This window comes from Haliotis rufescens, unplaced genomic scaffold (genome assembly GCF_023055435.1).
Source record: "Haliotis rufescens isolate VD_foot unplaced genomic scaffold, xgHalRufe1.0.p SCAF_14, whole genome shotgun sequence".
In the NCBI taxonomy this organism is placed as follows: Eukaryota; Metazoa; Mollusca; class Gastropoda; order Lepetellida; family Haliotidae; genus Haliotis; species Haliotis rufescens.
This window is the reverse complement of record NW_025963824.1, coordinates 8,606,919-8,665,145: the sequence shown is the minus strand read 5'-3', so window position 1 is coordinate 8,665,145 and position 58,227 is coordinate 8,606,919. Positions and strand designations below refer to the sequence as shown.

Below are 58,227 nucleotides of genomic sequence, written 5' to 3'. Positions count from 1 at the left end.
GCCCCACACTGATTGGTTGATTGGTTGGTTGTTTTACCCATGCTTGCCGTAAAAAGCAACTATGCTTGTCGTAAGAGGCGACTAACGGGATCGGGTGGTCAGGTACGCTGACTTGATTGATGTTTTGTTGGTTGGTTGGTTTGTTGATTAACGCCGCACTCCAATATTCCAGCTTTATGATGGCGGTCTGGAAATAATCGAGTCTGGACCAGACAATTCAGTGATTAATATCATGATCCCTTTAGTCGCCTTTTACGACAAGCATAGTCGCCTTTTACGTCAAGCATGGGTTGCTGAAGAGCTGAAGCACATGCACCACATGTAGTGTCTTGTGGGCAAGCGACTTTGTTCGAAATGTGCCGCTGCTCAAATCAGTCTCGCTGACTTGGTTGATGCATGTCATCATATCCCAATTGCGTAGATAGATGCTCATGATGTCACTCAGTGGACTGTCTGGTCCAGACTCGATTATTTTACAGACCGCTGTCACGTGGCTTGGATATTGCTGAATGCGGCGTCAAACAACAAACAAACTAACAAACGAATCTATACCGAGAGCAGCAAAAGCTTATTAGTTTCACATAACAGCTTATCCCACGTAGCTGGAATATGTCGGAGTGTTGCGTTAAACACCGAAAGGACCAGGTGTGTGTCGTGTAATCTCTGGCGGGATCGAGGGTAGGGTAGTTCTGTCCAGTCACGGAGCATAGTTCCTGTGTTCAGTGATGCACCAGATGCTGATGTAGAGCGGGGAACACATGGAGCTAGTCATCCATGTGGAGAGTGATGGTGCCAGCTGATTGTCTCACACACCATCCAGAGTGACACCAGTTTATAGGTTAGAACAGTAGTTCATCCATATCACAGCGTTTGATCATACTGTGGAAGCGTAGTTTGTAGATTTTACTGTTGGTTAGTTTTGTTGTTGGACGCCGCTCTCAGCAATATTCCAGCTATATGACGGCGGTCTGTAAATAATCGAGTCTTGACAAGACAATCCAGTGATTGATATCATGACCATCGATCTACGCAATTGGGATCGATGACATGCAAAAACAGAGTCAGCGAGCCCGAGCCCGTTAGTCGCCTCTTACGACAAGCATAGTCGCCATTCACGGCAAGCATAGGTCAGTGAAGACCTATTCTACCCTAGGTCTTCACGGGTGTCACAGCGTTTGAACATAATATGGAAGCATAGATTATTGTGAAACCCTGGTACACGTATGCAAAGCGTATGAAGGCATGACATTGCTGTGTGAAACAATTATGGGTTCATCCTCCTTTATGCAGGGTATGTCCATCAATACTGCATGATGAATGTCCTGGGTCTGGTAGAGTCGAGTAGGGTCTTGAGCCTAAACTAGCCCACCTTTTCTCAACCCTACCTTATCCAAGTGAAAGATTTATAAAAGAACTCGAAACACTCTGTTTTCGTTTCCTATGGGAAAATAAATCAGACAAAATCAGTAGAAATATTATTATGTAACCTTATGAACAGGGAGGTTTAAGAGTGCCTGATATTGAAAATACAATCATCAGCAATGTTATGTACAGCTATGGTCTTTGCTGACACGCTGTGGGTACATGTGACATATTATACAGCTATTTTTTGTAATGACACACTGTGTGTTTATGTAACGCTGTACACATCTGTCTTCTGTACTGACACCCTGTGTGTTTATGTAACGCTAGAAGACGGTAAAACTGGGATGAAACCCACAAGCACGTTTATCTTACGTTGTCCAAACAGTAGACATTTACACTGGGATGAGTGAGTGAGTATGGTTTTACGCCGCTTTGAGCAATATTCCAGCAATATCACGGCGGGGGACACCAGAAATGGGCTTCACACATTGTACCCATGTCGGGAATCGAACCCGGGTCTTCGGCGTGACGAGCCAACGCTTTAACCACTAGGCTACCCGACCACCCCTACACTGGGATGAAACCCGCAAGCACGTATATCTTACGTCGTCCAAACAGCAAGACGGTTACACTAGGATGAAACCCACAAGCATCTACATGTATATCTTACGTCGTCCAAACAATAAGACGGTAACACTGGGATGAAACCCACAAGCACGGGTATCTTACGTTGCCCAGGCAGTAGACGGTTACACTGGGATGAAACCCACAAGCAGGTATATCTTACGTCGTCGAGACAATAAGACGGTTACACTAGGATGAAACCCACAAGCACGTATATCTTACGTCGTCCAAACAATAGACATTTACACTGGGATGGAACCCACAAGCAGGTATATCTTACGTCGTCCAAACAGTAGACATTTACACTGGGATGGAACCCACAAGCACGTATATCTTACGTCGTCCAAACAGTTGACATTTACACTGGGATGAAACCCACAAGCACGTATATCTTACGTCGTCCAAACAGTAGACGTTTACACTGGGATGAAACCTACAAGCACATATATCTTACGTCGTCCAAACAACAAGACGGTTACACTAGGATGAAACCCACAAGCATGTACATGTATATCTTACATCGTCCAAACAACAAGACGGTTACACTAGGATGAAACCCACAAGCATCTACATGTATATCTTACGTCGTCCAAACAATAAGACGGTAACACTGGGATGAAACCCACAAGCACGGGTATCTTACGTTGCCCAGGCAGTAGACGGTTACACTGGGATGAAACCCACAAGCAGGTATATCTTACGTCGTCGAGACAATAAGACGGTTACACTAGGATGAAACCCACAAGCACGTATATCTTACGTCGTCCAAACAATAAGATGGTTACACTGGGATGAAACCCACAAGCACAGGTATCTTACGTTGCCCAGGCAGTAGAGGGTTACACTGGGTTGAAACCCACGAGCACTGATAACTTACGTGGTCCAAACAATAAGACTGTTACACTGGGATGAAACCCACAAGCATGTATATCTTAAGTCACACAGAAGTAGACGGTTACACTGGGATGAAACCAACAAGCACAGGTATTTTATGTCACCCAGATAGTAGACGTTTACACTGGGATGAAACCCACAAGCAAAGGTATCTTACGTCGCTGAGATAGTAGACTGTTACACCGGGATGAAACCCATGAGCACGGATATCTCACATCGCCCAAATAGTAGACGCTTACACTGGGATGAAACCCACAAGCACGGGTATCTTACATCGACCAGATAGTAGACGGTTACACTGAGATAAAACCCACAAGCACAGGTATGTTATGTTGGCCAAATAGTAGACGGTTCCTGGGATGAAACCAATGAGCACGGTTATCTTATGTAGACCAGATAGTAGACGGTTACACTGGGATGAAACCCACAAACAAGGGTATCTTATGTCGACCAGATAGTAGACAGTTACACTGGGATGAAACCCACAAACAAGGGTATCTTACGTCGACCAGATAGTAGACGGTTCCTGGGATGAAACCCACAAGCACAGTTATCTTACGTCGACCACATAGTAGACGGTTCCTGGGATGAAACCAATGAGCACGGTTATCTTATGTAAGCCAGATAGTAGACGGTTACACTGGGATGAAACCCACAAGCACGGTTATCTTACGTCGACCAGATAGTAGACGGTTCCTGGGATGAAACCAATGAGCACAGTTATCTTATGTAGACCAGATAGTAGACGGTTACACTGGGATGAAACCCACAAACAAGGGTATCTTACGTCGACCAGACAGTAGACAGTTACACTGGGTGAAACCCACAAACAAGGGTATCTTACATCGACCAGATAGTAGACGGTTCCTGGGATGAAACCAATGAGCACGGTTATCTTATGTAGACCAGATAGTAGACGGTTACACTGGCATGAAACCCACAAACAAGGGTATCTTACGTCGACCAGATAGTAGACGGTTACACTGGGATGAAACCCACAAACAAGGGTATCTTACGTCGACCAGACAGTAGACAGTTACACTGGGTGAAACCCACAAACAAGGGTATCTTACGTCGACCAGATAGTAGACGGTTCCTGGGATGAAACCAATGAGCACGGTTATCTTATGTAGACCAGATAGTAGACGGTTACACTGGGATGAAACCAACAAGCAAGGGTATCTTACGTCGACCAGATAGTAGACAGTTACACTGGGATGAAACCCACAAACAAGGGTATCTTACGTCGACCAGATAGTAGACGGTTCCTGGGATGAAACCCACAAGCACAGTTATCTTACGTCAACCAGATAGTAGACAGTTTCAGTGGGATGAAACCCACAAGCACGGTTATCTTACTTCGACCAGATAGTAGACGGTTACAGTGGGATGAAACCCACAAGCACAGGTATCTTACGTCGACCAGATAGAAGACGGTTACACTGGGATGAAACCCACAAGCACAGTTATCTTACGTCAACCAGATAGTAGAGGGTTACACTGGGATGAAACCCACAAGCACGGTTATCTTACTTCGACCAGATAGTAGACGGTTACAGTGGGATGAAACCCACAAGCACAGGTATCTTACGTCGACCAGATAGTAGACGGTTACACTGGGATGAAACCCGCAAGCACAGATATCTTACGTCGACCAGATAGTAGACGGTTACACTTGGATGAAACCCACAAGCACGGTTATCTTACTTCGACCAGATAGTAGACGGTTACACTGGGATGAAACCCACAAGCACGGTTATCTTACTTCGACCAGATAGTAGACGGTTACACAGAGATGAAACCCACAAGCACGGTTGTCTTACGTCAACCAGATAGTAGATGGTTACACTGAGATGAAACCCACATGCACGGTTATCTTACGTCGACCAGATGGTAGACGGTTCCTGGGATGAAACCAACAAGCACAGTTGTCTTACATCGACCAGATAGTAGACGGTTACACTGGGATGAAACCCACAAGCACAGGTATCTTACATCGACCAGATAGTAGACAGTTACACTGGGATGAAACCAACAAGCACAGGTATCTTACGTCGCTGAGATAGTAGACGGTTACACTGGGATGAAACCCACAAGCACGGTTATCTTACTTAGACCGGATAGTAGACGGTTACACTGGGATGAAATCCAAAAGCATGGTTATCTTACGTTGACCAGATAGTAGACGGTTACACTGGGATGAGACCCACAAGCACAGTTATCTTACGTCGACCAGATAGTAGACGGTTACACTGGGATGAGACCCACAAGCACGGTTTTCTTATGTCAACCAGATAGTAGACGGTTACAGTGGGATGAAACCCACAAGCACAGGTATCTTACGTCGACCACATAGTAGGCGGTTACACTGGGATGAAACCCACAAGCACGGTTATCTTACTTCGACCAGATAGTACACGGTTACACTGGGATGAAACCCACAAGCACGGTTATCTTACTTCGACCAGATAGTAGACGGTTACACTGGGATGAAACCCACAAGCACAGGTATCTTACGTCGACCAGATAGTAGACGGTTACACTAGGATGAAACCCACAAGCACGGTTATCTTACTTCAACCAGATAGTAGACAGTTACACAGAGATGAAACCCACAAGCACGGTTGTCTTACGTCAACCAGATAGTAGATGGTTACACTGAGATGAAACCCACATGCACGGTTATCTTACGTCGACCAGATGGTAGACGGTTCCTGGGATGAAACCCACAAGCACAGTTATCTTACGTTGACCAGATAGTAGACGGTTACACTGAGATAAAACCCACAAGCACAGGTATCTTATGTTGGCCAAATAGTAGACGGTTCCTGGGATAAAACCCATGAGCACAGGTATCTTATGTAGACCAGATAGTAGACGGTTACACTGGCATGAAACCCACAAGCACGGTTATCTTACTTCAACCAGATAGTAGACGGTTACACAGAGATGAAACCCACAAGCACGGTTGTCTTACGTCAACCAGATAGTAGAGGGTTACACTGAGATGAAACCCACATGCACGGTTATCTTACGTCGACTAGATGGTAGACGGTTCCTGGGATGAAACCCACAAGCACAGTTATCTTACATCGACCAGATAGTAGACGGTTACACTGGGATGAAACCCACAAGCACAGGTATCTTACATCGACCAGATAGTAGACAGTTACACTGGGATGAAACCAACAAGCACAGGTATCTTACGTCGACCAGATAGTAGACGGTTACACTGGGATGAAACCCACAAGCACGGTTATCTTACTTCAACCAGATAGTAGACGGTTACACAGAGATGAAACCCACAAGCACGGTTGTCTTACGTCAACCAGATAGTAGAGGGTTACACTGAGATGAAACCCACATGCACGGTTATCTTACGTCGACCAGATGGTAGACGGTTCCTGGGATGAAACCAACAAGCACAGTTATCTTACATCGACCAGATAGTAGACGGTTACACTGGGATGAAACCCACAAGCACAGGTATCTTACATCGACCAGATAGTAGACAGTTACACTGGGATGAAACCAACAAGCACAGGTATCTTACGTCGCTGAGATAGTAGACGGTTACACTGGGATGAAACCCAGAAGCACGGTTATCTTACTTAGACCGGATAGTAGACGGTTACACTGGGATGAAATCCAAAAGCATGGTTATCTTACGTCGACCAGATAGTAGACGGTTACACTGGGATGAAATCCACAAGCACGGTTATCTTATGTAGACCAGATAGTAGACGGTTACACTGGCATGAAACCCACGAGCACAGTTATCTTACGTTGACCAGATAGTAGACGGTTACACTGGGATGAAACCCACAAGCACAGGTATCTTACGTTGACCAGATAGTAGACGGTTACACTGGGATGAAACCCCCAAGCAAGGTTATCTTACGTCGACCAGATAGTAGACGGTGACACTGGGATGAAACCCACAAACAAGGGTATCTTACGTCGACCAGATAGTAGACGGTTACACTGGGATGAAACCCACAAACAAGGGTATCTTACGTCGACCAGACAGTAGACAGTTACACTGGGTGAAACCCACAAACAAGGGTATCTTACGTCGACCAGATAGTAGACGGTTCCTGGGATGAAACCAATGAGCACGGTTATCTTATGTAGACCAGATAGTAGACGGTTACACTGGGATGAAACCCACAAACAAGGGTATCTTATGTCGACCAGATAGTAGACAGTTACACTGGGATGAAACCCACAAACAAGGGTATCTTACGTCGACCAGATAGTAGACGGTTCCTGGGATGAAACCCACAAGCACAGTTATCTTACGTCGACCACATAGTAGACGGTTCCTGGGATGAAACCAATGAGCACGGTTATCTTATGTAAGCCAGATAGTAGACGGTTACACTGGGATGAAACCCACAAGCACGGTTATCTTACGTCGACCAGATAGTAGACGGTTCCTGGGATGAAACCAATGAGCACAGTTATCTTATGTAGACCAGATAGTAGACGGTTACACTGGGATGAAACCCACAAACAAGGGTATCTTACGTCGACCAGACAGTAGACAGTTACACTGGGTGAAACCCACAAACAAGGGTATCTTACATCGACCAGATAGTAGACGGTTCCTGGGATGAAACCAATGAGCACGGTTATCTTATGTAGACCAGATAGTAGACGGTTACACTGGCATGAAACCCACAAACAAGGGTATCTTACGTCGACCAGATAGTAGACGGTTACACTGGGATGAAACCCACAAACAAGGGTATCTTACGTCGACCAGACAGTAGACAGTTACACTGGGTGAAACCCACAAACAAGGGTATCTTACGTCGACCAGATAGTAGACGGTTCCTGGGATGAAACCAATGAGCACGGTTATCTTATGTAGACCAGATAGTAGACGGTTACACTGGGATGAAACCAACAAGCAAGGGTATCTTACGTCGACCAGATAGTAGACAGTTACACTGGGATGAAACCCACAAACAAGGGTATCTTACGTCGACCAGATAGTAGACGGTTCCTGGGATGAAACCCACAAGCACAGTTATCTTACGTCGACCACATAGTAGACGGTTCCTGGGATGAAACCAATGAGCACGGTTATCTTATGTAAGCCAGATAGTAGACGGTTACATTGGGATGAAACCCACAAACAAGGGTATCTTACCTCGACCAGATAGTAGACGGTTCCTGGGATGAAACCCACAAGCACAGTTATCTTACGTCGACCACATAGTAGACGGTTCCTGGGATGAAACCAATGAGCACGGTTATCTTATGTAAGCCAGATGGTAGACAGTTACACTGGGATGAAACCCACAAGCACGGTTATCTTACTTCGACCAGATAGTAGACGATTACACAGAGATGAAACCCACAAGCACGGTTATCTTACTTCGACCAGATAGTAGACGGTTACACTGGGATGAAACCCGCAAGCACAGGTATCTTACGTCGACCAGATAGTAGACGGTTACACTGGGATGAAACCCACAAACAAGGGTATCTTACGTCGACCAGATAGCAGACGGTTACACTGGGATGAAACCCACAAACAAGGGTATCTTACGTCGACCAGACAGTAGACGATTACACTGGGTGAAACCCACAAACAAGGGTATCTTACGTCGACCAGATAGTAGACGGTTCCTGGGATGAAACCAATGAGCACGGTTATCTTATGTAGACCAGATAGTAGACGGTTACACTGGGATGAAACCCACAAACAAGGGTATCTTACGTCGACCAGATAGTAGACAGTTACACTGGGATGAAACCCACAAACAAGGGTATCTTACGTCGACCAGATAGTAGACGGTTCCTGGGATGAAACCCACAAGCACAGTTATCTTACGTCGACCACATAGTAGACGGTTCCTGGGATGAAACCAATGAGCACGGTTATCTTATGTAAGCTAGATGGTAGACGGTTACACTGGGATGAAACCCACGGTGAAAGGACGGTTATATTACGTCACCATGTCATCGACCCAAATTGGGTTGATCGATGTTCATGATATCAATCACTGGATTGTCTGGTTCAGAGACTCGATCATTTACAGGCCGCCGTCATAAAGCTTGACTATCGCTGAATGCGGCGTCAAAAAACAAACCAACAAACCAACAAACCAACCAACCCAGACAGTAGACGGTTACACTGGGATGAAACCCACGATCACGGGTATCTTACGGCAACGAAACAGAAGGCGAGATCATCATCCATCATGAACCGTTGCGTTAGTTACGGTAAGTATAGTCGCCTATTACGGCAAGCATGGGTTGCTGAAGACCTATTCTACCCCGGATCTTCAAGGGTCCAGTCATCTTAATGTTCGATTTGGATCGGTAGGTGATACAAATACATATCAGCAGCGTTTCATTGTTAGTTTGTTACATTCGGTGGTACAAAAAGAACTTTTGGGATTTCAATATTTTCTGAATTTTCGATTTTTAGGGTCTGTGGTTCCGCAAAACTAAAATATACAGTGTAAGGCCTTATGAATTGTTGTCAGAATTGGTTCAATACACGTTTGTGATTTTCATAGGTAACATGTTTGACACATAGTCGTGATTGTGGCATCGACCAGGAAGTGCTGTATCTATGCTTCACTTCACGCACCGTGTGAACTGCGGTACACAACGCTGTCGCCCGGAACTCATCACACCCTTCTCAACCAATGACTTTTTTTTCACACTGTGCCATGATTGTAGAGTGGATAGTCAGTTACAGATAAACATTGTACTCACACCATCAGACAGTCCCGCTCAGAAGCAAATATCAAGGTAAGTTTGTAGCGTCCTTTTATTGTTTAACAGTACACAATATTCCAGCAAGCGCCGATACAACCTTTCGGGAAGAAGTGGGCTATACTTTACTTATTTTTCAATTACTCAATAAATCGGGGGAAATTGAGTTTTTAATCAAATATTGGTTTATTTATTTTTACGTCACCAAATGATTTTGTTCTGGGTTTTTTTTTAATTAAATAATGTTTCAAAATGGCGTCTGGTTGCTCACCCCTGCATCCACAATTCCATTCGTGAAGATCCGGGTTAGAATAGGCCTTCTACAACCCATGCTTGCCGTAAAAGGCGACTAACGGGATCGGGAGGTCAGGCTTGCTGGAATATTGACGTGACTAAAGAAACAAACAATATTACTGACAACCCAACCCGTTTAGTCGCTTCTGAAGACAGCACAGGTTGGATGGGGACCTTAGGGTAAGAGCCGGAGTATGATTTGGTTGTTGGTTTGTTGTTTAACGCCGCACTCAGCAATATTCCAGCTATATGACCGCGGTCTGTAAATAATCGAGTCTGAACCAGACAGTCCAGTGATTGATATCATGAGCATCAATCCACGCGATTGGGATCGATGACATGCATCAACCAAGTCAGCGAGCCTGACCACCCGATCCCGTTGGTCGCCTTTTACGACAAGCATAGTCACCTTTTACGGCAAGTATGGATTGCTGAAGACCTATTCTACCCCGGCGTCTTCACGGGCCTGCCGGAGTATGAGGATCGGGTGGTTAAGTTTTGTTTGTTTATTTGTTTGTCTTACGACGCACTCCAGCTATATGACAGCGGTCTGTAAATAATCGAGTCTGGACCAGACAATCCAGTGATTGACATCATGAGCGTCGATCCACGCAATTGGGATCGATGACATGCATCAACCAGGTCATCGAGCCTGACCACCCGATCCTGTTGGTCGCCTTTTACGACAAGCATAGTCACCTTTTACGGCAAGCATGGGTTGCTGAAGACCTATTCTACCCCGGATCTTCACGGGTCCGATTATTTAGCATCCGCCGTCACATAGCTTGAATATTGCGCAGTGCGACGTTAAACAACAAACAAACACACGTATTTTTGTTTTTAAAGGATGACGTTACGTCTGAGACACGCGCTGGTCCTGCTGCTGCTGTTGCTGTTTCTGGAGGGTGGTGAGGGATGGTGGAACAGAAGCCGTCTGAGGCTGGTGAGACAACGTCCCAGCCCCACCAACACCAACAAATGCCAAGTGTTAAGAGACTTACTGAAGAAGACACGTTTGTCCCAACGGGATATTTCCATGATACTGAACGTTGATGAAGACCCTATCATGACAAAATACAAGCAGAACTCAGTGGATCAACGTAAGCATTCGTAGTTCAGCGGGGAGTAAAAACTTGATCACGTCGGGATTCCGGGTTAGAATTTGTTTGTCGTTAATATCCATGCTATATGGCGGCAGTGTGTAAGTTTTGTGTTTGTTGTTTAACGCCGCACTCAGCAATATTCCAGCTATATGACGGGGGTCTGTAACTAATCTAGTCTAGGACCCGTAAAGATCCGGGGTAGAATAGGTCTTCAGCAACCCACGCTTGCCGTAAAAGCCGACTATGCTTGTCGTAAGAGGCGATAAATGGGATCGGGTGGTCAGGCTCGCTGACTTGGTTGATGCATGTCATCGATCCCATATTGTGTGGATCGATGCTCATGATGTCATCACTCACTGGATTGTCTGGTCAAGCGTCGATTATTTACAGACCGTGTTCATATAGCTGGACTATTGCTGAGTGCGACGTTAAACTACAAACAAATAATCGAGGCTGGACCACGCAATCCAGTGTTTGACATCAAGAGCATCGATCTAGGTATTTGGGATACGATGACATGCATCAAAGTCACCTCTTACCTCTAAGCACAGTCGCCTTTTACGTCCGGAATTGGTTGCTGAAGACCTATTCTACCCCGGATCTTCACGGGTCCGTCGTCGCCTCTTACGACAGGCATTGGTTACTGAAGACCAATTCTAACCTGGATCTTCCAGGGCTTGAGGGATCGAGTGGTCAGGCGCGGCGACATGTTTTCTTACTGAATGTCATCTTATGCGGACGGCGGGGTCGTTTCAAAGTTTATCGGAATATAAACGCAAATATAATTGCTTGGTTAGCCAATCAAACGCCATTGAATCAATTGGAATGTTAACTTCATAAATATTCAATGGAACATCAGTCCTGATTAGATTTGGCGAGGAATGGCACCGTCTGGATTAACGAGGTTTTGCTGTATTGTATATTTTCAGGTGACAGTATGGCTGCAAGCGAAACCTTGCATGGAACAGTCAAACGATGAGGTATGTCATACGTCGAAAATGGGGATTGTTCGGTTTGAAGAAGTGGAGAATTTAATAAGGCCCGTAATGTTTGTAAACTAATAGTTCAGCATTCTCGTTTGTTAAAGAGGTTGTAAAACTCTCTCTTCTCTCTGGGAATGTGGTGTACAGTAGATCTCATGCTTGTCTTCTCGTGGGAATGTGGTGTACAGTAGATGTCATGCTTGTCTTCTCGTGGGAATGTGGTGTACAGTAGATGTCATGCTTGTCTTCTCGTGGGGATCTGGTGTACAGTAGATGTCATGCTTGTCTTCTCGTGGGAATGTGGTGTACAGTAGATGTCATGCTTGTCTTCTCGTGGGGATGTGGTGTACAGTAGATGTCATGCTTGTCTTCTCGTGGGAATGTGGTGTACAGTAGATGTCATGCTTGTCTTCTCGTGGGAATGTGGTGTACAGTAGATGTCATGCTTGTCTTCTCGTGGGAATGTGATGTACAGTAGATCTCATGCCTGTCTTCTCGTGGGAATGTGGTGTACAGTAGATCTCATGCTTGTCTTCTCGTGGGAATGTGGTGTACAGTAGATGTCATGCTTGTCTTCTCGTGGGATTGTGGTGTACAGTAGATGTCATGCCTGTGTTCTCGTGGGAATGTGGTGTACAGTAGATCTCATGCTTGTCTCTTCGTGGGAATGTGGTGTACAGTAGATCTCATGCTTGTCTTCTCGTGGGAATGTGGTGTACAGTAGATGTCATGCTTGTCTTCTCGTGGGAATGTGATGTACAGTAGATGTCATGCTTGTCTTCTCGTGGGAATGTGGTGTACAGTAGAAGTCGTGCTTGTCTTCTCGTGGGAATGTGGTGTACAGTAGATGTCATTGTTGTTTCCTCGTGGGAATGTGGAGTACAGTAGACCTCATGCTTGTCTCCTCGTGGGAATGTGGTGTACAGTAGATGTCATGCTTGTCTCCTTGTGGGAATGTGGAGTACAGTAGATCTCATGCTTGTCTTCTCTTGGGGATGTGGTGTACAGTGGATGTCGTTCTTGTTTTCTCGTTGGAATCTGGTGTACAGTAGATCTCATGCTTGTCTTCTCGTGGGAATGTGGTGTACAGTACATGTCATGCTTGTTTTCTCGTTGGAATGTGATGTACAGTAGATGTCATGCTTGTCTTCTCGTGGGAATGTGATGTACAGTAGATCTCATGCTTGTCTTCTCGTGGGAATGTGGTGTACAGTAGATGTCATGCTTGTCTTCTCGTGGGATTCTGGTGTACAGTAGATGTCATGCCTGTCTTCTCGTGGGAATGTGGTGTACAGTAGATCTCATGCTTATCTCTTCGAGGGAATGTGGTGTACAGTAGATCTCATGCTTGTCTTCTCGTGGGAATGTGGTGTACAGTAGATCTCATGCTTGTCTTCTCGTGGGAATGTGGTGTACAGTAGATGTCATGCTTGTCTTCTCGTGGGAATGTGGTGTACAGTAGATGTCGTGCTTGTCTACTCGTGGGAATGTGGAGTACAGTAGATCTCATGCTTGTCTTCTCGTGGGAATGTGGTGTACAGTAGATATCGTGCTTGTCTACTCGTGGAAATGTGGTGTACAGTAGATGTCATGCTTGTCATCTCGTGGGATTGTGGTGTACAGTAGATGTCATGCTTGTCTTATCGTGGGGATGTGGAATACAGTAGATGTCCTGCTTGTCTTCTCGTGGGAATGTGGTGTACAATAGATGTCGTGCTTGTCTACTCGTTGGAATGTTGTGTACAGTAGATGTCATGCTTGTCTTCTCGTGGGAATGTGGTGTACAGTAGATGTCATGCTTGTCTTCTCGTGGGGATGTGGTGTATAGTAGATGTCATGCTTGTCTTCTTGTGGGAATGTGGTGTACAGTAGATCTCATGCTTGTCTTCTCGTGGCAATGTGGTACACAGTAGATGTCATGCTTCTCTTCTCATGGGAATGTGGTGTACAGTAGATGTCATGCTTGTTTTCTCGTGGGAATGTGGTGTACAGTAGATGTCATGCTTGTCTTCTCGTGGGAATGTGATGTACAGTAGATGTCATGCTTGTCTTCTCGTGGGATTGTGGTGTACAGTAGATGTCATGCCTGTCTTCTCGTGGGAATGTGGTGTACAGTAGATCTCATGCTTGTCTTCTCATGGGAATGTGGTGTACAGTAGATGTCATGCTTGTCTTCTCGTGGGAATGTGGTGTACAGTAGATGTCATGCCTGTCTTCTCGTGGGAATGTGGTGTACAGTAGATCTCATGCTTGTCTCTTCGTGGGAATGTGGTGTACAGTAGATCTCATGCTTGTCTTCTCGTGGGAATGTGGTGTACAGTTGATGTCATGCTTGTCTTCTCGTGGGAATGTGATGTACAGTAGATCTCATGCTTGTCTTCTCGTGGGAATGTGGTGTACAGTAGATGTTATGGTTGTTTCCTCTCGGGAATGTGGAGTACAGTAAATCTCATGCTTGTCTTCTCGTGGGAATGTGGTGTACAGTAGATGTCATGCTTGTCTCCTCGTGGGAATGTGGAGTACAGTAGATCTCATGCTTGTCTTCTCTTGGGGATGTGGTGTACAGTGGAAGTCGTGCTTGTCTTCTCGTGAGAATGTGGTGTACAGTAGATGTCATGCCTGTCTTCTCGTGGGAATGTGGTGTACAGTAGATCTCATGCTTGTCTCTTCGTGGGAATGTGGTGTACAGTAGATGTCATGCTTGTCTTCTCGTGGGAATGTGGTGTACAGTAGATGTCATGCTTGTCTTCTCGTGGGAATGTGATGTACAGTATATGTCATGCTTGTCTTCTCGTGGGAATGTGGTGTACAGTAGATGTCATTGTTGTTTCCTCGTGGGAATGTGGAGTACAGTAGATGTCATGCTTGTCTCCTCGTGGGAATGTGGTGTACAGTAGATGTCATGCTTGTCTCCTTGTGGGAATGTGAAGTACAGTAGATCTCATGCTTGTCTTCTCTTGGGGATGTGGTGTACAGTGGATGTCGTGCTTGTCTTCTCGTGGGAATGTGGTGTACAGTAGATCTCATGCTTGTCTTCTCGTGGGAATGTGGTGTACAGTAGATCTCATGCTTGTTTTCTCGTTGGAATGTGGAATACAGTAGATGTCATGCTTGTCTTCTCGTGGGAATGTGATGTACAGTAGATCTCATGCTTGTCTTCTCATGGGAATGTGGTGTACAGTAGATGTCATGCTTGTCTTCTCGTGGGATTGTGGTGTACAGTAGATGTCATCCTTGTCATCTCGTGGGAACGTGGTGTACAGTAGATGTCATGCTTGTCTTCTCGTGGGAATGTGGTGTACAGTAGATGTCATGCTTGTCTTCTCGTGGAAATGTGGTGTACAGTAGATGTCATGCTTGTCTCCTCGTGGGAATGTGGAGTACAGTAGATCTCATGCTTGTCTTCTCTTGGGGATGTGGTGTACAGTGGAAGTCGTGCTTGTCTTCTCGTGAGAATGTGGTGTACAGTAGATGTCATGCCTGTCTTCTCGTGGGAATGTGGTGTACAGTAGATCTCATGCTTGTCTCTTCGTGGGAATGTGGTGTACAGTAGATGTCATGCTTGTCTTCTCGTGGGAATGTGGTGTACAGTAGATGTCGTGCTTGTCTTCTCGTGGGAATGTGGTGTACAGTAGATCTCATGCTTGTCTTCTCGTGGGAATGTGGTGTACAGTAGATCTCATGCTTCTCTTCTCGTGGGAATGTGGAGTACAGTAGATCTCATGCTTGTCTTCTCGTGGGAACGTGGTGTACAGTAGATGTCGTGCTTGTCTTCTCGTGGGAATGTGGTGTACAGCAGATGTCATGCTTGTCTTCTAGTGGAAATGTGGTGTACAGTAGATGTCATGCTTGTTTTCTCGTGGGAATGTGGTGTACAGTAGATGTCATGCTTGTCTGCTCGTGGGAATGTGATGTACAGTAGATCTCATGCTTGTCTTCTCGTTGGAATGTGGTATACAGTAGATCTCATGCTTGTCTTCTCTTGGGGGTGTGGTGTACAGTGGATGTCGTGCTTGTCTTCTCGTGGGAATGTGGTGTACAGCAGATGCCATGCTTGTCTTCTAGTGGTAATGTGGTGTACAGTAGATGTCATGCTTGTTTTCTCGTGGGAATGTGGTGTACAGTAGATGTCATGCTTGTCTGCTCGTGGGAATGTGGTATACAGTAGATCGCATGCTTGTCTTCTCTTGGGGGTGTGGCTTACAGTGGATGTCGTGCTTGTCTTCTCGTGGGAATGTGGAGTACAGTAGATGTCATGCTTGTCTTCTCGTTGGAATGTCGTGTACAGTAGATGTCATGCTTGTTTTCTCGTGGGAATGTGGTGTACAGTAGATGTCGTGCTTGTCTTCTCGTGGGGATGTGGTGTACAGTAGATGTCATGCTTGTCTTCTCGTTGGAATGTGGTGTACAGTAGATGTCGTGCTTGTCTTCTCGTGGGAATGTGGTGTACAGTAGATGTCATGCTTGTCTTTTCGTGGGAATGTGGTGTACAGTAGATGTCATGCTTGTCTACTCGTGGAAATGTGGAGTACAGTAGATGTCATGCTTGTCTTCTCGTGGGAATGTGGTGTACAGTAGATCTCTCATGCTTGTCTTCTCGTGGGGATATGGTGTACAGCAGATGTCATGCTTGTTTTCTCGTTGGAATGTGGTGTACAGTAGATGTCATGCTTGTCTTCTCGTGGGAATGTGATGTACAGTAGATGTCATGCTTGTCTTCTCGTGGGAATGTGGTGTACAGTAGATGTCATGCTTATCTCTTCGAGGGAATGTGGTGTACAGTAGATCTCATGCTTGTCTTCTCGTGGGAATGTGGTGTACAGTAGATGTCATGCTTGTCTTCTCGTGGGAATGTGGTGTACAGTAGATGTCATGCTTGTCTTCTCGTGGGAATGTGGTGTACAGTAGATGTCGTGCTTGTCTACTCGTGGGAATGTGGAGTACAGTAGATCTCATGCTTGTCTTCTCGTGGGAATGTGGTGTACAGTAGATATCGTGCTTGTCTACTCGTGGAAATGTGGTGTACAGTAGATGTCATGCTTGTCATCTCGTGGGATTGTGGTGTACAGTAGATGTCATGCTTGTCTTATCGTGGGGATGTGGAATACAGTAGATGTCCTGCTTGTCTTCTCGTGGGAATGTGGTGTACAATAGATGTCGTGCTTGTCTACTCGTTGGAATGTTGTGTACAGTAGATGTCATGCTTGTCTTCTCGTGGGAATGTGGTGTACAGTAGATGTCATGCTTGTCTTCTCGTGGGGATGTGGTGTATAGTAGATGTCATGCTTGTCTTCTTGTGGGAATGTGGTGTACAGTAGATCTCATGCTTGTCTTCTCGTGGCAATGTGGTACACAGTAGATGTCATGCTTCTCTTCTCATGGGAATGTGGTGTACAGTAGATGTCATGCTTGTTTTCTCGTGGGAATGTGGTGTACAGTAGATGTCATGCTTGTCTTCTCGTGGGAATGTGATGTACAGTAGATGTCATGCTTGTCTTCTCGTGGGATTGTGGTGTACAGTAGATGTCATGCCTGTCTTCTCGTGGGAATGTGGTGTACAGTAGATCTCATGCTTGTCTTCTCATGGGAATGTGGTGTACAGTAGATGTCATGCTTGTCTTCTCGTGGGAATGTGGTGTACAGTAGATGTCATGCCTGTCTTCTCGTGGGAATGTGGTGTACAGTAGATCTCATGCTTGTCTCTTCGTGGGAATGTGGTGTACAGTAGATCTCATGCTTGTCTTCTCGTGGGAATGTGGTGTACAGTTGATGTCATGCTTGTCTTCTCGTGGGAATGTGATGTACAGTAGATCTCATGCTTGTCTTCTCGTGGGAATGTGGTGTACAGTAGATGTTATGGTTGTTTCCTCTCGGGAATGTGGAGTACAGTAAATCTCATGCTTGTCTTCTCGTGGGAATGTGGTGTACAGTAGATGTCATGCTTGTCTCCTCGTGGGAATGTGGAGTACAGTAGATCTCATGCTTGTCTTCTCTTGGGGATGTGGTGTACAGTGGAAGTCGTGCTTGTCTTCTCGTGAGAATGTGGTGTACAGTAGATGTCATGCCTGTCTTCTCGTGGGAATGTGGTGTACAGTAGATCTCATGCTTGTCTCTTCGTGGGAATGTGGTGTACAGTAGATGTCATGCTTGTCTTCTCGTGGGAATGTGGTGTACAGTAGATGTCATGCTTGTCTTCTCGTGGGATTGTGATGTACAGTATATGTCATGCTTGTCTTCTCGTGGGAATGTGGTGTACAGTAGATGTCGTGCTTGTCTTCTCGTGGGAATGTGGTGTACAGTAGATGTCATTGTTGTTTCCTCGTGGGAATGTGGAGTACAGTAGATGTCATGCTTGTCTCCTCGTGGGAATGTGGTGTACAGTAGATGTCATGCTTGTCTCCTTGTGGGAATGTGGAGTACAGTAGATCTCATGCTTGTCTTCTCTTGGGGATGTGGTGTACAGTGGATGTCGTGCTTGTCTTCTCGTGGGAATGTGGTGTACAGTAGATCTCATGCTTGTCTTCTCGTGGGAATGTGGTGTACAGTAGATCTCATGCTTGTTTTCTCGTTGGAATGTGGAATACAGTAGATGTCATGCTTGTCTTCTCGTGGGAATGTGATGTACAGTAGATCTCATGCTTGTCTTCTCATGGGAATGTGGTGTACAGTAGATGTCATGCTTGTCTTCTCGTGGGATTGTGGTGTACAGTAGATGTCATCCTTGTCATCTCGTGGGAACGTGGTGTACAGTAGATGTCATGCTTGTCTTCTCGTGGGAATGTGGTGTACAGTAGATGTCATGCTTGTCTTCTCGTGGAAATGTGGTGTACAGTAGATGTCATGCTTGTCTCCTCGTGGGAATGTGGAGTACAGTAGATCTCATGCTTGTCTTCTCTTGGGGATGTGGTGTACAGTGGAAGTCGTGCTTGTCTTCTCGTGAGAATGTGGTGTACAGTAGATGTCATGCCTGTCTTCTCGTGGGAATGTGGTGTACAGTAGATCTCATGCTTGTCTCTTCGTGGGAATGTGGTGTACAGTAGATGTCCTGCTTGTCTTCTCGTGGGAATGTGGTGTACAGTAGATGTCATTGTTGTTTCCTCGTGGGAATGTGGAGTACAGTAGATCTCATGCTTGTCTCCTCGTGGGAATGTGGTGTACAGTAGATGTCATGCTTGTCTCCTTGTGGGAATGTGGAGTACAGTAGATCTCATGCTTGTCTTCTCTTGGGGATGTGGTGTACAGTGGATGTCGTGCTTGTCTTCTCGTGGGAATGTGGTGTACAGTAGATCTCATGCTTGTCTTCTCGTGGGAATGTGGTGTACAGTAGATCTCATGCTTGTTTTCTCGTTGGAATGTGGTGTACAGTAGATGTCCTGCTTGTCTTCTCGTGGGAATGTGATGTACAGTAGATCTCATGCTTGTCTTCTCATGGGAATGTGGTGTACAGTAGATGTCATGCTTGTCTTCTCTTGGGGATTGTGGTGTACAGTAGATGTCATCCTTGTCATCTCGTGGGAACGTGGTGTACAGTAGATGTCATGCTTGTCTTCTCGTGGGAATGTGGTGTACAGTAGATGTCATGCTTGTCTTCTCGTGGAAATGTGGTGTACAGTAGATGTCATGCTTCTCTTCTCGTGGGAATGTGGAGTACAGTAGATCTCATGCTTGTCTTCTCGTGGGAACGTGGTGTACAGTAGATGTCGTGCTTGTCTTCTCGTGGGAATGTGGTGTACAGCAGATGTCATGCTTGTCTTCTAGTGGAAATGTGGTGTACAGTAGATGTCATGCTTGTTTTCTCGTGGGAATGTGGTGTACAGTAGATGTCATGCTTGTCTGCTCGTGGGAATGTGATGTACAGTAGATCTCATGCTTGTCTTCTCGTTGGAATGTGGTATACAGTAGATCTCATGCTTGTCTTCTCTTGGGGGTGTGGTGTACAGTGGATGTCGTGCTTGTCTTCTCGTGGGAATGTGGTGTACAGCAGATGCCATGCTTGTCTTCTAGTGGTAATGTGGTGTACAGTAGATGTCATGCTTGTTTTCTCGTGGGAATGTGGTGTACAGTAGATGTCATGCTTGTCTGCTCGTGGGAATGTGGTATACAGTAGATCTCATGCTTGTCTTCTCTTGGGGGTGTGGCTTACAGTGGATGTCGTGCTTGTCTTCTCGTGGGAATGTGGAGTACAGTAGATGTCATGCTTGTCTTCTCGTTGGAATGTCGTGTACAGTAGATGTCATGCTTGTTTTCTCGTGGGAATGTGGTGTACAGTAGATGTCGTGCTTGTCTTCTCGTGGGGATGTGGTGTACAGTAGATGTCATGCTTGTCTTCTCGTTGGAATGTGGTGTACAGTAGATGTCGTGCTTGTCTTCTCGTGGGAATGTGGTGTACAGTAGATGTCATGCTTGTCTTTTCGTGGGAATGTGGTGTACAGTAGATGTCATGCTTGTCTACTCGTGGAAATGTGGAGTACAGTAGATGTCATGCTTGTCTTCTCGTGGGAATGTGGTGTACAGTAGATCTCTCATGCTTGTCTTCTCGTGGGAATGTGGTGTACAGCAGATGTCATGCTTGTCTTCTCGTGGGAATGTGATGTACAGTAGATGTCCTGCTTGTCTTCTCGTGGGAATGTGGTGTACAGTAGATCTCATGCTTGTCTTCTCGTGGGATTGTGGTGTACAGTAGATGTCATGCCTGTCTTCTCGTGGGAATGTGGTGTACAGTAGATCTCATGCTTGTCTTCTCTTGGGAATGTGGTGTACAGTAGATGTCATGCTTGTCTTCTCGTGGGAATGTGGTGTACAGTAGATGTCATGCCTGTCTTCTCGTGGGAATGTGGTGTACAGTAGATCTCATGCTTGTCTCTTCGTGGGAATGTGGTGTACAGTAGATCTCATGATTGTCTTCTCGTGGGAATGTGGTGTACAGTTGATGTCATGCTTGTCTTCTCGTGGGAATGTGATGTACAGTAGATGTCATGCTTGTCTTCTCGTGGGAATGTGGTGTACAGTAGATGTTATGGTTGTTTCCTCTCGGGATTGTGGAGTACAGTAAATCTCATGCTTGTCTTCTCGTGGGAATGTGGTGTACGGTAGATGTCATGCTTGTCTCCTCGTGGGAATGTGGAGTACAGTAGATCTCATGCTTGTCTTCTCTTGGGGATGTGGTGTACAGTGGAAGTCGTGCTTGTCTTCTCGTGAGAATGTGGTGTACAGTAGATGTCATGCCTGTCTTCTCGTGGGAATGTGGTGTACAGTAGATCTCATGCTTGTCTCTTCGTGGGAATGTGGTGTACAGTAGATGTCATGCTTGTCTTCTCGTGGGAATGTGGTGTACAGTAGATGTCATGCTTGTCTTCTCGTGGGAATGTGATGTACAGTATATGTCATGCTTGTCTTCTCGTGGGAATGTGGTGTACAGTAGATGTCGTGCTTGTCTTCTCGTGGGAATGTGGTGTACAGTAGATGTCATTGTTGTTTCCTCGTGGGAATGTGGAGTACAGTAGATCTCATGCTTGTCTTCTCTTGGGGATGTGGTGTACAGTGGATGTCGTGCTTGTCTTCTCGTGGGAATGTGGTGTACAGTAGATCTCATGCTTGTCTTCTCGTGGGAATGTGGTGTACAGTAGATCTCATGCTTGTTTTCTCGTTGGAATGTGGAATACAGTAGATGTCATGCTTGTCTTCTCGTGGGAATGTGATGTACAGTAGATCTCATGCTTGTCTTCTCATGGGAATGTGGTGTACAGTAGATGTCATGCTTGTCTTCTCGTGGGATTGTGGTGTACAGTAGATGTCATCCTTGTCATCTCGTGGGAACGTGGTGTACAGTAGATGTCATGCTTGTCTTCTCGTGGGAATGTGGTGTACAGTAGATGTCATGCTTGTCTTCTCGTGGAAATGTGGTGTACAGTAGATGTCATGCTTCTCTTCTCGTGGGAATGTGGAGTACAGTAGATCTCATGCTTGTCTTCTCGTGGGAACGTGGTGTACAGTAGATGTCGTGCTTGTCTTCTCGTGGGAATGTGGTGTACAGCAGATGTCATGCTTGTCTTCTAGTGGAAATGTGGTGTACAGTAGATGTCATGCTTGTTTTCTCGTGGGAATGTGGTGTACAGTAGATCGCATGCTTGTCTGCTCGTGGGAATGTGATGTACAGTAGATCTCATGCTTGTCTTCTCGTTGGAATGTGGTATACAGTAGATCTCATGCTTGTCTTCTCTTGGGGGTGTGGTGTACAATGGATGTCGTGCTTGTCTTCTCGTGGGAATGTGGTGTACAGCAGATGCCATGCTTGTCTTCTAGTGGTAATGTGGTGTACAGTAGATGTCATGCTTGTTTTCTCGTGGGAATGTGGTGTACAGTAGATGTCATGCTTGTCTGCTCGTGGGAATGTGGTATACAGTAGATCTCATGCTTGTCTTCTCGTGGGAATGTGGTGTACAGTGGATGTCGTGCTTGTCTTCTCGTGGGAATGTGGAGTACAGTAGATGTCATGCTTGTTTTCTCGTGGGAATGTGGTGTACAGTAGATGTCGTGCTTGTCTTCTCGTGGGGATGTGGAGTACAGTAGATGTCATGCTTGTCTTCTCGTTGGAATGTGGTGTACAGTAGATGTCGTGCTTGTCTTCTCGTGGGAATGTGGTGTACAGTAGATGTCAGGCTTGTCTTTTCGTGGGAATGTGGTGTACAGTAGATGTCATGCTTGTCTACTCGTGGAAATGTGGAGTACAGTAGATGTCATGCTTGTCTTCTCGTGGGAATGTGGTGAACAGTAGATCTATCATGCTTGTCTCCTCGTGGGAATGTGGTGTACAGCAGATGTCATGCTTGTTTTCTCGTTGGAATGTTGTGTACAGTAGATGTCATGCTTGTCTTCTCGTGGGAATGTGATGTACAGTAGATGTCATGCTTGTCTTCTCGTGGGAATGTGGTGTACAGTAGATGTCATGCTTGTCTTCTCGTGGGATTGTGGTGTACAGTAGATGTCATCCCTGTCTTCTCGCGGGAATGTGGTGTACAGTAGATCTCATGCTTGTCTTCTCGTGGGAATGTGGTGTACAGTAGATGTCATGCTTGTCTTCTCGTGGGATTGTGGTGTACAGTAGATGTCATGCCTGTCTTCTCGTGGGAATGTGGTGTACAGTAGATCTCATGCTTGTCTCTTCGTGGGAATGTGGTGTACAGTAGATCTCATGCTTGTCTTCTCGTGGGAATGTGGTGTACAGTTGATGTCATGCTTGTCTTCTCGTGGGAATGTGATGTACAGTAGATGTCATGCTTGTCTTCTCGTGGGAATGTGGTGTACAGTAGATGTTATGGTTGTTTCCTCTCGGGAATGTGGAGTACAGTAAATCTCATGCTTGCCTTCTCATGGGAATGTGGTGTACAGTAGATGTCATGCTTGTCTCCTTGTGGGAATGTGGAGTACAGTAGATCTCATGCTTGTCTTCTCTTGGGGATGTGGTGTACAGTGGAAGTCGTGCTTGTCTTCTCGTGGGAATGTGGTGTACAGTAGATCTCATGCTTGTCTTCTCGTGGGATTGTGTTGCACAGTAGATGTCATGCTTGTCTCTTCGTGGGAATGTGGTGTACAGTAGATCTCATGCTTGTCTTCTCGTGGGAATGTGGTGTACAGTAGATCTCATGCTTGTCTTCTCGTGGGAATGTGGTGTACAGTAGATCTCATGCTTGTCTCCTCGTGGGAATGTGGTGTACAGTAGATCTCATGCTTGTCTTCTCTTGGGGATGTGGTGTACAGTGGATCTCATGCTTGTCTTCTCTTGGGGATGTGGTGTACAGTGGATGTCGTGCTTGTCTTCTCGTGGGAATGTGGTGTACAGTAGATCTCATGCTTGTCTTCTCTTGGGGATGTGGTGTACAGTGGATGTCGTGCTTGTCTTCTCGTGGGAATGTGGTGTACAGTAGATCTCATGCTTGTCTTCTCGTGGGATTGTGGTGTACAGTAGATGTCATGCTTGTTTCTTCGTGGGGATGTGGTGTACAGAAGATCTCATGCTTGTCTCTTCGTGGGAATGTGGTGTACAGTAGATGTCATGGTTGTTTCCTCGTGGGAATGTGGAGTACAGTAGATCTCATGCTTGTCTCCTCGTGGGAATGTGGTGTACAGTAGATCTCATGCTTGTCTTCTCTTGGGGATGTGGTGTACAGTGGATGTCGTGCTTGTCTTTTCGTGGGAATGTGGTGTACAGTAGATCTCATGCCTGTCTTCTCGTGGGATTGTGGTGTACAGTAGATCGCATGCTTGTCTTCTCGTGGGAATTCAGCGAACAGTAGATGTCATGCTTGTCTTCTCGTGGGAATGTGGTGTACAGTAGATGTCATGCTTGTCTCCTCGTGGGAATGTGGAGTACAGTAGATCTCATGCTTGTCTTCTCTTGGGGATGTGGTGTACAGTGGAAGTCGTGCTTGTCTTCTCGTGAGAATGTGGTGTACAGTAGATGTCATGCCTGTCTTCTCGTGGGAATGTGGTGTACAGTAGATCTCATGCTTGTCTCTTCGTGGGAATGTGGTGTACAGTAGATGTCATGCTTGTCTTCTCGTGGGAATGTGGTGTACAGTAGATGTCATGCTTGTCTTCTCGTGGGAATGTGATGTACAGTATATGTCATGCTTGTCTTCTCGTGGGAATGTGGTGTACAGTAGATGTCGTGCTTGTCTTCTCGTGGGAATGTGGTGTACAGTAGATGTCATTGTTGTTTCCTCGTGGGAATGTGGAGTACAGTAGATGTCATGCTTGTCTCCTCGTGGGAATGTGGTGTACAGTAGATGTCATGCTTGTCTCCTTGTGGGAATGTGGAGTACAGTAGATCTCATGCTTGTCTTCTCTTGGGGATGTGGTGTACAGTGGATGTCGTGCTTGTCTTCTCGTGGGAATGTGGTGTACAGTAGATCTCATGCTTGTCTTCTCGTGGGAATGTGGTGTACAGTAGATCTCATGCTTGTTTTCTCGTTGGAATGTGGAATACAGTAGATGTCATGCTTGTCTTCTCGTGGGAATGTGATGTACAGTAGATCTCATGCTTGTCTTCTCATGGGAATGTGGTGTACAGTAGATGTCATGCTTGTCTTCTCGTGGGATTGTGGTGTACAGTAGATGTCATCCTTGTCATCTCGTGGGAACGTGGTGTACAGTAGATGTCATGCTTGTCTTCTCGTGGGAATGTGGTGTACAGTAGATGTCATGCTTGTCTTCTCGTGGAAATGTGGTGTACAGTAGATGTCATGCTTGTCTCCTCGTGGGAATGTGGAGTACAGCAGATCTCATGCTTGTCTTCTCTTGGGGATGTGGTGTACAGTGGAAGTCGTGCTTGTCTTCTCGTGAGAATGTGGTGTACAGTAGATGTCATGCCTGTCTTCTCGTGGGAATGTGGTGTACAGTAGATCTCATGCTTGTCTCTTCGTGGGAATGTGGTGTACAGTAGATGTCATGCTTGTCTTCTCGTGGGAATGTGGTGTACAGTAGATGTCATTGTTGTTTCCTCGTGGGAATGTGGAGTACAGTAGATCTCATGCTTGTCTCCTCGTGGGAATGTGGTGTACAGTAGATGTCATGCTTGTCTCCTTGTGGGAATGTGGAGTACAGTAGATCTCATGCTTGTCTTCTCTTGGGGATGTGGTGTACAGTGGATGTCGTGCTTGTCTTCTCGTGGGAATGTGGTGTACAGTAGATCTCATGCTTGTCTTCTCGTGGGAATGTGGTGTACAGTAGATCTCATGCTTGTTTTCTCGTTGGAATGTGGTGTACAGTAGATGTCATGCTTGTCTTCTCGTGGGAATGTGATGTACAGTAGATCTCATGCTTGTCTTCTCATGGGAATGTGGTGTACAGTAGATGTCATGCTTGTCTTCTCGTGGGATTGTGGTGTACAGTAGATGTCATCCTTGTCATCTCGTGGGAACGTGGTGTACAGTAGATGTCATGCTTGTCTTCTCGTGGGAATGTGGTGTACAGTAGATGTCATGCTTGTCTTCTCGTGGAAATGTGGTGTACAGTAGATGTCATGCTTCTCTTCTCGTGGGAATGTGGAGTACAGTAGATCTCATGCTTGTCTTCTCGTGGGAACGTGGTGTACAGTAGATGTCGTGCTTGTCTTCTCGTGGGAATGTGGTGTACAGCAGATGTCATGCTTGTCTTCTCGTGGAAATGTGGTGTACAGTAGATGTCATGCTTGTTTTCTCGTGGGAATGTGGTGTACAGTAGATGTCATGCTTGTCTGCTCGTGGGAATGTGATGTACAGTAGATCTCATGCTTGTCTTCTCGTTGGAATGTGGTATACAGTAGATCTCATGCTTGTCTTCTCTTGGGGGTGTGGTGTACAGTGGATGTCGTGCTTGTCTTCTCGTGGGAATGTGGTGTACAGCAGATGCCATGCTTGTCTTCTAGTGGTAATGTGGTGTACAGTAGATGTCATGCTTGTTTTCTCGTGGGAATGTGGTGTACAGTAGATGTCATGCTTGTCTGCTCGTGGGAATGTGGTATACAGTAGATCTCATGCTTGTCTTCTCTTGGGGGTGTGGCTTACAGTGGATGTCGTGCTTGTCTTCTCGTGGGAATGTGGAGTACAGTAGATGTCATGCTTGTCTTCTCGTTGGAATGTCGTGTACAGTAGATGTCATGCTTGTTTTCTCGTGGGAATGTGGTGTACAGTAGATGTCGTGCTTGTCTTCTCGTGGGGATGTGGTGTACAGTAGATGTCATGCTTGTCTTCTCGTTGGAATGTGGTGTACAGTAGATGTCGTGCTTGTCTTCTCGTGGGAATGTGGTGTACAGTAGATGTCATGCTTGTCTTTTCGTGGGAATGTGGTGTACAGTAGATGTCATGCTTGTCTACTCGTGGAAATGTGGAATACAGTAGATGTCATGCTTGTCTTCTCGTGGGAATGTGGTGTACAGTAGATCTCTCATGCTTGTCTTCTCGTGGGAATGTGGTGTACAGCAGATGTCATGCTTGTTTTCTCGTTGGAATGTGGTGTACAGTAGATGTCATGCTTGTCTTCTCGTGGGAATGTGGTGTACAGTAGATGTCATGCTTGTCTTCTCGTGGGAATGTGGTGTACAGTAGATGTCATGCTTGTCTTCTCGTGGGATTGTGGTGTACAGTAGATGTCATGCCTGTCTTCTCGTGGGAATGTGGTGTACAGTAGATCTCATGCTTGTCTTCTCTTGGGAATGTGGTGTACAGTAGATGTCATGCTTGTCTTCTCGTGGGAATGTGGTGTACAGTAGATGTCATGCCTGTCTTCTCGTGGGAATGTGGTGTACAGTAGATCTCATGCTTGTCTCGTCGTGGGAATGTGGTGTACAGTAGATCTCATGCTTGTCTTCTCGTGGGAATGTGGTGTACAGTTGATGTCATGCTTGTCTTCTCGTGGGAATGTGATGTACAGTAGATGTCATGCTTGTCTTCTCGTGGGAATGTGGTGTACAGTAGATGTTATGGTTGTTTCCTCTCGGGATTGTGGAGTACAGTAAATCTCATGCTTGTCTTCTCGTGGGAATGTGGTGTACGGTAGATGTCATGCTTGTCTCCTCGTGGGAATGTGGAGTACAGTAGATCTCATGCTTGTCTTCTCTTGGGGATGTGGTGTACAGTGGAAGTCGTGCTTGTCTTCTCGTGAGAATGTGGTGTACAGTAGATGTCATGCCTGTCTTCTCGTGGGAATGTGGTGTACAGTACATCTCATGCTTGTCTCTTCGTGGGAATGTGGTGTACAGTAGATGTCATGCTTGTCTTCTCGCGGGAATGTGGTGTACAGTAGATGTCATGCTTGTCTTCTCGTGGGAATGTGATGTACAGTATATGTCATGCTTGTCTTCTCGTGGGAATGTGGTGTACAGTAGATGTCGTGCTTGTCTTCTCGTGGGAATGTGGTGTACAGTAGATGTCATTGTTGTTTCCTCGTGGGAATGTGGAGTACAGTAGATCTCATGCTTGTCTTCTCTTGGGGATGTGGTGTACAGTGGATGTCGTGCTTGTCTTCTCGTGGGAATGTGGTGTACAGTAGATCTCATGCTTGTCTTCTCGTGGGAATGTGGTGTACAGTAGATCTCATGCTTGTTTTCTCGTTGGAATGTGGAATACAGTAGATGTCATGCTTGTCTTCTCGTGGGAATGTGATGTACAGTAGATCTCATGCTTGTCTTCTCATGGGAATGTGGTGTACAGTAGATGTCATGCTTGTCTTCTCGTGGGAATGTGATGTACAGTATATGTCATGCTTGTCTTCTCGTGGGAATGTGGTGTACAGTAGATGTCGTGCTTGTCTTCTCGTGGGAATGTGGTGTACAGTAGATGTCATTGTTGTTTCCTCGTGGGAATGTGGAGTACAGTAGATCTCATGCTTGTCTTCTCTTGGGGATGTGGTGTACAGTGGATGTCGTGCTTGTCTTCTCGTGGGAATGTGGTGTACAGTAGATCTCATGCTTGTCTTCTCGTGGGAATGTGGTGTACAGTAGATCTCATGCTTGTTTTCTCGTTGGAATGTGGAATACAGTAGATGTCATGCTTGTCTTCTCGTGGGAATGTGATGTACAGTAGATCTCATGCTTGTCTTCTCATGGGAATGTGGTGTACAGTAGATGTCATGCTTGTCTTCTCGTGGGATTGTGGTGTACAGTAGATGTCATCCTTGTCATCTCGTGGGAACGTGGTGTACAGTAGATGTCATGCTTGTCTTCTCGTGGGAATGTGGTGTACAGTAGATGTCATGCTTGTCTTCTCGTGGAAATGTGGTGTACAGTAGATGTCATGCTTCTCTTCTCGTGGGAATGTGGAGTACAGTAGATCTCATGCTTGTCTTCTCGTGGGAACGTGGTGTACAGTAGATGTCGTGCTTGTCTTCTCGTGGGAATGTGGTGTACAGCAGATGTCATGCTTGTCTTCTCGTGGAAATGTGGTGTACAGTAGATGTCATGCTTGTTTTCTCGTGGGAATGTGGTGTACAGTAGATGTCATGCTTGTCTGCTCGTGGGAATGTGATGTACAGTAGATCTCATGCTTGTCTTCTCGTTGGAATGTGGTATACAGTAGATCTCATGCTTGTCTTCTCTTGGGGGTGTGGTGTACAGTGGATGTCGTGCTTGTCTTCTCGTGGGAATGTGGTGTACAGCAGATGCCATGCTTGTCTTCTAGTGGTAATGTGGTGTACAGTAGATGTCATGCTTGTTTTCTCGTGGGAATGTGGTGTACAGTAGATGTCATGCTTGTCTGCTCGTGGGAATGTGGTATACAGTAGATCTCATGCTTGTCTTCTCTTGGGGGTGTGGCTTACAGTGGATGTCGTGCTTGTCTTCTCGTGGGAATGTGGAGTACAGTAGATGTCATGCTTGTCTTCTCGTTGGAATGTCGTGTACAGTAGATGTCATGCTTGTTTTCTCGTGGGAATGTGGTGTACAGTAGATGTCGTGCTTGTCTTCTCGTGGGGATGTGGTGTACAGTGGATGTCGTGCTTGTCTTCTCGTGGGAATGTGGTGTACAGCAGATGCCATGCTTGTCTTCTAGTGGTAATGTGGTGTACAGTAGATGTCATGCTTGTTTTCTCGTGGGAATGTGGTGTACAGTAGATGTCATGCTTGTCTGCTCGTGGGAATGTGGTATACAGTAGATCTCATGCTTGTCTTCTCTTGGGGGTGTGGCTTACAGTGGATGTCGTGCTTGTCTTCTCGTGGGAATGTGGAGTACAGTAGATGTCATGCTTGTCTTCTCGTTGGAATGTCGTGTACAGTAGATGTCATGCTTGTTTTCTCGTGGGAATGTGGTGTACAGTAGATGTCGTGCTTGTCTTCTCGTGGGGATGTGGTGTACAGTAGATGTCATGCTTGTCTTCTCGTTGGAATGTGGTGTACAGTAGATGTCGTGCTTGTCTTCTCGTGGGAATGTGGTGTACAGTAGATGTCATGCTTGTCTTTTCGTGGGAATGTGGTGTACAGTAGATGTCATGCTTGTCTACTCGTGGAAATGTGGAATACAGTAGATGTCATGCTTGTCTTCTCGTGGGAATGTGGTGTACAGTAGATCTCTCATGCTTGTCTTCTCGTGGGAATGTGGTGTACAGCAGATGTCATGCTTGTTTTCTCGTTGGAATGTGGTGTACAGTAGATGTCATGCTTGTCTTCTCGTGGGAATGTGATGTACAGTAGATGTCATGCTTGTCTTCTCGTGGGAATGTGGTGTACAGTAGATGTCATGCTTGTCTTCTCGTGGGATTGTGGTGTACAGTAGATGTCATGCCTGTCTTCTCGTGGGAATGTGGTGTACAGTAGATCTCATGCTTGTCTTCTCTTGGGAATGTGGTGTACAGTAGATGTCATGCTTGTCTTCTCGTGGGAATGTGGTGTACAGTAGATGTCATGCCTGTCTTCTCGTGGGAATGTGGTGTACAGTAGATCTCATGCTTGTCTCTTCGTGGGAATGTGGTGTACAGTAGATCTCATGCTTGTCTTCTCGTGGGAATGTGGTGTACAGTTGATGTCATGCTTGTCTTCTCGTGGGAATGTGATGTACAGTAGATGTCATGCTTGTCTTCTCGTGGGAATGTGGTGTACAGTAGATGTTATGGTTGTTTCCTCTCGGGATTGTGGAGTACAGTAAATCTCATGCTTGTCTTCTCGTGGGAATGTGGTGTACGGTAGATGTCATGCTTGTCTCCTCGTGGGAATGTGGAGTACAGTAGATCTCATGCTTGTCTTCTCTTGGGGATGTGGTGTACAGTGGAAGTCGTGCTTGTCTTCTCGTGAGAATGTGGTGTACAGTAGATGTCATGCCTGTCTTCTCGTGGGAATGTGGTGTACAGTAGATCTCATGCTTGTCTCTTCGTGGGAATGTGGTGTACAGTAGATGTCATGCTTGTCTTCTCGTGGGAATGTGGTGTACAGTAGATGTCATGCTTGTCTTCTCGTGGGAATGTGATGTACAGTATATGTCATGCTTGTCTTCTCGTGGGAATGTGGTGTACAGTAGATGTCGTGCTTGTCTTCTCGTGGGAATGTGGTGTACAGTAGATGTCATTGTTGTTTCCTCGTGGGAATGTGGAGTACAGTAGATCTCATGCTTGTCTTCTCTTGGGGATGTGGTGTACAGTGGATGTCGTGCTTGTCTTCTCGTGGGAATGTGGTGTACAGTAGATCTCATGCTTGTCTTCTCGTGGGAATGTGGTGTACAGTAGATCTCATGCTTGTTTTCTCGTTGGAATGTGGAATACAGTAGATGTCATGCTTGTCTTCTCGTGGGAATGTGATGTACAGTAGATCTCATGCTTGTCTTCTCATGGGAATGTGGTGTACAGTAGATGTCATGCTTGTCTTCTCGTGGGATTGTGGTGTACAGTAGATGTCATCCTTGTCATCTCGTGGGAACGTGGTGTACAGTAGATGTCATGCTTGTCTTCTCGTGGGAATGTGGTGTACAGTAGATGTCATGCTTGTCTTCTCGTGGAAATGTGGTGTACAGTAGATGTCATGCTTCTCTTCTCGTGGGAATGTGGAGTACAGTAGATCTCATGCTTGTCTTCTCGTGGGAACGTGGTGTACAGTAGATGTCGTGCTTGTCTTCTCGTGGGAATGTGGTGTACAGCAGATGTCATGCTTGTCTTCTAGTGGAAATGTGGTGTACAGTAGATGTCATGCTTGTTTTCTCGTGGGAATGTGGTGTACAGTAGATGTCATGCTTGTCTGCTCGTGGGAATGTGATGTACAGTAGATCTCATGCTTGTCTTCTCGTTGGAATGTGGTATACAGTAGATCTCATGCTTGTCTTCTCTTGGGGGTGTGGTGTACAATGGATGTCGTGCTTGTCTTCTCGTGGGAATGTGGTGTACAGTAGATGTCATGCTTGTTTTCTCGTGGGAATGTGGTGTACAGTAGATGTCATGCTTGTCTGCTCGTGGGAATGTGATGTACAGTAGATCTCATGCTTGTCTTCTCGTTGGAATGTGGTATACAGTAGATCTCATGCTTGTCTTCTCATGGGAATGTGGTGTACAGTAGATGTCATGCTTGTCTTCTCGTGGGATTGTGGTGTACAGTAGATGTCATCCTTGTCATCTCGTGGGAACGTGGTGTACAGTAGATGTCATGCTTGTCTTCTCGTGGGAATGTGGTGTACAGTAGATGTCGTGCTTGTCTTCTCGTGGGAATGTGGTGTACAGCAGATGTCATGCTTGTCTTCTAGTGGAAATGTGGTGTACAGTAGATGTCATGCTTGTTTTCTCGTGGGAATGTGGTGTACAGTAGATGTCATGCTTGTCTGCTCGTGGGAATGTGATGTACAGTAGATCTCATGCTTGTCTTCTCGTTGGAATGTGGTATACAGTAGATCTCATGCTTGTCTTCTCTTGGGGGTGTGGTGTACAATGGATGTCGTGCTTGTCTTCTCGTGGAAATGTGGTGTACAGTAGATGTCATGCTTGTTTTCTCGTGGGAATGTGGTGTACAGTAGATGTCATGCTTGTCTGCTCGTGGGAATGTGATGTACAGTAGATCTCATGCTTGTCTTCTCGTTGGAATGTGGTATACAGTAGATCTCATGCTTGTCTTCTCTTGGGGGTGTGGTGTACAATGGATGTCGTGCTTGTCTTCTCGTGGGAATGTGGTGTACAGCAGATGCCATGCTTGTCTTCTAGTGGTAATGTGGTGTACAGTAGATGTCATGCTTGTTTTCTCGTGGGAATGTGGTGTACAGTAGATGTCATGCTTGTCTGCTCGTGGGAATGTGGTATACAGTAGATCTCATGCTTGTCTTCTCGTGGGAATGTGGTGTACAGTGGATGTCGTGCTTGTCTTCTCGTGGGAATGTGGAGTACAGTAGATGTCATGCTTGTTTTCTCGTGGGAATGTGGTGTACAGTAGATGTCGTGCTTGTCTTCTCGTGGGGATGTGGAGTACAGTAGATGTCATGCTTGTCTTCTCGTTGGAATGTGGTGTACAGTAGATGTCGTGCTTGTCTTCTCGTGGGAATGTGGTGTACAGTAGATGTCAGGCTTGTCTTTTCGTGGGAATGTGGTGTACAGTAGATGTCATGCTTGTCTACTCGTGGAAATGTGGAGTACAGTAGATGTCATGCTTGTCTTCTCGTGGGAATGTGGTGAACAGTAGATCTCTCATGCTTGTCTCCTCGTGGGAATGTGGTGTACAGCAGATGTCATGCTTGTTTTCTCGTTGGAATGTTGTGTACAGTAGATGTCATGCTTGTCTTCTCGTGGGAATGTGATATACAGTAGATGTCATGCTTGTCTTCTCGTGGGAATGTGGTGTACAGTAGATGTCATGCTTGTCTTCTCGTGGGATTGTGGTGTACAGTAGATGTCATGCCTGTCTTCTCGCGGGAATGTGGTGTACAGTAGATCTCATGCTTGTCTTCTCGCGGGAATGTGGTGTACAGTAGATCTCATGCTTGTCTTCTCGTGGGAATGTGGTGTACAGTAGATGTCATGCTTGTCTTCTCGTGGGATTGTGGTGTACAGTAGATGTCATGCCTGTCTTCTCGTGGGAATGTGATGTACAGTAGATGTCATGCTTGTCTTCTCGTGGGAATGTGGTGTACAGTAGATGTCATGCTTGTCTTCTCGTGGGATTGTGGTGTACAGTAGATGTCATGCCTGTCTTCTCGTGGGAATGTGGTGTACAGTAGATCTCATGCTTGTCTTCTCTTGGGAATGTGGTGTACAGTAGATGTCATGCTTGTCTTCTCGTGGGAATGTGGTGTACAGTAGATGTCATGCCTGTCTTCTCGTGGGAATGTGGTGTACAGTAGATCTCATGCTTGTCTCTTCGTGGGAATGTGGTGTACAGTAGATCTCATGCTTGTCTTCTCGTGGGAATGTGGTGTACAGTTGATGTCATGCTTGTCTTCTCGTGGGAATGTGATGTACAGTAGATCTCATGCTTGTCTTCTCGTGGGAATGTGGTGTACAGTAGATGTTATGGTTGTTTCCTCTCGGGATTGTGGAGTACAGTAAATCTCATGCTTGTCTTCTCGTGGGAATGTGGTGTACGGTAGATGTCATGCTTGTCTCCTCGTGGGAATGTGGAGTACAGTAGATCTCATGCTTGTCTTCTCTTGGGGATGTGGTGTACAGTGGAAGTCGTGCTTGTCTTCTCGTGAGAATGTGGTGTACAGTAGATGTCATGCCTGTCTTCTCGTGGGAATGTGGTGTACAGTAGATCTCATGCTTGTCTCTTCGTGGGAATGTGGTGTACAGTAGATGTCATGCTTGTCTTCTCGTGGGAATGTGGTGTACAGTAGATGTCATGCTTGTCTTCTCGTGGGAATGTGATGTACAGTATATGTCATGCTTGTCTTCTCGTGGGAATGTGGTGTACAGTAGATGTCGTGCTTGTCTTCTCGTGGGAATGTGGTGTACAGTAGATGTCATTGTTGTTTCCTCGTGGGAATGTGGAGTACAGTAGATCTCATGCTTGTTTTCTCGTTGGAATGTGGAATACAGTAGATGTCATGCTTGTCTTCTCGTGGGAATGTGATGTACAGTAGATCTCATGCTTGTCTTCTCATGGGAATGTGGTGTACAGTAGATGTCATGCTTGTCTTCTCGTGGGATTGTGGTGTACAGTAGATGTCATCCTTGTCATCTCGTGGGAACGTGGTGTACAGTAGATGTCATGCTTGTCTTCTCGTGGGAATGTGGTGTACAGTAGATGTCATGCTTGTCTTCTCGTGGAAATGTGGTGTACAGTAGATGTCATGCTTCTCTTCTCGTGGGAATGTGGAGTACAGTAGATCTCATGCTTGTCTTCTCGTGGGAACGTGGTGTACAGTAGATGTCGTGCTTGTCTTCTCGTGGGAATGTGGTGTACAGCAGATGTCATGCTTGTCTTCTAGTGGAAATGTGGTGTACAGTAGATGTCATGCTTGTTTTCTCGTGGGAATGTGGTGTACAGTAGATGTCATGCTTGTCTGCTCGTGGGAATGTGATGTACAGTAGATCTCATGCTTGTCTTCTCGTTGGAATGTGGTATACAGTAGATCTCATGCTTGTCTTCTCTTGGGGGTGTGGTGTACAATGGATGTCGTGCTTGTCTTCTCGTGGGAATGTGGTGTACAGCAGATGCCATGCTTGTCTTCTAGTGGTAATGTGGTGTACAGTAGATGTCATGCTTGTTTTCTCGTGGGAATGTGGTGTACAGTAGATGTCATGCTTGTCTGCTCGTGGGAATGTGGTATACAGTAGATCTCATGCTTGTCTTCTCGTGGGAATGTGGTGTACAGTGGATGTCGTGCTTGTCTTCTCGTGGGAATGTGGAGTACAGTAGATGTCATGCTTGTTTTCTCGTGGGAATGTGGTGTACAGTAGATGTCGTGCTTGTCTTCTCGTGGGGATGTGGAGTACAGTAGATGTCATGCTTGTCTTCTCGTTGGAATGTGGTGTACAGTAGATGTCGTGCTTGTCTTCTCGTGGGAATGTGGTGTACAGTAGATGTCAGGCTTGTCTTTTCGTGGGAATGTGGTGTACAGTAGATGTCATGCTTGTCTACTCGTGGAAATGTGGAGTACAGTAGATGTCATGCTTGTCTTCTCGTGGGAATGTGGTGAACAGTAGATCTCTCATGCTTGTCTCCTCGTGGGAATGTGGTGTACAGCAGATGTCATGCTTGTTTTCTCGTTGGAATGTTGTGTACAGTAGATGTCATGCTTGTCTTCTCGTGGGAATGTGATGTACAGTAGATGTCATGCTTGTCTTCTCGTGGGAATGTGGTGTACAGTAGATGTCATGCTTGTCTTCTCGTGGGATTGTGGTGTACAGTAGATGTCATGCCTGTCTTCTCGCGGGAATGTGGTGTACAGTAGATCTCATGCTTGTCTTCTCGTGGGAATGTGGTGTACAGTAGATGTCATGCTTGTCTTCTCGTGGGATTGTGGTGTACAGTAGATGTCATGCCTGTCTTCTCGTGGGAATGTGGTGTACAGTAGATCTCATGCTTGTCTCTTCGTGGGAATGTGGTGTACAGTAGATCTCATGCTTGTCTTCTCGTGGGAATGTGGTGTACAGTTGATGTCATGCTTGTCTTCTCGTGGGAATGTGATGAACAGTAGATGTCATGCTTGTCTTCTCGTGGGAATGTGGTGTACAGTAGATGTTATGGTTGTTTCCTCTCGGGAATGTGGAGTACAGTAAATCTCATGCTTGCCTTCTCGTGGGAATGTGGTGTACAGTAGATGTCATGCTTGTCTCCTTGTGGGAATGTGGAGTACAGTAGATCTCATGCTTGTCTTCTCTTGGGGATGTGGTGTACAGTGGAAGTCGTGCTTGTCTTCTCGTGGGAATGTGGTGTACAGTAGATCTCATGCTTGTCTTCTCGTGGGATTGTGTTGCACAGTAGATGTCATGCTTGTCTCTTCGTGGGAATGTGGTGTACAGTAGATCTCATGCTTGTCTTCTCGTGGGAATGTGGTGTACAGTAGATCTCATGCTTGTCTTCTCGTGGGAATGTGGTGTACAGTAGATCTCATGCTTGTCTCCTCGTGGGAATGTGGTGTACAGTAGATCTCATGCTTGTCTTCTCTTGGGGATGTGGTGTACAGTGGATCTCATGCTTGTCTTCTCTTGGGGATGTGGTGTACAGTGGATGTCGTGCTTGTCTTCTCGTGGGAATGTGGTGTACAGTAGATCTCATGCTTGTCTTCTCTTGGGGATGTGGTGTACAGTGGATGTCGTGCTTGTCTTCTCGTGGGAATGTGGTGTACAGTAGATCTCATGCTTGTCTTCTCGTGGGATTGTGGTGTACAGTAGATGTCATGCTTGTTTCTTCGTGGGGATGTGGTGTACAGAAGATCTCATGCTTGTCTCTTCGTGGGAATGTGGTGTACAGTAGATGTCATGGTTGTTTCCTCGTGGGAATGTGGAGTACAGTAGATCTCATGCTTGTCTCCTCGTGGGAATGTGGTGTACAGTAGATCTCATGCTTGTCTTCTCTTGGGGATGTGGTGTACAGTGGATGTTGTGCTTGTCTTTTCGTGGGAATGTGGTGTACAGTAGATCTCATGCCTGTCTTCTCGTGGGATTGTGGTGTACAGTAGATCGCATGCTTGTCTTCTCGTGGGAATTCAGCGAACAGTAGATGTCATGCTTGTCTTCTCGTGGGAATGTGGTGTACAGTAGATCTCATGCTTGTCTTCTCGTGGGAATTCAGTGAACAGTAGATGTCATGCTTGTCTTCTCGTGGGAATGTGGTGTACAGTAGATCTCATGCTTGTCTTCTCGTGGGAATGTGGAGTACAGTAGACCCCTAGTTCCCCTTTATTGTCTTCCAAGACGAATGTGGTGTAGAGTTGGGCCTGAGCAACCAATGTTTTGACTCAATGTACGCCAGCAAGAGATATTTTACTTCCGCTTCCAAAGGTTTATGGAAAGCCTGTTGGAAATTGTTGATACATGTTGTCTCAGGGGTTTTTTTCGGCAATGGGTTGGTTCAAATTGTAAATACTTGGAGAGGTTTATCCTCTTTCTCTTGATTACATCTTCAAAGTGTGTGTCTTATCCTTTACTTTTTATATCCTTATGATAAATGCCAATATGTATCATCTTAATAATATAATAATGTGATTTATGTCTTTTCAGGTAACTCAACGATTGCCACAGACTGAAAAAATAAATCTAAAAATCACATTAATACTTGTTTGTGCTCTCTTTCTTTCCATAAGAATGTTTTCAGATAAAATTTGTTTGATTCTTGTTTTATTCAGCAATATTCCAGCTATATGACAGCGGTCTGTGTAAATAATCGAGTCGGGACCAGACAATCAAATGATTGATATCATGACCATCGACCCACGCAATTGGGATCGATGACATGCATCAACCAAGTCAGCGAGCCTGACCACCCGATCCCGTTAGTCGCCTCTTACGTATACGTATGTATATTCTGGATATGTGAGGCGAGGTGAATTTGGTTTTAACGTCGCTTCCGAGATTGTTGCACTTTTTAGCGACGTGAGTGTACGTGTGTGTGCATGTGTGCGTGCATGTGTGCGTGCGTGTGGCTGCTTGTACTGGTCCGGACTTATGCCGATTCATAGTGCTAGCTCACTGAGATACCATGCCGCAGTTTAACATGAATACCCCACTCAGACACAGTATACTGACTCAGAGCCGACCAGTCCTTGTGTTATCCCTTTGATACCGAGCGCCAGGCAGGGTAACAAGTAACATCTTTTAACGCCTTTTGGTAACACCAGATCTTCCGCTCTCCGACCGGACGGTCTACCACTAGAACACAGAGGCGGCCGGATGGATATGTCCCCAGCAAGTTCTGCTTCGGGCAAGGGGCGACTTAATGAACGCATGTGATGTTGTATCACAGCCAGCTAGTGCGTGAATAAATGGTATGAATGATTGGTTGGTTTGTTGTTTAACGTCACGGCCCTCTGTAAATAATCGAGTCTGGACAGGTAATCCTGTGATTGATATCATGAGCATCGATCCACGCATTTGGTTGGTTTGTTGTTTAACGCCGCAAACACGCGTGGTCCCGTAGCTCACCTGGAAATACCAGGTTTCAGGGAAATAACTGAAAAAGTGAAAAAGTAAGCAGAGTTTACTAATACCCCCAACTTCAACCTTTTCAGTGTCAACTCTGCTTTAGTCATGCAAGCTATTTTCACAGTACTAATATAAATTAATAAAAATGTAATCAGATCGAGCCTACAAATAACCCTGATTGTTAAACTTTTATACATTTACCCTGTTATTGGATAGGGTTAGGGTTTGAAAAAATCATAAAAATAGGAATATTAATCAAAACAATTTTTTCCTTTTGACTGCACCCCTCCATATGACACAGATAATATGTACTAAGTTTGAGAGGAATCCACTGAATAGTTTAAGAGAAATCGCGCGGACAGAGTTTTCGGACGGACGGACGGACGGACGGAAGTTGGTATAACTTAGTATAACAAAAAAACAACAAAAAAACCACAAATAATGATTTGGTTGGTTGGTTTGTTGTTTAAGGCGGCACTCAGCAATATTCCAGCTATATGACGGCGGTCTGTAAATAATCGAGTCTGGACCAGACAATCCAGTGATCACTGGTAGAATAGTCAGTGCCTGTAATAGCTTCATTTACATCAGTCGTATGTAACCGTACCCTAGAACATGACGCTAACCTGGGACCAGTGAGTGAGTGAGTTGGGGTTAACGCCGCTTTAACAGTATTCCAGTTATATCGCGGCGTGTCAGCTTAATGTGGGAGGAAAGCCCCAAGTGATGCAGGTCTCAGACGTTTACCACTTCGGTGAAACCCACGAGCACGGGTATGGTGCTGACAAACCTAGAAACATTATCGGGGCGAACCGGGATTCGAACCCACAATCATAGGTTTCTGGCGTGCCCAAGGGACGCAACTCTGCACAGCGAATCGCGGCGCTTTAGACGACTGGGCCACCCGTGCCCCCGTACTGTCCTGAAGTGACAAGTGCGGAGTGCCTCACTGAAGGTCACCCAAGAAATGACTGTACGAAGACAAGCAGTCAAGGTAAAGGTAACCCAAGGACAAACATATGGTCCATGCTACAACTGTCAAGCCATTGGAAGTGCGGGTAAAATCCTCCACTGAAGCCAGGTTGGCAAACAGAATGGGGAGGAGGGTATCTTGTACGTGTTGTTGGTTGGCAAAGCATTGATGAAAGCGTTCTTTCGGGAGAGTGGGGTAGTCTCTCACGATCAAACGGCCCTTTTCAGTTTTCAGTTTCTATTTTGTTTCCAGTTTCCAGTTTCCAGTTGTTTCCAACGGCGCTTATCAGGGCTACCCAACTCTCCCGAAAGAACATTGCAAATCTCTCAAAAGAACCCCAACTTCCCCGGCCTTTTTAAACCGAAGTACCGACTTTTTTATTACCAGAAGTGAAGGGGTTTTTTTATTTTTAGTTTGTTTTTTGTTTTTTATTGTTTTTTTTTGTTTTTGTTTTTTTTTTTGGGGGGGGAATTGGTTGGTTGGTTGGTTGTTTAACGCCGCACTCAGCAATATTCCAGCTATATGGCGCCGGTCTGTAAACAATCGATCAGGAACAGACAATCCAGTGATTGATATCAGGAGCGACGATCTACACAATTGGAAAACGATGACATGCATCATTCAAGTCAGCGAGCTTGACCACCGGATCCCGCTAGTCGCCAAGCATAGTCATCTTTTACGGTAAGCATGGTTTGCTGAAGACCTATTCTATCCCGGAATCTTCACGGGTCTTCATTGAAGGACACGTGGCGGCAGTCTGTAAGAAACTATCAAACAGAACATGGAGGTGATTACGTGACAAAGGTAACATTTGCCCGAGTATTCCGCCAAGCATGGCAGAAGTCAACCACTGTTGACATAGCTGTAAAGGGATTCAGGGATGCTGGGATATTCCCCTTTATCCGTCTGTAGCGTCCTTGGCCAGTCATCAAATCCTGACACATGAAGCCAGTGGTACCCCCTTTTGCCCAGCCCATGTTAACAGTTCCTGTTTCCGAGACGGCACAGGCCCCGACAACTCCATCCGGAAGTTTCACTGAAACAAAAGAAGCATCTGAACCACCTTCTTCTCCTGACCTAGAACCTACCTCTGCCCATGACGCCCTGACCCCAACCACAACAACACAGAAATGGCTTTAAGATCTTTCCAGGCTGCACTGGGGGAAGAGAGGACACAACTCTTCATCAAGCGTTAAGGAGAGGGGTATGACTTGAAGAACGATGAAGTGTACAACATCTGGCTTGTAATGAAGAAGTCCCTGAAGCTTCTGTCCAGAATACTGCAGATACCACATCATCCGACAAGACCCGTGAAGATCCGGGGTGGAATAGGTCTTCAGCAACCCATGCTTGTCGGAAAAAGGCTCGCTGACTTGGTTGATGCATGTCCTTGATCCGATCAATGCTCATGATATCAATCACTGGATTGACTGGTCCAGACTCGATTATTTACAGACAGCCGTCATATGGCTGGAATTCTGTTGAGTGTGGCGTTAAACAACAAACAAATAAATTCTAATCATGAAGACCTGGTTAGCACATAATTCTGTGCGGCGTTAAATAACCAACCCACCCCCTCACCGACCAACCAACCGACCAACCAACCAACCTACCAAAAGCGAGTGGCAATGTCTGAAGATGTCACAGGTGACAAGTATAGAAAGATTTTGGAGGAGAAGGAAAAAGGAAAATAGAAGAGAGGGATTTAATTATTTTTGTCAGGCGGCTGAATATTCTTTCTCCGAACCATCAAAGTCAGTGGCAGAAATCGTGTAACGACAACGACAAAGCACGCCGCACGCGATACTTATGACGTCATCAATCTGTGGGCAAATTTCACATGACATTTCACAGGTCAACAGTATTTCTTTCATATCAGACAGTATTCAGGAAGCTAAAGAACAAACAATTTGGAAATAATCGATATATATTTCATTTTTTATCTCTGGTAAAAACAATCGATCGCGAAAAAGGTTTGTAAACATGTTACATGTTGTCATGAATTAAGTGTTTTCAAACAATTTTTATAATGTTATATTTTACTTTCATTGTCGGTTGTTTCAATGAGGAAATAGCTTCAACTGATCGATTCCGGGGTAGAATATGTCTTCAGCAACCCATGCTTGCCGTAAAAGGTGACTATGCTTGTCGTAAAAGGCGACTAAAGGGGTCGGGTGGTCAGGCTCGCTGACTTGGTTGATGCATGTCATCGATCCAAATTGCGTGGATCGATGGTCATGATATTAATCACTGGATTGTCTGGTCCAGACTGGATTATTTACAGACCGCCGTCATATAGCTGGAATATTGCTTAGTGCGGCGTTCAACAACAAACAACAAAAGAAATATATACCTTTTTTCCAACCCTTACATCACCATTAAGGTCAATGATTTGCTCACGTGAGGGGCACTGTCTTCATCAAATACAACTTCAATCCTTATTTTGACAGATACATGAATCATATCAAAACTATCCATTAACTATAAAACCTCAAATATTTGAAGCGAACTGTAGCAACGCGGAGAGTCGTGGCGTCATCCGTCCTAAACATTACATTTGGAGTGAACACCCCTTGATTTTACAAACGGCAGAAAATGGCAGCTACTTTTGGTGTGTGTTTGGGTCATACTACGGCTGCTGGTGACGGGGATTACCGCCCTAGACGGCGCGGTTGGCTTTCCCGAAGCAATATACGGCAGTCGCTTTGTATTAAGTCCTAACTCCTTCAATAGTATTTGTGTGCGCACCTGAAATGGGTATCTCCATTCTCGGGGCGGCTTACAGCGTGATTGGTATTGTAACAGATTGACATTAATATACCTATAATAATATATTATCCATAATTATGCGTGAGGTTACTAGCATCTTAGACTATCGACATTGTACATCTCTTAGTATATCAGACCGCCTCCGTGGTCTAGTGGTAGAGCGTCCGCCCGGAGAGCGGAAGGTCCGGGGTTCGATCCCCGACCGCGTCATACCAAAAGACCTTAACAGATGGTACTTGTTGTTACCCTGTCTGGCGCTCGGCATTAAGGGGCTAAAACAAGGACTGGTCGGCTCGTAGTCAGTATACTGTGTCTGAGTGGGGTACTCATGTTAAACTGCGGCATGGTATCTCAGTGAGCTAGCACTATAAATCGGCATCAGTCCGGACTAGTACAAGCAGCCATACAAACACACACACGTACATACACGTCGCTATATAAGTGCAATAATCTTGGACGCGACGTTAAACCCCATTTCACCTCACCTCACCTCACCTCACCTTAGTATATCAGTAAACAGTGATTAACCAAACCCAGCGCTCGTTATGCAGTTCTCAGCTGATACGACAACCTGAGATTATTACAGGTATAATCGGGATTAACCCGTGAAGACCAAGGTAGAATAGGTCTTAGGAACCTATGCTTGCTGTAAAAGGCGACTACGCTTGTCGTAAGAGGATACTAACGGGATTGGGAAGTCAGGCTTGTTGACTTGGATGTCATCGATCCCAATTGAATGGGTCCATGCTCATTATATCAATCACTGGATTGTCTGGTTCAGACGCAAATATTTACAGACCGCCGTCATATAGCTGGACTATTGCTCAGTTCGGCGTTAAACAACAAACCAACCAACCAACCAACCAACCATTTCACCCGTCTACATCCAACTATGCAGTACAACAACAAACTAAACAAAGACAGTGTGGAGCTAAGTGATTTCTCTTGGTAAGTCTCTGTTATAGCTTCGAATGGCCCAACATATACATGATCTGTCTGCCTGTGAAGATTCCGGGGTAGATTAGGTCTTCAGCAACTCATGCTTGCCGTAAAAGGCGACTATGCTTGTCGTAAAAGGCGACTAACGGGATCGGGTGGTCAGGCTCGCTGACTTGGTTGATGCATGTCATCGATCCCAAATGCGTGGATCGATCCTCATGATATTAATCACTGGATTGTCTGGTCCAGACTCGATTATTTACAGACCGCTGTCATATAGCTGGAATATTGCTGAGTGCGGCGTTAAACAACAAACAAACCAATCAGAGCCTGCATCATTCATAGCCTGAATCGATGTCGTCAGTTTCCCTAATGACGTTTCATTTTTAGACATTGAGGAATTCCCGTACAGGTGTTCTGTATGTCTTCGCTCGATTGACATCGTAATAACGTGACATATTGACGATCATCGGAAAAATGAATGACAGTCGTTGGTTGGTTTGGTTTGTTGTTTTAAGCCGCACACAGCAATAATCGAGTGTGGACCAGACAATCCTATGATTGATATGAACATCGATCCACGCAATTTTTAAATCGATGACATGTTTCAACCAAGTCAGCGAGCCTGACCACCCGATCCCGTTAATCGCCTCTTACGACAAGCATAGTCACCTTTTACGGCAGGGGCGGTCGGGTAGCCTAGTGGTTAAAGCGTTCGCTCGTCACGCCGAAGACCCGGGTTCGATTCGCGACATAGGTACAATGTGTGAAGCCAATTTCTGTTTTCCCCGCCGTCATATTGCTGGAATATTGCTACAAGCGGTGTAAAACCATACTCAGAGACCTTTTACGGCCAGCATGGGTTGCTGAACACCTATTCTACCCCGGGTCTTCACGGGCCACCCGTCTATATGTAGTACTGCAAGGTCCACGCCTCCCATGTGCAGAATGTACAATACAACCGCTGTTTTCTTTCTTACTTCTCTGAGCCCCGTGAAGATTCCGGGATAGAAGAGGTCTTCAGCAACCCATGCTTGCCGTAATAGGTGACTCTGCTTGTCGTAAAAGGCCACTAACGGGATCGGGTGGTCAGGCTCGCTGACTTGGTTGATGCATGTCATCGATCCCAAATGCGTGGATCAAAGCTCATGATATTAATCACTGGATTGTCTGGTCCAGACTCGATTATTTACAGACCGCCGTCATATAGCTGGAATATTGCTGAGTGCGGCGTTAAACAACAAACCAACTAAATCTTACTTCTCTGAAGCAGTACGGTGAAAACTATATAGATCTTTTCTTTTATCAATCGATGTCATGTTCAAGAATTCATTGCCCCGAAATCATTATCTCCAGATAATGATTCATGTACACATGACGACCCTTGTTCCATCATATGCCAGTAGCCAGGTTACCCCTACAGCGAACTATTACGTAACCCGTCACCCCGTACATCTGCCTCATTAAAAAGTGATTTATCAAACTACCACATGCTGATTTTGTTATCTTTTAATCTTCACTAATCCATAAAACATGGCACCCCAGTAGTATTAAACAGAACCACCCGCTAACAAATTGGTATATACCTATGTACATAAACCCATCAACGGTTTTTGATCTAGTATCTATTAACAGCAGGTTTACCACGTTAGCGTCATTCTCCAGACACATACGGTAATTATGTACTTACATCTAGGCCCATAGTGTCCAGTCTCGCACAGTTTAACAGTGCATGCGGCTAATTTAATTACCTGCCACCTTTCACTTCCTCCCACCTGCTTAGCGTCAGACGGTTTAACTGGAGAAATAGCGGTGTCGCATCAGACATATCAACAAATCACACCTGTCTGCCCCTATTCATGTCATTTAACCATGCAAAACATGTTACTAAGTAAATGGTAAATCCAGCAACATTACGGCAATGTGTTAGAAAAGCAAATATAAAAACCACAACACATCACCTCCAGAAGGTATAAAAAGGTTTTGCTTCCACGTTTTGTTTTTCTTCCTGCAACGTGTTTTGCATCAACATGTACACGTGCGCAGATAGCATGCCAGCAGGTACGGATTGCAATACCTCTATGTCCTCCTACCAAACAAGGTTCAGGTCTTTTAAGGGCAGGCCAATACAGCTTCATAAATTAGCTAGTGCAGGGTTCTACTCTAGCGGCACCTCTGACAAGGTCATCTGCTTTGCATGCCACATTAAACTTAAGGATGGGACACTCGGCGACGAGCCATTAAACGAGCATAGCCAGTGGTCTCCAAACTGTAAATTTCTTGAAATGACTGGGCATGGGAGCACCCAATTAAAAAACTGCGCATGACACTGTGCTGTGAATATTCCTATATAAGTCACTACCAGACCGCAAACGTCTGCAGTTATACATCCATCAAACAACTAGTGTTTCTGTAATCTGCTTTCCAGTCAACAGTGCAAATATATATCCAATGCAGGGTGTCAACATTGCACTTCCCGAAGAGGCGCTGCAGCCCATGGTCAGTCACTCTGCCGCATGGGAGAAAGGCGGAAAACACCCCCAGGGGTGTAATACAACGCAGACCGCCAGCGGCTACTCTCAGCAGTTTCCCGCATCAAAGCGCTTATCCGCATTGTCCATTTAAGAGATTTGAAAAGCAATTGTGGTATTGAGTAGGTGTGGCCTGAGGTAGCACCAGGGTATATAGAACAGAGCTGGCAGGCGATAGTTGCCTGACATATTTGCAAACAGTCTTGCTACACCTGCCTAACATATACTTTGGACCAGCTAGTTGACCATGCCTTCGACCACCTACTAATGTCGCCGCTGCCAATCTGACGACCACCACTATACCGTGTGCCCAAATGCCAGCTGCGAAAACAAGTGTGCAAACCCCATGGGACACTGGTTCTGGCACTGCCCCGAGCCGTGCAGCACCTGAGGGAAAACCGGACACGCTGCACTAAGGTGTATGAATGATGGCGCTAAACATGCAGGAGCTAGCAACATCAAGTGCTACGATTGTAAAGAGATGGGGCACACAGCTGGGGAGTGTAAAATACCGTGCGGCGAGAGAGGGTGCGGTAGCAGCGAACACACGTCGTACACATGCCCCATGCGCATAGCCCGGCAGAAACGTGGGGACCCACCACCCCATTTAGCGGCTTATGACTGCTACAAATGCGGGAATATGGGGCATTTTGCTGCCGGGTGTGTACTACCGTGTAGGTGGTGCAAGGTGGTGATGCAAGGCCATCAGGCCCGTTATTGCCCAAAGCGGGTAAAGGCTGCAGAAAAGCCCCAGACGTCCCAGAAGGCTGGAAATGAGGCCGCCCCTACAACACCCCCGAAGGAGGAAGAAGACGCCCCAGCTGTTGCTGCAGCTGACGCCGTAACACCTACGAAGGTGCAAGGCACCCCGGCCGTGCCCCCACCCCGCCCCTCCAAAAGAAAGCGGCCGGCAGCCCTAGTGACCCCGGTAAAGAAACGCCGGGGTGTGATAAAAATAGTAGCGACAGTGATGATGGCGGGGATTTAATCATAATTGAAGACGACGTGGAACCTTCACCTGCCCGCCGGGAGCTGAATTACCGGCGTATAAACAGGTATTGCGATGAAGAACACCAGTCGGCTGAAGATGTAAAAAATTGTCATATATGTAACCCCGCCACTGAGTCGGAAGAAGAAGGATAGCTGAAGTGTTTTGCTGCTACTTAATATAATAAAATTTCTCAGGCATATATTGTTTTGAGTACTTATTTAATTGTGGGGTATTTCTTTTTTGTTGCCTGCAAAGTGTGTTATATACACCACAAACGTGTGTAGGGTGCTACATGCTGCACCCACACGTACATACACACCTGCTAACAGCTTTAATTTCATTGTGTGTTACGCTGCCTCACATAAGCACGGTAGCATGTACAGTACGCATATGTAGTAGGTAGCATATGCACTTACATTAAGGCGTGCCCGATGAAGATATGCGGTGTTGAGCAACCCATGCTTACCCAAAAGGGAGCTATGCTTGCCGTAAGAAGTAGCAAGGTGAGGTGAGGTGAAATTGGTTTTAACGTCGCGTCCAAGATTATTGCACTTATATAGCGACGTGCATGTACGTGTGTGCGTTTGTGTGGCTGCTTGTACTAGTCCGGACTGATGCCGATTTATAGTGCTAGCTCACTGTGATACCATGCCGCAGTTTAACATGAATACCCCACTCAGACACAGTGTACTGACTCCGAGCCGACCAGTCCTTGTTTTAGCCCCTTAATGCCGAGCGCCAGACAGGGTAACAACAAGTACCATCTTTTAACGTCTTTTGGTATGACGCGGCCGGGGATCGAACCCCGGACCTTCCGCTCTCCGGGCGGACGCTCTACCACTAGACCACGGAGGCGGTCGTCAGTATAGGAGCGATATTGATGAGTACAGCGTGAAACAAGCAAGCAAGCAAACCTTTGTGATTTTGACGCGGGGTTTTGTATTTTGAAAGCATGAGTGAGTGAGTGAGTGAATTAGGTTTAACGCCGCTTTTAACATTATTCCAGTTATATCACGGTGTGTCAGCTTAATGTGGGAGGAAAGCCCGAAGTGATGCAGGTCTCAGACGTTTACCACTTCGATGAAACCCACGAGCACGGGTATGGTGCTGACAAACCTAGAAACATAATCGGGGCGAACCGGGATTCGAACCCACAATCATAGGTTTCTGGCGTGCCCAACGGACGCAACTCTGCACAGCGAATCGCGGCGCCTTAGACGACTGGGCCACCCGTGCCCCCTGAAAGCATGACATCATTTTGCCATGAAGTTTGTGAACATGCTCTTGATGAGGGTAAAATGCTAATGATACAGCGGTTACTAAGGCTGAAAACAGCCCTCCCTATTTGTAATGAATTATGTAATAACTCTAAAACGGTTTGTAAGCTAAATTATTTAATGCATACGTATAAACATTTAGCAAAGCCGGAAATACTTCTTCCTTTTCTGGTGTTGAAACAGTGCCGAATGCATGTTGCCGGCTCTCCCCGGCAGTGTCTCCCCCTCATATTCGTATATTCTGGGAAGCTGTGGGGTGGCGGACTTAATTTGAGGGGTGTGTGATTACACGCCATTTTGTGTACTGGTAGCTGAAGGCTGAGCAGAAAATCTCCCGTAGTGGTTCTTTGGCTGCAATGAAAAGAAGCCGTGTTTAAATATTGATCATCATACACATTATAAAGCACACAAATGGCGGGACTCTTGCTAATATGTTAAATAAGATTGCAAGATGCAATAAGGTGTGTTAGCACTTACCGTTCCTTCTTTTCTTCATCCCTGATGTAGAAGCGTTCTAGTAGTTTAAAATCCACACGCAGCTTCAATATTTCGATGTTGAATTCGTTAAGATGGAAGTACAGGTGTCTAAAAACAGATGTAAGTACATAATTACCGTATGTGTTTGGAGAATGACACTGACATGGTAAACCCTTCCGTTAATCAAAAACCGTTGACGGGTTTAAGTACATAGGTATATACCAATTTGTTAGCGGGTGGTTCTGTTTAATACTACTGGGGTGCCATGTTTATGGATTAGTGGAGATTAAAAGATCACAAAATCAGCATGTGGTAGTTTGATAAATCACTTTTTAATGACGGAGATGTACGGGGTGATGGGTTACGTAATAGTTCGCTGTAGTGGTCACCTGGCTACTTATGCCAGTACATTTAGCCTGTCACTCCTTCCCTTTCCTGCAGACCCGTGGAGATCCGGGGCAGAATACGTCTTCAGCAGCCTATGCTTGCCGTAAGAAGTAGCTAGCAGAGTGTGTAGTCAGTCATATGGGAGCGATATTGATGAGTACAGCGTGAAACAAGCAAGCAAGCAAACCTTTGTAATTTTGACGCGGGGTTTTGTATTTTGAAAGCATGAGTGAGTGAGTGAGTGAATTAGGTTTAACGCCGCTTTTAACATTATTCCAGTTATATCACGGTGTGTCAGCTTGTCAGTGGGAGGAAAGCCCGAAGTGATGCAGGTCTCAGACGTTTACCACTTCGATGAAACCCACGAGCACGGGTATGGTGCTGACAAACCTAGAAACATAATCGGGGCGAACCGGGATTCGAACCCACAATCATAGGTTTCTCGCGTGCCCACGGGACGCAACTCTGCACAGCGAATCGCGGCGCCTTAGACGACTGGGCCTCCCGTGCCCCCTGAAAGCATGACATCATTTTGCCATGAAGTTTGTGAACATGCTCTTGATGGGGGTAAAATGCTAATGATACAGCGGTTACTAAGGCTGTGAATAACTCTAAAACGGTTTGTAAGCAAAATTATTTAATGCATAAGTATAAACATTTAGCAAAGCCGGAAATACTTCTTCCTTTTCTGGTGTTGAAACAGTGCCGAATGCATGTTGCCGGCTCTCCCCGGCAGTGTCTCCCCCTCATCTTCGTATATCGTGGGAAGCTGTGGGGTGTTGTGACTTAATTTGAGGGGTGTGTGATTACACGCCATTTTGTGTACTGGTAGCTGAAGGCTGAGCAGAAAATCTCCCGTAGTGGTTCTTTGGCTGCAATGAAAAGAAGCCGTGTTTAAACATTGATCATCATACACATTATAAAGCACACAAATGGCGGGACTCTTGCTAATATGTTAAATAAGATTGCAAGATGCAATAAGGTGTGTTAGCACTTACCGTTCCTTCTTTTCTTCATCCCTGATGTAGAAGCGTTCTAGTAGTTCAAAACCACATGCAGCTTCAATATTTCGATGTTGAATTGGTTAAGATGGAAGTAGAGGTGTCTTAAAAGCTCCCAGTTGATATACATCTCTACTGCGAGATAGCGTAGGATTCTGTATGCGACTCGATACATGAAGGTGCGGTTGAGGAAGCAGATTGCTGCAGATTGCATTGTATGGTGGTAGGAGAAACCAAGTCTCCGAGGGTTTACAATCTCTAGTAATCCCGAGTGGACATGGTTTGTCCAACTTATAAACCGACTCATCGCATAGACAACCTTTTTAATTAAATATCTGTAATAAAAACTCTCAAATGTATTACCTGTATCGGAGATGAAGTATCGCCTGCAGTCGTGAACTCAGTTCAATGAAACCGGTGACCTTAGCACGTGGGTTTCGCAACGGTGCGAAATCTGCACGTGCGTCTCGCAATGGCACGAAATCTGCACGTGCGTCTCGCAACGGTACGAAATCTGCACGTGCGTCTCGCAATGGCACGAAATCTGCACGTGCGTCTCGCAGGCTGTTCGTAGTTTTTGTTCTATCAAGGGTTTACAATGATTGTAAGCCCTCCTGCGAGGTGTTACCACAATTTCAAAAACTCCATCGAGCTGCACAAACAGCAAGTAGGTTTATAACGGCAGAGAACACATTGTTTCCTCTTCCCTTCAGGCAGCACTTCTATGAAGTGACGTCCGGTCAGTTGTCGGGAAGGAGGCTGGGTCCTCCTCTTCAAATGAGTGTTCCCGACGAGTGAGTGGAGAAGGGACATGTGGAAGTCCAGACGGGAGGTCGTTCTACCATGAGTGTTCAGGAATGTCTGATAGGCATTAACTGTAATTTATATAAAACATTATGCAAGATGAGGACAGTGTTGATACAGTGGTTCAAGATGCCAAAATATTCAGCGATTGTATTTAGTTAGTGTTATAAATAAAATACTGGTTGATTATGACCGTATAGTCGGTAGTAATTTTATTTGACGCCGCACTCGGCAATATTCCAGCAAAATAACAGCGGTCTGTAAATAATCGAGTCTGGAACAGACAATCCAGTGATTGACATCATGAGCCTCAATCCGTGCATTTGGGATACGATGATGTGCATCGCCCAAGGCAGCGAGCCTGACCACCCGATCGTGTTGTCGCCATTTACGGCTAGCATGACACCCGTGAAGATCCGGGTTAGAATACTTCTTCAGCAAGCCATACTTGCTGTGAAAGGCGACTATGCTTGGCGTAAAAGGCGACTAACGGGGTCGGGTGGTCAGACTCGCTGACTTGGTTGATGTATGTATTTGATCCCAATTGCGTTGATCGATGCGCATGATATCAATCACTGGATTGTCTGGTCCAGACTCGTGTATTTACAGACCGCCGTGTTATAGCTGGATTGTTGCGGAGTGCGGCCTTAAACAACAAACCAATCAACCAACCAATAAGAGTTCAGCGATATCAAACTTTCAACCACAAACCTACCGTAAATCCCTCAGCCTGAACAGCATTTATGAAGGAGGTTACACCTCGGGCGGGATGTAAGTCATGTTTTGACTGAAGCACCCCACACGCGGCTCTCGGATAAACCCGCTACCAACAGCTTATTTAACCCGCTACCAACAGCTTATTTAACCCGCTACCAACAGCTTATTTAACCCGCTACCAACAGCTTATTTAACCTATTTGCCTTCCGCTGTCTCGCTATACCATTACCGTGCACGTGAATCACGTTCCAATATGCACTCGTCTGACCCAGCTGCATGGGACTCAGGCACGCCGACAGGCTGTGAGGCCAATACGCATGCATGCGCCATTCTTTGTTTGCTTAACTCTATTGACAATGTGTATTTGGAATACGCGGCAATGCAGATATGAGCATCCACATAACCAAAACTACCATTTCGATACATTATACCAAGTTGCACTGTTTTCTATGATCGGGTGGTCAGGCTCGCTGACTTGGTTGATGCATGTCCTTGATCCCAATTGCGTGGATCGATGCTCATGATAATAATCACTAGATTGTCTGGTCCAGACTCGATTATTTACAGACCGCCATCATATAGCTGGAATTATTGCTGAGTGCGGCGTTAAATAACAAACCAACCCAACTGTTTTCAATGCAGAAGAAATGTTGAAGATACCAGCCCAAGCGTAAAGATATTTCTAAAGTCCGTTCTTCCTGCGTTGTCTATGATCTGGTGAGGAGCAATAGGTTTAAAGAATTATTTATCATTTCTCTCTCCATCGAGGTTTGATACCATGCAAACTTTTATATTGTTCAATAGTTCATAATAACAACAAGAATCTTGTATTTACATTATGCTTTATTTCAGTATCTAGTATACACATTTAAACCTAAAGTCTACTCTATATACAATAATTACAAAGCAGTTAAGTCTTTAAAAGGCATTTACAAGTGATGTACATAAGGAACAGAATTTGTGGATGTCGAGTTCTTAAGTCTGAGGAACACAAGGTCCATTACCTGATGAAGAAGAGAGGGAGGATTCTTTATTTCCTCCAGAAGTTAATCCGAAGATTATACAAAATTAATCAAACGTATTCACACAAGCTCATATTACCTGTACATATATACAATACAAGACAGTAGCACCAGTGTTATGCCATTCACACAGTACAAAAGGTTAGATCAGATGACATAATCAAGCTAAGGCTTCAGTGTAAGTACATAAGCAGAAAATATCAGCAAAACAGATTCCCATGTAACTATATCAATACATTGTGAGAAGTGAGTATCAGCACCAAAGAAAAAGGACAACATATCTTCTTCATCTTGTAATTCCAACTGAACATAGGTTTCAACATCGGGCAGATCAATAAAAGTTGAAAACAGTTCATTTCTTTCCTGCAGTAGAATTTCACAATGTAATTTGATGTGATTATCATAATCAAAGGCATGCTTGTTACACGATATACAGTCCCTGGAAGTTTTGTTTCGTGATGAAACTCTAACACAAAATGTTAAACTTGACCTCTGGTCTTGGTACATAGATGCTAGTTGCCATACTATATGGTGAGTAAGCTTTGTGTGTATTAGCATGAAGCGTGAAAGACCTGTATTGACAGAAACTTTTCTGCGCCACATATTTTCTTCGCCACATATTTTCTTCATATTCATGAATGGCTTTATTAACCAGTTGCTTCCAGTTTCTCTTTGTAGGAAATACACCACAGCTAACATATGTACAAAGGTTGTTTCGTAGGTTATACTTATTAAGAACTGATAATAAATCTCCACAGATTTAGGATTAGTTGTATTTGCAATGTATGCACACACAAAATGTTTAACGAAACTGTTACAGGTTAAGTTACATAAGCGGCCAAGCAGCTGAAGTTTACAGTTATCGATATAGCCGATCATTGTCCAGAGCCCAAGATTAGCAATAGTGGATTCTGATGGAGATACACATTTAAACAAACATTCTACTCTATCTACAACATTTACAAACCAGTTAAGTCTTTAAAAGGCATTTTCAAGTGATGTACATAAGGAACAGAATTTGTGGATGTCGAGTTCTCTAGTCTGAGGAACACAACATCCATTACCTGATGGAGTAAGTATATAGTCCGAAATTTTGTGTTTCTCATAATAAAGAAGTTGACATCCACGAATACTCTTCCATAGAAACGAGACACTCATTAAATTTCTTCTTCGCTTGTTGCCAACAAAGCTGAAAACAAAATAATAGAATCATCAGTAATAATAAATCATCTCACAAACAACATATGCACGAACAGATTAAGTAGTATGGAAATATACAAAACTGTAAGGGATTGTATTTTTTAACAATTAATATTTGTCTGTTATGTGTATTTGTGCAAATTGTTTATGGATGCAGTTATCTAGGTAAGCAATGGTATCTATCATATGGACTGATTTTGAAATCTTAAGCTCAATATCTAACACCCTCATTACAATCATCGTTATGCTCTAGAAAATAGTCCATAAGTTTGTAAAATGATTATCAGAGAAGTCATTTTTTTCTATTTCAATCAGTCAAGACCTGTGAAGATATGGGGTAGAATAGGTCTTCAGCAACCAATGCTTGTCGTATAAAGGCAACTGTGCTTGTCGTAAAAGGCGACTAACGGGATCGGGTGGTCAGGCTCGCTGACTTGGTTGATGCATGTCATCGATCCCAATTGCGTGGACCGATGCTCATCACTGATTGTCTGGTCCAGATTCGGTTATTTACAGACCGCCGTCATAAAACAACAAACCAACCAGAACCAATTCAATCAGTCAAGTCAACTGTATTTGAAGGTTTTAGAACATTCTGTAAAGATTATGTAACAAACCTTCTTCTGAACAGACTTCTTCTGTTATTGGTGAGCTGAAAAGGAGCATTTTATTGTAAATGTTGGGTATTTGTTGTGGACAACATTAACTTAAACCATTTCTAAATGAATCTAGTGGTACATACAGATGTGCAGAGATGTTATGGTTTTTATTGACACATTGACAGTTGGATAATTGAATAGGCTGTAGTAATTACGATGAGATAATAAAGTAATTTTGACATATTTATGTGTGTAGCACTTCTTGAAACCACCATTCAGAACAATGTGCGGCTAGGTTATGCAAACCAAACTAGAATGTTTCACAATTCCTGTCAATGACATATCATTTATGCATTAACATCATTTGAAAGACGAACGTTATATGTTTACCTACATTGACAGCACGACATCCCCTTGAATGTCGATGTCAAATAAAGTGTCCGTGAGAGTTTTGTTGGGAACACAGCATCTATGATGCTTCTGTTGCAGTAATAAATTTCATCTTCAATAATGACATGTTTCATATTTTCTGTCATTGACATATCATTTATGCATTAACATCATTTGAAAGATGAATGTGTACTTACATTGACAGCACAACATCGCCTTGAACCGTGATGTTCAACAAGTTGTTGGTAAGCGTCTGATTTGGAAATGCTGCATCAATGACGCTCCTGTCGCAGTGGTAGATTTGGCCATCAATTACAACCATTTCTTCATTGCTGTAATGACATGATGTAGTTGATACATTATACATGTACATGGATGTTTTCGTTTCTAATTACATTGTTAAGATGAAGGATATTTGAATGGATGGAGTGCAACATATGCACGAGCAGATTAAGTAGTATGGCTATGTAGAAAAACTGTAAGAGATATTGTTTTTCTAACGAATAGTATATATGTTATGTGTTAAGCTCAATATTTAACACCCTAATTACAGTCAATGAAATGCTCCAGAAGATGATACATTGAAAAAGTTATGAATTTGAGAGACATTAGTATCTTCTATTTCAATCAGACAAGTCAACTGAATTTGAAGGTTTTAGAACAGTCTGTAAAGATTATGTAACAAAACCTTCTTCTGAGTTCTGTTCTGTTATTGGTGAGCTAAAAAGAAATATATTTTATTTTAAATGATGTTGGTATAAGTTGTGGACAACGTCAAAATGAATCTGGTATATGCAGATGTGCAGAGATGTTATGGTGTTTATTGACACATTGACATTTATATATATGTATGTAGCACTACTTGAAACCACCATTTAGAACAATGTGTGGCTAGGTTATGCATACCAATATAGAATGTTTCATAATACCTGTCATTCACATATAAATTATGCATTAACATCATATGAAAGATGAATGTGTACTTACATTGATACCACGACTTCCCCTTGTACTTTGATGGTGAAGACGTTGCTGGTAAGTGTTTGGTCCGGGAAAGTTGTGTCAATGACGCTCCTGTCGCAGTGGTAGATGACGCCATCAATCATAATTATTTCTTCATTGCTGTAATGACATGATGTACTTGATACGTTATACATGTACATGGATGTTTTCGTTTCCAATGTCAATGTAAAGATGAAGGATATTTGCATGGATGGGTGTCCACAAGTTGTGCAAATTCTATAAGAAAGATATATTCTGAACTATTGTGTTAACAACACTGACACAATAGTAGAAGCCAGAAATATGTCTATGCTTCAATCAATGCAGACTGACTGCACTCTTTTTTCAGTAATGACATTAGTTACTGTACATCGTAATTAATGAGTTTATATGACAATTGGAATTGTGCTAACATAATTTTTTTGTCTGTTTACTTCATATATTTAGTAACATAAATATGTTTAAAGTACTTACTCTTCAAATCCTGCAGCCTCTATGGCTGCCGTCATCGTCCTTGATTCTTCTTCATGAACCTAGAATAGACATTGTATAATTATATGTACATTTCTCAACAAATTATTGTTTCATGATATGTACATGTCTTTTATGTGTAGAATGGTGTGTTATGGCTATCTACTTTGTACCAGAGTGTTTGAAATATATATTTCTAATATGTTGTAAAGGTGTTACAAATGTAGAAATATTGTTTATGTTTGGATGTCAACGATTTCTTGAAACATGCAATTGTTCAAAATGGATACTCACCTTTATTGTGGCGGATCTTGTCGAATTGCCGTCTTTTGTTCCATGGAACATTCCTACCGTAACAGGTCCCACTGTTATAGTCTTGACTGGAGTAAGGGAGTGTCAATGGAGCTGGCCTCATTCCATAAATCAATGCAGAGTGACAATCTTTTTTCAGTTATGTCCTTCAGTGTAAATTCAGATTCACATATTTATTGAAGTAAATATGTTTGAAATACTTACTCTTCAAAGCCTGTCGTCTCTATGGCTGCTTTCATCTTCCTGCATTCTTCTGCTTGAACCTAGAAAAGACATTATATAATTATATGTACATTTTCAACAAATTATTGTTTCTTGATATGAACTTGAGTTTTATGTTAAATTTTCACTCTCACTCACTCACTCACTCATGTGTACAATGATGTCTTATGGCTGTCTATGTTATACCAGAGTGTTTGAAGTATTAAAGATTAATATGTTGTTAAGGTGTTACAAATGTAGAAGTATTGTTTATGTTTGCATGTTTACAAGCCCATCCGCTACCGCCGCCGCCGCCGCAAATCCACCCGCCATTACAAGGCCACCCGCTAACGCCACCGCCGCCGCAAGCCCATCCGCTACCGCCGCCGCAAGCCCATCCGCTACCGCCGCCGCCGCAGCCGCAAATCCACCCGCCGTTACAAGGCTAACGGCTAACGCGGCAGATGTGCTTGTAACGGCGGATGGGCTTGCGGCGGCGGCGTTAGCGGGTGGGCTTGTAATGGTCGGTGGACTTGCGGCAGCGGGTGGGCTTGTAATGGCGGCGGTATGCTATGTTTATTTCTCCTGTGTCGTAACATGACATCTCTCCTTGAAAACATTTTTTCACAGTCCGGACAGGTGGCAACCCCCATGGTGATCCAATACGGTGTGCGATTAGAGGGTATGAAGCTTTCTTTTATACCCTTGACTCTGTTGACGCTTCAAGGCAGCAAGTGCGCGTTCCACCACAGCCTTCACCTCCGACACATGTTGTATTTTCACGGGGTGGGGTGTTGTCTTCGATTCCTGTTTGGTTGTCATCGTTTTCATTTTAGGTGTTACCTGTCTCTTCTTTGTCTTCAGCGTCGACTTCTTGGCTGCTTGTGGTTTCTTTCTCTGTTGTGATTTTCTCAACGTAGTCTTCCTAAATATATCTCTAGGGTCAGGTCTAATCTCTGACGCTTTCTTCACGTGTGAGTATGTTAAAAAAGCGATCATATTAGTATATAGTCTTCGTCATACTACACCCGTGAAGGTCCGGGTTATAGAATCGACCTTCAGTAACCCATGCTTATCGGCGACTGACGGGGATCGGTTGGTCAGTCTCGCCGACTCGGATGACACGTGCCATCGGTTCCTAGTTGCACAGATCGCTGCTCATGCTGTTGATCACTGGATTGTCTGGTCCAAGCTCGTTTATTGACAGACCACCGTCCTAGAGCTGGAATAATGCCGAGTGTGGCGTAAAACTACATTCACTCACTCACTGATACCAATACATCTAAAAAGTAATGTCATCATTTAAATGGTGAGTTTAAACGCGTATTTTACCCTTACAAGGACGAGTGCATTCCACAAACCCTTCCTGTTATCAATGTGTCACTGTTTACAGTTCGGGCGAACATAACCCTATAGACATGTGTGCGGGCGAGTTCATTCATCAGAAATCTGTCATTTACGATGTGTTTATAAATATGAACTGCTAACCACGCCCATAGTCATGTTGCGTGTCGTGGTTAGAACCGTAATTGATCTATTGAAAGGTGTCATACATTCGTGTTCGGATATAGGTACAACATCTTCACGCACATACTTTCCTACATCATTCAAATGTATTAAATACCGGATACGTTTAGTTTAATAGACAC

The 58,227-nt window shown here is 44.9% G+C and overlaps 2 protein-coding genes across 2 annotated transcripts; both read left to right on the top strand.

The window, feature by feature from the left end:
• The first annotated feature begins 9,460 nt into the window (after nucleotides 1-9,460).
• Nucleotides 9,461-37,646, top strand: LOC124145381. Its single transcript, XM_046515130.2, has 4 exons — nucleotides 9,461-9,657; nucleotides 10,762-11,015; nucleotides 11,948-11,998; nucleotides 37,595-37,646. Exons 1-3 carry the CDS (start codon nucleotides 9,476-9,478, stop codon nucleotides 11,995-11,997), a joined length of 486 nt encoding a protein of 161 aa, XP_046371086.2. The 5' UTR covers nucleotides 9,461-9,475; the 3' UTR covers nucleotide 11,998; nucleotides 37,595-37,646.
• An 8,502-nt stretch (nucleotides 37,647-46,148) lies between these two features.
• On the top strand, nucleotides 46,149-46,715 carry LOC124145361. The gene has a single exon (XM_046515110.2). The coding sequence runs from the start codon at nucleotides 46,149-46,151 to the stop codon at nucleotides 46,713-46,715; it is 567 nt and encodes a 188-aa protein (XP_046371066.2).
• Nucleotides 46,716-58,227: the final 11,512 nt, after the last annotated feature.

Excerpts from the sequence above, each read along its gene's own strand:
- LOC124145361 (XM_046515110.2), top strand. The coding sequence starts at position 46,149 with ATGAATGATGGCGCTAAACATGCAGGAGCTAGCAACATCAAGTGCTAC.
- LOC124145381 (XM_046515130.2), top strand. The coding sequence starts at position 9,476 with ATGCTTCACTTCACGCACCGTGTGAACTGCGGTACACAACGCTGTCGC. Across the intron at positions 9,658-10,761 it reads GCTCAGAAGCAAATATCAAG|GATGACGTTACGTCTGAGAC; the intron begins GTAAGTTTGTAG and ends TTGTTTTTAAAG. Across the intron at positions 11,016-11,947 it reads GCAGAACTCAGTGGATCAAC|GTGACAGTATGGCTGCAAGC; the intron begins GTAAGCATTCGT and ends GTATATTTTCAG.